This window comes from Pimephales promelas, chromosome 15 (assembly GCF_988280905.1).
Source record: "Pimephales promelas chromosome 15, fPimPro1.hap1.1, whole genome shotgun sequence".
Classification (NCBI taxonomy): Eukaryota; Metazoa; Chordata; class Actinopteri; order Cypriniformes; family Leuciscidae; genus Pimephales; species Pimephales promelas.
The window spans coordinates 2593643-2649125 of NC_142783.1; the positions used below are offsets into that span (position 1 = coordinate 2593643).

The 55483-nt window shown below is 39.1% G+C and overlaps 1 protein-coding gene across 1 annotated transcript; it reads left to right on the forward strand.

Annotated features, from left to right (window-relative positions):
- Positions 1-2399: 2399 nt before the first annotated feature.
- bmp4 (bone morphogenetic protein 4) lies at positions 2400-25217 on the forward strand. Its single transcript, XM_039671372.2, has 4 exons — positions 2400-2632; positions 6026-6148; positions 8447-8802; positions 23860-25217. The coding sequence occupies exons 3-4, from the start codon at positions 8454-8456 to the stop codon at positions 24702-24704; spliced, it is 1194 nt and encodes a 397-aa protein (XP_039527306.2). The 5' UTR covers positions 2400-2632; positions 6026-6148; positions 8447-8453; the 3' UTR covers positions 24705-25217.
- The last annotated feature ends 30266 nt before the right edge of the window (positions 25218-55483 follow it).

Genomic DNA, 55483 nt, shown 5'->3' on the forward strand with positions numbered 1-55483 from the left:
GTCTCAGTCTGGATTCAGGCCACATCATAGCACAGAAACTGCGCTTGTTAGAATCACAAATGATTTACTTCTAGCTTCGGACCAAGGCTGTACCTCAACAGTTTTACTTGATCTTAGCGCTGCGTTTAATACTATAGATCGACTACACAAATACATTGGTGTTAAGGGACAAGCATTAAGCTGGTTCAGGTCATACTTATCTGACCGCTACCATTTCGTCTACTTAAATGGAGAAAAATCGATCATAACTTCAGCAAACTATGGAGTGCCACAGGGATCTGTGTTAGGCCCTTTATTATTCTCAATATATTTTCTCCCACATGGAATTGGTTTCCATTGTTATGCTGATTACACTCAAATGTATATTTCATCATGGCCAGATGAATACGCTAAATTATCCAAATTGACAGATTGTGTTAAAGACATAAAAGATTGGATGACGAGTAATTTTCTTTTATTAAATCCAGACAAGACAGAGGTAATACTTATTGGTTCTAAAAACCGGCAACAAAACCTTTCGCAGCACGACTTTAACATATTAGGATGTCCTGTTACTTTATCCGCTACAGTAAAAGACCTGGGTGTTATATTAAACTGCAACCTGTCTTTTGAAAAGCATATTTCATATGTTACAAAAACAGCCTTTTTCCACCTTAGAAACATCGCTAACTGCGTCTCTGATGCAGAAAAGTTAGTTCATGCATTCATGACCTCGAGACTAGATTACTGTAATGCTTTATTAGCCGGTTGTCCTGCATCCTCAATAAACAAGCTACAGTTAGTACAAAATGCAGCTGCTAGAGTTCTTACTAGGTCAAGAAAATATGATCATATTACACCGATTCCACTTCATTGGTTACCTATAAAGTTCTGTATTAATTACATGGTATTGCTTTTGACTTATAAAGCTCTAAATGGTTTAGCTCCAGTCTATTTAACAGATCTTCTTTCGCCTTACAATCCATCGCACTCTTTAAGATCACTAAATTCGAGGCGTCTGGTCAAAGATATCCAGATCCACCAAAGGAGGGAGAGCATTTTCACATTTAGCTTCGAAGCCTTCCTGATATTGTTCTTTGCTCAGACTCGCTCTCCCAGTTTAAAACTAGACTAAAGACATTTATTCAGCCAGGCATTATACATTTTTTTATCTTACAGTTACTGTAAATTTGGCTTCTAGCTCATAAACGCCAGAGAAGAACTGGCCCCCGACTGAGCCTGGGTTCTCCCAAGGTTTTTTTCTCCATTGGGTGATCTGATGGAGTCTTAGGTCACTTGATGGAGTTTTTCGGTTCCTTGCCACTGTTGCCTTTGGCTTGCTCAGTTGGGGATATTCAAATTAAATGACCCATCATACCATTGATCTGCTCTACCAAACTTGGATGTCTTTTTCCCAGTAATAAACAAACACTGTTAAGTTGTTTTGATTGATTTTGTGAAGCAGCTTTGATACAATCTGTATTGTGAAAGCGCTATATAAATATATTTGACTTGACTTATGCTGTGTCCACTGGACTAGATTAAAAAATAAAACAACATTAAATGACATGTATGAGAATGTAATGGAATTTTTTTTTTCATTCACCAATCAATTTTTAGGTTTTAGGATTTTGTATAACTTTTTATAACCACAAACTATGTTGTGAAAAATATAACGTATTGAATTGATATACCATTTTAATTAATGTAGGCCATAAATGTGTTGTGCCATTCAATATAATAGCTATATTTTGTATCTAATTGCACATTAATGTGTTCTTAGGGCAACATGTAATGAAAAAAGAAGTGTAACAATGGGAGTAATTGGTGACATTTTCATAATAATATCTAATATTTCATAGGAATTTTTCATAGAAATTCAGTTGTTTTGTCTCCCAAAATGCCTGATAAGCATGCTGTAAGTCCAGTGGATATAATGTAGATCAATGCCCGGTTTTGTAACAGAAAGTCATATTTTAATTAGAAATATTTTCCTGAGAAGTTGATTCATGACAAAAAAACTTAAGATTAGGCCTATTCAGATTTAAATGATAGCATTTTTCATGTTTCAACCTCCAAACATTAGAAAGCCCTGAAAGTGCTCTTTAAAACTGACATGAGAAATGTAGGCTACTAAAATATAATGTTCATACAGTGGACAAAAGTCTATTCCTGAGTCCCAGGCCAGGACATAAACATACAGGCTGTTCCAGACTCAATGGAAATGTGGTGAACCCATGCATGCGATGACATCTCGGGAAAGGAAAACGAAATTATTATCCACCGCGCGTGAATGTAAGTTACAGAGGAAATAATAGATGTCGTGTGTTTGCGTTCTCTGGGGTTTGTGTGTGTGTGAGGTGTTGGGTTGAGAGAGTAGGGGAGGAGGCAAAGGAACTTCATTGGGCGGTCACATAAAAACTGCCAGGAGAACTGGATGCGGGATCAGTCGGTGATGTTCTCCGTTCTCGCATTTTCCTGGAGCTACAGATCCACTGGACTTCTTCAGCTGGCTTCTTCCTCTTCCACATGACGCGGAACTAATGACCTAAACTTTCCCTTCAGCCTCGGACTTTTGCTATGTGAGGCGAACTCCGTTGGAAACGCCGTTTTACGTCTTCTCTTCAGGAATACCGTGCGCATCTTACCAATGGTAGGTTGGCATGTCGTATTGAAGTCAGCATTCATTAAGAAATGGTCATAAGTGACTTTATCTGTGATAGGATATTATTTAAAACCCAATTACACACGTTCAATACTTGTGTGTAGCTATATGGAAATAATTAACTTCCCATCTTATTTGAAGGCGAGACATCCAACTCGAATGCTTTCATTATAGCCTAACCCACAAACCTGTCTGTTCGTCGAGAGACGCGATTATTATAATTCACGGGAGCTGTCTGGATTGTCGCGTTCACGATAACGAATTGTTCTCGGTGTAGGCTATTGGGAATATTGCACAGCATTAGATATGTCAAAATGTTGTTCAGTCACTTTTGGATGTTTATGGTAAATGTTTTTGCAAGTTTACCACCAACGCGTGCAAACACCTGACCGCACTGGGCTGTATGGTATGGCATTTCATTCAAACAGAAAATATATTTTATGTTTAATTTGTGTTTTAAGGTGGTGGCTAATAGCATACAAGTTTAATTGCTGTATGTTGTCAACTCTTAACAGTTATGGTCGTAGCTAACAAAAATGTAACGTTTTGCTAATGTTCCCATTATGGAAACGTCTAATGTTTTTTTTTTTTTTTTTTACGGGAACATTCCATTTTAGAATTTTGCAAGCATTATTGGAACGTTCCTTTGGAATGTTCTCTGAACATTCTAAAACAAGTAGTGACATTTCTGTACAAAATTTTAGATACATAGGCCTACAACTAAAACGTTTCAGGAGAAAAAAAAACGTATAAACAGTGTATAAAACAACATGTTTGTGCTAATGTAGGCTATTGATAACTTTATTATCATTACTGGAAGAATGTCTGTTCATAACATTGTGAGAACCTTGCCAGAATGTTAGCCAAAGCTCTGGGAAAGCAGAAACCTATCAAGATTACTTGTGGAATCTACAACAAAATTTTAGATTTGAAATGTTCCAAATCACTGTGACACTGAATCTGATTCAAACACATAGCTAAAGGCTTTATCTCAAGGAAATAGTTGTATTCTTAATTTGAAAAGTGAAGTGAAACCAGTCTCCAGTGTGAGAATGCACTAGTAAATGTGACCTCCATGAATGTTTTGAAGACTTGTAGTGAAGAGTGGTGGCACTCGGTCATGCATAAGAACACGTCTGAAAGGTTTCATGGGGTATTATGACATAAAGAGACACAGCAGCAACCATGCATGGGTCTGTGTCTTTAGTTTAAGGATGTGGAAAGCAAAAGAAAAAAAACATATACTCTAAATATCTTTTTATACCAAATACTTGACATTAAAAGTGAACTGTTGCAAGAGTCAGCCAGTCCACTACTGAATACAGATCAACAGATGTTGCCGTCTAGACTCTAGAGCAAGGGTCTTGAACCTATTTTAGGCCAAGAAAGTGCTTCATGGTAGCCCTCAAACCGTATTCACTTTATAGCCCTTAATCCTGTAATTGTGGACAAATGTGGGCATACAGCACTCAGGTGTGATCCTAATTTTTATTTATTGTAAAGTTTTGTCTATCCATTTATGGTGGTGGGGGTATTTTTGAATTTATTTACTTCAAAAAGTACCATATTTTCTATGTAAATTATGCTTATTTTATGTTTTATTTTATTTTAACATTTTTTTAACTACATTAAAATATCATTCCAATAAGTTCTTAGAGCTAAAACCTAAAGATGACTTTGCTCTCACCTGGTGTTTTATTTTAGAATGCTCTAAATGACAGTTTTTCCCATTCATTTCTATGGGTGCCCATTTTTGACCCAAATACAAGATTTTTAAGGAGTTTTTTTTTCACCCACTTAACATTGTAGAATTGAGTCAAAAAAAAAAAAATTCTGTGTGTTCAGGAGGCAAACTTAGGAAAAGTAGTCAAGTCTTGTACCGCTCAGATCAAGGGAGGTATTTTTTTTTTTTAACTATTTTGCCCACATTTGTCCAGAATACGGTTTTAGGGTTAGATTAGCTTATAGTACTGTAATACTGTACTTATATTGCTTATATTGCAATCCTTGTTATTGGTGGACAGATTAGTTTATTTTAAAGCGGGAGAGACAACAACACATTTAGATGAGTTGTTTTCTTAACTTTAATATTGTCATTGATTTTAATATAGTATATTTTAAACGTATTAGTTCGGGATGAAACAATAAGATTATGTATGTACATGTCCTATGAGCTCTGCTAACACTAAAGGCTGTTCACCACTTGGCATCGGCTGCTATTAAGCCGTCTTGTTTTCTAGATGCACATGATGCTACTCATGCTTCCAGATTTGATTTCTGAATAAAACTGGTCAGAGGTTAAATCCTAACACTGGCTGCTCAATATTGTCTGTTTCTCCCCCATACCCCGAAGACCATGCGCATAACCTAATCTCATTAAGCAGGGTTAGGGTAGAGCAAAGTCGAGCACTGTGAGCTTTACACAGTGAAATTAAAGGACTGTAAACCCACACTGTGCAAATGCTCTCCATCTTCAAATACATCAAAAAGGGATTCTGTAAATATTTGGGGCAGTATCTGTAGGCGTTTAAACAAGAGTAGGTGGTCTGAAGAAACCAATTGTTTGTGCTTTGTTGCATGTTTTCTGGCACGGCTGATCAAAGTCTTTTAGTTACGCTCATTTTTATGGTTTGCTCTCGACGTAATGAACTGTTTGAATAGCGTTGCTAAAACTGCAGACATCTTTTTAAAGGTATATTTCCCTCTAAAATGACAAACACTAGCATCACGACCGCTGCTCGATCGTGAAGACGGGGAGAGAGAAGTAACACTCGTGACCACACACACACACACACACACGGTGTTCTTGTTAAAATGCATCATTCCTGCTGTAATGGTTGGACTCGGTCCAGTAAAACTAAGTCCAAGAAATGACAAAATACATTGAGTTCAGCTGTGGTGACGCTGTTTTCTGAGACCGTTCCCAAGCACTTGTGATTGTTATTAGTGCATTTACTCTGCACTCGGATAATTTGTTGAAAATCACATTTGTGGAGACCAAGACATCCGTTAAACACACTCTGCTTTTGGCACGGATCTGGATGTTACGGGTTAGCAAACCGGGACGGTGCCGCTTGCATGCCCAGTCTGGGTTGGGGGATTTTTAAAGACTCTTTAAGAGGCACTTGTAAGAAGACCGTCAATAAAAGAGGCAGTTTTGAGATCCCTTTGTTGACAGACGGACCTCCATTTGTATGTAAATTGGAAGTGCCGTCCTTTCAGGTGTTCACACCTGGTCGTCTTGTAAATGAGCCAAGATAACGTGTTGCGCAGGCGGCATTTAGTTGCTTAAAGGTGTCTGGCCTAAACTTGAGTAAATATACTCTTGCCTTGCAATCATGCCATGCTCGTTCTGAAATGTCATATACTCTTGTCTTTCAGGAAAAGGATCTCACCGCAGTTCTTAAACAGCCTAGCAGGACGACGTAACATTCGCTTGAGGAACTCGTCCTGTGTCGCCTCTCAACAAACATGGACTGTTTTCCCATGCTTTATTTTCTGTCGGTAAGTGGACCACGCATATCCAGTCGTAATTGTGTGACATTTTTGCTGCAAATTTCAAAGGCTTAGTCATTCTTTACGAAACAACAGTGGTCACGCGTTTTATCTTGCGGTTCGTGCACTTGAAAATTGCAGGCTGCCATCTTTGTTTGACATCAGTTGTGATTTATTCACCCTCACATCATTCCAGACTTTTGCATTTTTTGGTCCGTAAACTCTTAAAAATATATATTTGTTGGCATCGATGGTTCCATGAAAAAACAGTTTTTCTACTTTATTGGATAAAGGTTCTTCAGATTAAGCAAAAGTATGAAGAAAAAAATGGTTCTGAGATGGCTTTGCTGCAAAAACAGCGAAAAGTTGGTCCAAAGTTGTTTAGCTCAATTTTAAAAAAAAAACATTTGCTGATAATTTACTCACCCCCATGTCATCCAAGATATCCATTTCATTCTTTCTTCAGTCGAAAAGAAATTAAGGTTTTTGATGAAAACTTTCCAGGATTTTTCTCCATATAATGGACTTCAATGGGAACCAAACAGTTCAAGGTCCAAATGAGAGTTTCAATGCAAACTGTTCAAAGGGCTTTAAACGATTCCAGACGATGAATAAGGGTCTTGTCAAGCGAACAAATCTTTTTCCGAGTCGTTTGGTTCATTCAACGAATGAAACGAACGAATTGACTCGTAAAAAGATTCGTTCATTTTGATGAACGAGTTCGAACAGGAGAGTCACAAACGCACATCACAAAACAGAGCAAGGCGAGCATTTGAGCTTATAAAACTTAAACTTTGTTATTTATTAAACGAGCGATCTTTTCGCTTGATAAGACCCTTATTCATCGTCTGGAATCGTTTAAAGCCCTTTGAACAGTTTGCACTGAAACTGTCTTTTGGACCTTGAACCGTTTGGTTCCCATTGAAGTCCATTATATGGAGAAAAATCCTGGGATGTTTTCATCAAAACCCTTAATTTCTTTTCGACTGAAGAAAGAAAGACATGGACATCTTGGATGACATGGGGGTGAGTAAATTATCAGCAAACGTTTTTTTTTAAGTGAACTACTCCTTTAAATTTATTTTTTTTTTTCTGAAGAAATGATGAGGGTGAGTAAATGATGACAGAATTATATTTCATTGTTTGTTAAATGATCCCTTAAATTTCTCAGCTCATTTCTTTATATAGTTGTAAACTATTGAATTATAAACGAGTTATGAATAAGGTCCAAAACATACTTTGCGCAAGTACATGAATCCAAAGTACTTTTATTGGAGTAGTTTTACAAATATTCTATTTAAGTCTTTCTAGACCCAAATTTTACATTTCATTCAATGTGTTACATGCCAATTTTTCGTAATTACTTGTGAAATTTACTAGTAACTTCTGTGGTTTTTCAAGTAAATCTTACACCAAAGTTTTTTTCAGTGTCATTTCGTTGCATTCTGACTATTAAGACTATCCTGATTTTTTTAGGTCAACCGGTGTCATGGTGTAAGTTAGTGGAAAGATGCGGTCACATTTGCAAGATTTTGTGGTCAAAAAAGCTCATATCTTACGTAGCCGTGCATTTTGTACTGCTAACACTTTAGTCACTTGGTGCGGAAATTGTTTGAACAATGGTGAATGAAGTCAAAAGTCTATATAAAGGCTAGATGTCTCACGGCGGAGTATTCATCGTCATCACCGGCGGCCATCTTGTCACAGACAGGCTTTCTGGCGGGCTCTGTGGTATCTGATGTAAGAAATACTCTTATCTCGTTGAAATCTTGACGGATTTACAAACGGTTTGGTTTCTTACAAACGTTATTAACGTGGCTATAATTCTGGATGATTATTTATTTATACACTTATTATTCATAAGTATGCAGTATCATAACTACATCTCTGCCGTTTATAACAAACCGACCCGTTTGAAAATCGGTAGAGAATTGAGCAAGTTACGGTGATTTAAAAAGTACATGCACCATTAACACAATGTTACCAGTGAGAGAGCTGCCTGTGGCAAGATGGCCGCCAGGTGTTGACGTCGACCTCCATTGGCCAGCAGCGCGGACGAGATATCTAGCCTTTATATAGATATCTATGTTCATAACAACTTACTTAAATAAAAACCTGTAGTTATTTGAAGGAAACTTTGTCGACTCCTTGAGTATGGAGGTCACACTAAACGTGTTCAACTCAGCCTTATACTTGCATTAACCATGTTTCTGAGCTAAATGATTTTGTGTGTTTTTGGTCATCGTTGAATGTGACATCGTTCACTCAAGTCTTGCTTCTCTGTTTCCTTGTTCAACCGCCCACCAGAGACATCATGATTCCTGGTAATCGAATGCTGATGGTTATTTTATTATGCCAAGTCCTACTGGGAGAGAGCAGCTATGCTAGTCTAATATCCGAGGAAGGGAAGAAGAAAGTGTCGGCTCAGCACCTGGGTCAGAGTCATGAGCTGCTGCGGGACTTCGAGGCCACGCTCCTGCACATGTTTGGGCTCCAGAGGCGCCCGCGGCCCAGCACCTCCGCCGTCGTGCCCCAGTACCTGCTGGACCTGTACCGGCTGCAGTCGGGGGAGGCGGACGAGGCCGGAGCCCACGACCTCAGCTTCCGCTATCCCGAGCGGTCCACCAGTCGGGCCAACACCGTGAGGGGATTCCATCATGAAGGTAAAACAGCAGACAGTCTCACCATTTATTGCTGGTCTTATGGTGTATGCAGCTGTTATTAGTGCGATAACAGTGGCCTTTTTAGCCCGTCTACATGTATGGATGGATTTATTTAGTCTGTTATTTGGAAATACAGCATACACTGAAGGCCAAATTATACTTCTGCGTCGAGGGTATGCCGTAGTATACGGCGTTGGCTATCCACGTAGGCGACGCCGTTGTGAGCATTTATACTTCAGGTTGCTCTGCAGTACTGCTACGAAACGCTAGTTGGCGGCGGAGGATTTTAATGTTCCACTGTGTTTAGATTCGTCACGGCTAGGCATAGACATATACACTAGACCTCACCTTGGATACGGCAGTTCATTAGAACGAATGCGTCAATAGAGCCGCCATCTTGAAACAGGGGAGCCCCTCCACTTTAATGCATCAGCGTCAATGTAGTAGACACAGGTCTAACGCAAATAAAATCACCATAAATCATCATGAATGCGATTTTTCTTGTTTTTTTGGTTTGTTCCAACGGTCAGACATGTATTTATCATTGATTCCAGAAAGAAAATTTTTTTTTTCAATTTTTATTTTTTTTTTTAAAAACATTCTTCCTAGTTCAGATTTCATCCGTGAACATCATACGCTGCACAAAAGTCCGCCACCATCAATGAATTCGAAGTAAAGGCAGAGATAGCAGCGTTACCTAGCTACTTCCTATGACAAGACCCCTGTTCCAAGATGGCGGCGGTTTTGACGCATGCTTAGAACCCCCAGGTGAGGTCTAGTGTATATGTCTATGACGGCTAGGTTGCTACAAGCAATAGCGACTGAAAGAGAGCTGATCATGTTGGAGTTGGAGCTTATTGAGGTGGAAAAATAGTTAATTTTAGTGAAATTACTAAAACTGAAAGGCAGAAATGAGAGAAGACGTTGGAGGAGATGGTACGTGTGGAAATATGTGAGAAGGTACGTGCGGAAATTGCGATGCTACCAAGCCGACCAATCACAGATCTTGCGGTCTGAGTCGTCGCGATGTGTAGTTACATTTTTGAAGAGGTGCGTGTCAGGCTACGGCGAAGGATACGCGGTATGGGACGCGTCTCTGCGTATGCTACGCCGTACCTACCGCGCGCACCCTACGCAGAAGTATAAATTGGCCTTAAGCCCAAAACAAATTTCCCGAATGCCTGGTTCAGATGACACGATTTTTGCCCGATTTTGGCACGATCCATTTGACGTAGGGTGTCGTGCAGATTCGTAAACGACAACGGGCGTCGGGACACAAGATTCGATCGTATCATCTCGTTTAGTGTGTCATAGTGGGCGACAACCTACGTCGCATCTGCGATGCTTCACGACATCACGACAAAAAGACTAGCATGTTTAATTTTTTTAACGGTCCACGACAGTTCCGTCACATGTATGAAGTTGACCAATAGGAGCACAGAAGCTTTTTCTTACACAACTTTCAAAAATGGCGAAACGAAAGAGAGGCGAGAGAGCCCTTACTGTCCTCTTCGAGCAATCGAGGAACGTGTCCATTGTCGCGTTTTCTTTCTTTTTTTACTTTTTTCTGAACACAGGACCGCTAATACAACACTTTGTTTACGTTCGTTTCCGGAAGTCACTTTTTTTTTTTTTATTGAAGAAACATGTAAATTTACAAATACATTCAGGAGAACATAAAAGAGGTAAAGCAAAGACAAATTATACAGAATAATTCCAAATCAAGCGCCATAAAAATAATTAGATTACATTACACAATTATAAAACATAAAATAAAAAAAACATATATATATATCAAAAAAAAAATAATACAAATTAAATAAGCAATGTATGATATAAAGCTGTTTAATCTTGACTATCAGATCCAATACAAAATAATTGTTCATATATTTTCAGGAATCTATTACATTTTTTATTGCTAGATGAACTAAAAGATTTAAGCAGTGAAAAAATGTGAGAAAATAGGAAGTGATCCCATAAATTTCTGTTTATGGATGAAAATTTTTTCCGGAAGTCACTCGCTACTAGTTTCGCCTTCTCGATGACATCACACGCCTCGTTAAAGACGGCACGCGATGACTGGTCAGGAAGCAACGTGTAGTCTGACACGACAAGAGTCAAAATCTCTTAATCTGAAACAGTGACTATCCTAACAGACAAAAAAAAAAAAAAACCATCTAATCTGAACCAGGCATAAGGGGACAATAAAGGATATTGTATGTATTGTACTTGCCCAGCCTACAAAAATATATAATAAGAACACTTTGCTAATGTTTCCATTCTGTTGTGAATGTTCAAAATGTCCAGTTTTTTAAGAGATTAAGAGGACATCATCACGTTTTAACTTTTTGCAAACATCATGGGAACGTTAGTTTTGAATGCTCTCTGAATGCATTTAAAAACATCTAACTAAAACATTTCAGAAACGACAGATGTGTAAACGTTTGTGTGCTTACATTTTGATAACGTTAATATAGACTAGATTAATGTTACTGGAAGAAAGTTTGTTCATAACTAAGTCCTGAGAACTTTGGGATAGTTTAAACTCAACCCAGCATTTAAAAAGAATTTTAAAAAGTTTATACTTTTTCATGTGGATCCTGTTTGAGGGACTTTCCTCAACATGTAATTATTTTTAATGCTATACTCTACAGATTTCTAAATAAACTCCTGTTGCCAACCATGTGGTCTGTTAGGCAGACAGGACTCCTAGAAGAAAAACGTTCAGATTCAGGGTGATAGAAGGCCATCGGCACGCTTAAACAGTCTATTTTACATAGATTTCAATCTGATTTAACCCAAAAAAAATTTTTTTTTTTTTTTCGGGAAAAATTAATGTATAAAGGTTGATTCAGTGATGTTAAATCATTTTTTTCTTGAATAAAACCAGTTAATTAAGATGATTCACCTTTTTTCAGTGTAAATGATTCAGAGTTTGTTAAAAATGCAGAGAAGAGACACTAAAATAAAGGAGTGTATTTCAAACACATTCTGCACTTTAAAAAAAAATGATGATGTGGACCAACTATAAATTGTTACATCTAAATGTTCCAAAGGTTTTCTTCTAATTATATATTTACAGATTATAACCGTGCATTTATTTGATTTAATGTCAATCCAAATATTTAAATTCCCAAGTAAAAAAAGTAAAAAAAGTAAAAGTAAAGTAAAAATATAGCTGCGAGCAGCGATGGCGGGCCCAAGCCGGTGGCACCGCAACCCCGGTTCCTTTAGTTACCTAAATGCACCCGGGTGGCGGTGCCGAAGGCTTTGGCCCTTTTATGATTAAATGTTAAAACGGCTTGCCATACTCTGTCATTTCGACTAGTCACAATTATGTTACAGATATCTTAAATGATAATACAAACTATCCAAAATGTAATTACGAATAGACAGAAAGACGTTGTTGATATCTACAATGTTAATTCCGGACAGGCAAACTTAGCTTTTAAATGTTAAAAGGGCTTGCCATACAGGGACGTAGGCTCAGAGAGAGGCTCACCATATTCAAACCAAAATATCTGACTTCCTCTTGGTCCGAGATAATGACTATGTATTAGAAAGTTGTCCGGCTTGAGGAGTACAATGTATATAGCGATTTTTGTAACTGTAGATAAAACTAACAACCCCACTTTTGTCAAAAGGTGGTGCTATTTAGTCCTTGCACTATGCCCGTTTCTGAAACTTTGCACATGTCTACTGGCTAATAAATGTGATGTATCTTTTGAGTTTCAAGCAATTTCAATTTCAATTTCAATTTGACTGTTGAAAAGAAGTGCGCCGATTAGATACTCAGGATCGGTATCGGCTCTGACACTGCCATCTTTGACGAGGCTGATTCAAATTCTATATTGTGCATATATATACTATTCTATGTTAGGCACAAAGGCACAAAAACTTTCTAAAGTACCATAAAGTTTTTGTGTACTGTATTATTAGTGTTCTGAAGCTATTATGTGATATAGAAATTAATATTTAAGTCATTAAATTCAAGAACACAAACTTTTCCCTCTCTGCGCCTGTCAGTCATTCTCCATTCAGCATTCAAACAGCACGTCACATTCGGTTACAGTCAATGATGAAACGATCTTCAAGATGATTGAATGTTAATCCTATTATACTGGATCTTTAAGATAAAGGTCTAAAGGTCTATATTTTCGAATGAAGAAACTTTTTCTTGCTGGACTTTATTGCTGTAACTTAACCGTGTTACTTTCTACCGGGTGTCGGACGCTGTCGGTTAGATCACAACACTAGAGTCAGAGCACTATAATTGTTCTTCACGCACACAGTAACTGAAATTTAAAACCTTTAAAGGAAAAGGCTCAATAAACTATTGCATAGATAGATAATGTATAATACACTGTTCATAAATATGTATTTCCTTTGTGCTTTGAACTTTTCAATACGGACTCACTGCGCTGTAACTTCATGTGGCTTCAAGCACATCATTCTCCGCTCGGGATGCACATAAGTGCTTTGTGCTGCACCGTATTGGAGCCGTAATATCATAATGCAGTGACGTAATGACAGATTATTAATTGCCTTTCAATTATATGTTGCTGCGTCATTAAACATCTGTCCTATGCATTTCAAACATTTATAGCAGCCATGGCTGTATTCTTGTATGATTTTTGTTATCTTGTTTTTCATGAATGTATTTTTCAAAAATAAGAGCAATGTGTATTATCTATTATTAATATAGTTTATAATAGCATTTTTGTCATAGATTATGACAAAGTAATCATATGATCCACCAGCGAGGAACCAGCAGAACAGAGTGAACATTCTTTCTGTGTAGTTCAATCCTACTTAATAGGAATTTATTTAAAATGCTCGCTCTACTCCACACCATTAATGTCTTGTGCGGACATCCGTATTTTGACTTTCGGTTTTAAGTAAGCGATTTAAAAGCTCCCAAGTCCCAGCGGAGTCACACGTTGATTAACCGGTGGGAATACACAATAGGCCTACCTGATATTGAACACAAGAGGGCAGTATAGCACTACGTATGACTCAGATTATTATTTTTTTCTGAATTTTACAACAATTCTGGCTGTTTTTGAACGTAAACATAATTCTTAAATGAAAAAAAGGAAAAATTGGGGAAGTTATAATATTTGTATAATTTAATTTAGAAACAAATGATGTATAATTACATTTTTAGAAGATATGAGGCTTTTAGTGTTTACTTTTTTGACATTACTTTAATCTTTTGCCATAGTTGCACATGTCTACTGGCTAATAAATGTGATGTATCTGTTGAGTTTCAAGCAATTTCAAGCATGCTAAGAGTCCCAAAAGCATCAAAAAAGAATGTTAAAGTTTGTTTCTTTGCCACGGCAACAGTATCAAAGATATCAAAAATTCATTCACAGGTCTACATCTGCCATGTATTTACATTATACAGATGAAGTTTGAAGCAAATCGGTTAAAAATAAGAGAGTGATTTCAAAGCATTTTGAAAGTGACACACTTCCTGCTGCCAGTTGGTGGCGCTATAACTTTGACTCACAATAGTCACATCCATGTGATCGGTCTCTTACAGCGAAAACACTGCTGAAGTTTCATCAAGATCAGTTAATGTATGCTGAAGTTATAACACACATCCTGTTTCATGTTTCTCGCCATAATTTCGTTTCCTCGCCACGGCCAAGCCGTTCGAGATATCAAAAATCCCGTGGCACTTTTTCATCCTTAATGTCTTGACTTCACGCTGATCGAGTTTCGGCGAATTTGGTTCAGTGCTCTAGGAGCAATAATTTAAATTCCATTGCATGTGTTTTAAACACAACCCTAAATAGCCAACTTCCTGTTGGGCTGGGGTAAAAAGTAAGAGTGTGAAGTATATATGAAACGATGAGATCTATATGTGTACCAAGTTTCATATTATTACATACAAGTGTGTTTGATTTATGGACCAAATTTTCAGACCAAGTTTATTGACCAAGTTAATCTGATTAATAAACTAATTATATAAAACTATTGTCAATTCACTACAATTAAACTGGTTATATGCCTTTACTTATAAAAAATAAAAATAAAAACTTAATTAAAAAATACCAGGCTTGAGAAATGTATTTTCTTTATGCAGGTCATACACACAGCAGTGAAATGGTTAAGCCCCCTCCCCCTGCACACACACACACACACACACACACACAGACAGCCAGCCAGCCAGCCAGCCAAAGACACAGAGACACAGAGACATGTAGGCTCAGAGTGGCCATATTCAAACAAAAATATCTGACTTTCTGTGGGTCCTAGCTAATAAGTGTCAATTAGAAAGTTGTCCGGCTCGAGGAGTACAATATACATACCAATTTTTGTAACTCTAGTTAAAACTAACCACCCCACTTTTGTCAAAAGGTGGCGCTACTGAGCCCTCACCACGCCCGTTTCTGCAACTTTGCACATGTCTACTGGCTAATAAATGTTATGTGTCTGTCGAGTTTCATGCAATTTGAAGCATGCTAAGGGTCTCAAAAGCATCCTAAAAGCATCCTAAAAGAAGGGTAAAGTTTGATGCGTTGCCACGGCAACAGTATCAAAGATATCAAGAATCCATTCACAGGTCTACATCTGCCGTATGTTTACATTATACAGATGAAGTTTGAAGCAAATCGGGTAAAAATAAAAGGGTGATTTCAAAGCATTTTGAAAGTGACACACTTCCTGCTGCCAGTTGGTGGCGCTATAACTTTTACTCACAATAGTCACATCCATGTGATCGTCCTCTTACAGCGAGCACACTGCTGAAGTTTCATCAAGATCAGTTAATGTATGCTGAAGTTATAACACACTTCCTGTTTCACGTTTCTCGCCATGATTTCGTTTCCTCGCCACGGACAAACCGTTCGAGATATCAAAAATCCCCTCGCAAACTTTCATCCTCAATGTCTTGACTTCACGCTGACCGAGTTTCGTCGAATGTGGATCAAAGCTCTAGGAGGAGTATTTCAAATACCATTGCGAGCGTTTTACAAACAAACCTCAATAGCCGACTTCCTGTTGGGCTGGGGTAAAAAGTAAGAGCGCGAGGTATAGATGAAACGATGAGATCAACATGTGTACCGAGTTTCATATTATTACATGCAAGCGTGTTTGAGTTATGGACCGAGTGTTCGGACCCCGTTCCAGGGGGCGCTGACGAGCCCCCCTGCCACGCCCAGGTACCAGCTTCAGCCCGGCTCTGATGGCCGCGGGTTCTGACCCGTGTGCAAAGTTTCAAGAGTTTTCGAGCACGTTAAGGGCCCCAAAAGTGCCCAAAAGGTAGTAAAATAATAATTATTATAATAATAGAGAAGAAAAATAATCGCAAGGAAAACAATAGGGCCTTCGCCCTTTCAGGGCTTGGGCCCTAAAAAGAAAGAAAGATATATATCCAAAAACACAAGGCCTTAAACTTTAACAAGGGTGCAACTCTTATCACTACAACAAACATAGTCACACACACAAGTCAAGTCACTTACATTTTAGATGCAATATTGACTTTTTAGATGCAATATTGACTTTTTTCTGTTTCAGCAGAGAAAATAGTTAAACAAAGATCACAGCGACCCATCGCGCATCTCAAAGCAATGTGTTTTCTCATTACTGAATGATTCAGCATTTTGAATCCATGACTCGTTCATTAAGACGGTCATCTGGCGACACCTTATGGTGATTTAGGGTTATGTTTAAAAGTATCGTTCTTTACAGAGATTTTTTATTGACTCCTGTTAAACCAATCTCGTAACATTATTGTGTAACCGATTTAATTTGATCAGCCTTACCTAGGGTAAAAGCCCTATAGTGTCTTATTATTCTAAATTATTGAATTTATTGATCAAATTTACTAATGAAAAATGAAGCATACATTTATTAAGACTAGGCTGCCCTGCAGATATTAGGCTACAATATGCAGATTTAAATATACCATTTATCAAATAATCTGTTTATTTTTAGGTTACACATTACATTGTTTAAAAAATAAAAATCAAATGTGACCCGCTCTGGTGAAATGAGTCGGAAGTTGCAACCTTCCATTTTAAGATATGGGCCGATTATGTGGAAAAACCATGAAATAACAAATATATATATATATATATATATATATATATATATTTTTTTTTTTTTTGCTAATTTCAAAGAACAGACATTCAAAAATAATCTCACAGGGTTTCGTAGTCGAGATAATTGAGTAAAGGTATTTAAATAACGATTAAAGTTGTCAAAGCTTTAAATTCGCTGAAATAAACATTGCTCTTCTCAACTCCCCTCGTCACCTCTGAGCATTTCCCGGGTATCCCCTGAAACGTTGAACTCACTGGAGGCTTCTAACCTAAACTGCGTGAGTATATTTATCTGCAAGAAGAATATAGCCTATGTAAGGCTGTAACGATCGCGACACTCAGATCCACGAACCTGTGTCGCGGTGTGAGAAGACACACCGACACGTCCCTTCAACTCCCGAAGTTATCCTTCACGTCCAGACCCAATGCTAGCTACAACATCTTTAAATTACTAGTATTATTTGAAGTTAACATTATAAAATACGTAGACTTACACCACAAAACTTAAATTATTACTAAATTTTTTAAAATTGGGCAATTTCAGGATTATGGAGGAGATCCAATTCCCAGATAATTAAATATTTTAATAAATTGGCCTATGTGAACCACACTGCACAAACCAAAAGTAATACTCACCGGATGAAGAAGGGTTGACTCTCTCCAGAACATAAAATCTTTATTTTATTTTCCGTGTTCGCATTGAGGAAAAACAATCCGAACGTGACCGTTCTCTGGAAGCAGCACTAAAACTTTCACATAGCTTAAACATGCAAGCACAAAGCCTTTCTTTAAAGTAAATTTCGTTTTAAAATAATTATCTTAATTTAAATCAATGTTTCATCAACCAATTACTAGGATTTAATAATAAGAAATAAATTGCAGACAATAGGCTAGGCCTAATCACGACGCGGAGACGCGCGGCACGTGAACTGAAGCTTGTCTCATGAACCGAAAGTCAGCGTATAAGGTATCCTCACAGACATATATATTGAAATGTCTACTTTTAAACACAACCATTCAAAATGAAAGAAAACAGACTGCTCTCTGCTTATGTGGGCTAATCCGTATGAAAACTGAATTTCTCTCTGACTCCTCTTTAATCTTTCTGATTTTAGAACATTTTTGTAAAAGTGACTTTTTAATTATTTATTTCAAAAAAATTAAAAATAAGTTGAGTTTCAGCCTCGTTAAATTGCATTTATATATGTTAATCTATTTGGTCAAATTAAGCTATATAAAATAAATAGTTTATCCCTTAAAATGCTATGGATTTTGAAAGATATCAACAAAAAAAAAAAAAAAAAACGGCCAAAAAAACTTTAAAAGCGATTTTCTTAGGTTTTCAATTGGAAAAAAAGGGCAGACGACCAGAAGAATTCAAATCTGTATATCTTTACAACCATTCAAGGTATGACCAAGGTATCATTTGAAAGCTTACAGTGTCCTCTTTCCATTAATATCAAAATCTCAATTTTTAAATTTGGGTCACTGTGACTAATTTTGCTGGATCAGGTCGGTCACAAATGTGTTTTTTATTGTAGTATTATTTTATACAGATAATACATTATAATTATATATAATATACAAAATATAACCGTGGGCGCGATTAAACAGTGTTACAATAAAACTCAACATTGTGTTTTTTAAAAATAAATTCAAATAATACAAATCCCGAAATTGCGCTAATTTTAAAATTAAACTAAAACTCATGGCTGCACAAGCATTCATAACTGTGCGCGCCAACAGCGAGGAACCAGCAGAACAGAGTGAACGTTCATTCTGTTTAGTTCAATCCTACTTAATAGGAATTTATTTAAAATGCTTGCTCTACTCCACAACATTAATGTCTTGTGCGGATATCTATATTTTGACTTTCGGTTTTAAGTAAGCGATTTAAAAGTTCCCGAGTCCCAGCGGAGTCACACGTTGATTAACCGGTGGGAATATACACAATAGGCCTAACTGATATTGAACACAAGAGGGCAGTATAGCACTACGTATGACTCAGATTATTTTTTCTTCTTCTGAATTTTAAAACCATTCTGGCTGTTTTTGAACGTAAACATAATTCTTAAATGAAAAAAGGGGAAAAACTGGTTTAATTATAATATTTGTATAATTTAATTTAGAAACAAATGATGTATAATTACATTTTTAGAAGATATGAGGCTTTTAGTGTTTACTGTTTACTTTTTTGACATTACTTTAATCTTTTGCCAAAGTTGCACATGCCTACAGGCTAATAAATGTGATTTATCTGTCGAGCTATCTGTATCTATCTGTTTCAAGCAATTTCAAGCATAGTCCCAAAAGTATCAAAAAAGAATGTTAAAGTTTGATTTGTTGCCACAGCAACAGTATCAAAGATATCAAGAATCCATCCACAGGTATAATCCATCTGCTGTATTTTTACATTATACAGATGAAGTTTGAAGCAAATCGGGTAAAAATAAAAGGGTGATTTCAAAGCATTTTGAAAGTGACACACTTCCTGCTGCCAGTTGGTGGCGCTATAACTTTGACTCACAATAGTCACATCCATGTGATCGTCCTCTTACAGCGAACACACTGCTGAAGTTTTATCAAGATCAGTTAATGTATGCTGAAGTTATAACACACTTCCTGTTTCACGTTTCTCGCCATAATTTTGTTTCCTCGCCACGGCCAAACCGTTCAAGATATCAAAAATCCCCTCGCAAACTTTCATCCTCAATGCCTTGACTTCATGCTGACCGAGTTTCGTGCCGTGTGTTTGAATTCTCTAGGAGGAGTATTGCACATTCCATTGCGAGTGTTTTACAAACAAACCTCAATAGCCGACTTCCTGTTTGGCTGGGGTAAAAAGTAAGAGCGTGAGGTATAGATGAAACGATGAGATCAACATGTGTACCGAGTTTCATATTATTACATGCAAGCGTGTTTGATTTATGGACCAAGTGATCGGACCCCGTTCCAGGGGGCGCTGTCTAGCCCCCCTGCCACACCCAGGTACCATCTTCAGCCCGGCTCTGATGGCTGTGGGATCTGACCTGTGTGCAAAGTTTCAAGAGTTTTCAAACCCGTTAAGGGCCCCAAAAGCCGCTAAGAGTCTCAAAATCATAAAAAAAAAGAATTCTAAAGTTTGATGCGTTGCCACGGCAACAGTATCAAAGATATCAAGAATCCATTCACAGGTCTTCATCTGCTATGTATTTACATTATACAGATTAAGTTTGAAGCACATCGGGTAAAAATAAAAGGGTGAGTTCAAAGCATTTTGAAAGTGACACACTTCCTGCTACCAGTTGGTGGCGCTATAACTTTGACTCACAATAGTCACATCCATGTGATCGTCCTCTTACAGCGAACATACTGCTGAAGTTTCATCAAGATCAGTTAATGTATGCTGAAGTTATAACACACTTCCTGTTTCACGTTTCTCGCCATAATTTCGTTTCCTCGCCACGGCCAAACCGTTCGAGATATCAAAAATCCCCTCGCAAACTTTCATCGTCAATGCCTTGACTTTATGCTGACCGAGTTTCGTGCCGTGTGTTTGAATTCTCTAGGAGTAGTACTTCAAATTCCATTGCGAGTGTTTTATGAACAACCCTAAATAACCGACTTCCTGTTGGGCTGTGGTAAAAAGTAATAGTATGAGGTATATATGAACAATGAGATCTATATGTGCACCGAGTTTCATATTATTACATGCAAGCGTGTTTGATTTATGGACCAAGTTTTCGGACCCCGTTCCAGGGGGCGCTGTCTAGCCCCCCTGCCACGCCCGGGTACCATCTTCAGCCCGGCCCTGATGGCCGCGGATTCTGACCCGTGTGCTAAGTTTCAAGAGTTTTTGAGCATGTTAAGGGCCCCAAAAGTGCCCGAATAGTCGTATAAATAATAATAATAATAATAATAATAATAATAATAATCCTAAGGAAAACAATAGGGCCTTCGCCCTTTCAGGGCTTGGGCCCTAAAAAAAGTATTATGAAGACCTTACTTAAATAAATATACTATCTTTAGACAACAAACAAAATACGTAATGTAACCCAATATATATATAGATTAGAGCCTGACCGATAACGGATTTTGAAGGCCGATACCGATACAAATATTTTTGGGTTTTAAAATCCGATATTCCGATATATCGGCCGATATGTTTTTTTTTATTATTAAATATTGTTGGATTTCACACACATGTAAAAGAAAAGCTAACTTTTTGCACAAGATACGTTTGATACTTTTTCTCTATGTCTAAATTTTCACTCCTCGCAAGTATAACTTACATTTTACAATGCAGGGACTGTAACTAGAGATACGCTAGTTATAAATACGGTAATCATTACTTTATTTAGGCAGAAAAAGTTCATTGTGGTTTCCAAGCTCATTAATGTTAACGTTAGCGGTCTTCCACTGATGATAGTGGCATTAGCCTGCTTTGTGGTTAGCTAGTCTATGATGAGCCATAATTTAGCAATAGATAACATCATACTGCAAATTGTAAAACATACATTTTCAATATAACAGGCCAAGGAGAGATGATTGAAGCGTGTTTCATTCGTTTTTATTTTTTAAATATTCATTTATCGGCCATTGTAACTGCCGATACCGATATTTTGGAAAATGCCTAATATCGGCCGGACGATATATCGGTCTGGCTCTAATATAGATTATGTTAGTCAATTGTTTATTTAGTTTACTCATTATGAATAAGGACCGCTTCAAAAGACCTTTATGATGTCTTTTTAAAATATGCACAATTTTTTGTTTAAAAAATTAAAAATGAATAATGGCTGCTGTCTGTAAAGCTATAGCCAGTGTGTGTTCTGCACTACAACACTCTGTCAAGTGAAAATACTATTTAATACAAAAGTGTTTTGTTTTATTTTTGTATTATTTTGAATGTTGATTACTACTGAAGAAAATGATTTTAAAAATAGCCGGATGACAATTAAGCCTTGTTCAGACTGTCAGTCCAAATCCGGATTGAAATCAGATCAAATGTGAACGGCAAAAAAAAAATCGATTTTACCGATCCGTTTTGAGCTACATTCATAAGGGGTTTGAAGTCCTATTCACTTCGCATTCCTGGATATCAGTTTCAGTCCGACCACTCTGATTGGGTGGTCGGGTCATGTGACTGTCTCACGTTACAAAAACCGTAAACATTTTTAGACGCTGTTTTAGGACACATACTGGAAGTCACTACACATTGTCATATTGTAAATAAGACCGCATCTTGCTGTTGTTGATGTTTTTGGCGTATGCCTAGAAACCAACGCAGATATTCCGGTAAACGAACGACACGCAAACCAGATCCGGAATATACACGAATAATGGGATTTGGACGGACATTGTGAAGGCACTTCCAATCCTGTTCCTGGAGATCTGCCTTCCTACAAAGTTCAGTCCCAGCCCTGATCAAACACACCTAAACCAGCGGATGAAGATCCTCAGGAACACTGGGAGATGAGTTTGTCGGAGCGAGGAAGGTCTGATCTCCGGGAACACCCCTGATGGACAGAGTTCATCTGTCACTATCACACAATTAATCCCGATTGGGTGCTTCGTTTCATGACTCGATTGTCATGCGGACCAATACCAAAGTGAATATTTAAATATTAAATTAGCTTCTGCTGAGATTAAATAAACAGCTTGACCTGCACTCTAAAAAATGATGTGTTGGATTAACTTAAATTATATATATGCACCATTTTTGCATCACACTTTTTAAGTAATCCCAACTTGGAATAATTTGACTTAAAATTAACAAGAAAACCTTTGTTAAATGTACTTAAATATTTGAGTTCACGCAATGTGCATATGTTTTTAAGTAAAGAATGTTGCGTGAACTCAAATATTGGAAAGCTTTTTTGTGTTTAATCTAATTTGTTTTATAAGTAATGGTTGTTCAGCCAACGAATCGTTTTTTAGAGTGTAGCAACAAGACAAACATGGCAAAAAATATTACGTTTCTGTATTATTATTATTCTGAAAATCCAATTGACTCCACTTCCTTTATTTTATGTTCTGTGAGTCTGAATGAAGTTGTCAGTGTTCAGTTTCTAGCCGTCTATTCAATAAAGAAACACTGAAGTTTTTTTTCTTAGTAAGCTGATATTTAAATACTTAGTTTTATGATCGAAATGTTTTAATATATATATATAAATATAAATATAATAAATGATGTAATCAAGTAAAGCGAAGCTGCTTCAGTCCAGCTGAAATATTACTAACAATATCAAAGTTCTTCCTGCGTTTCCTTGATAAATCAGGGCAGATTTGACACGGAAAGACTCGAGCTGAAGGAGGACGTTTGCACAATTACACTGTAGCCCTCAAACTGTATTCACTTTATAGCCCTTAATCCTGTAATTGTGGACAAATGTGGGCACACAGAGGACTCAGGTGTGATCCTAATTTTTATTTATTATAAATGTTATATCACTGTCTTCGATAAAGTTTTGTCTATCCATTTATGGTGTTGTTTTTTATTTTGGGGGTATTTTTGAATTTAATGACCTCAAAAAGTACCATATTTTCTATGTAAATTATGCTTATTTTTATGTTTTTTTTTTAAACTACATTAAAATATAATTCCAATACGTTCTTCGAGCTAAAACCTAAAGATGACTTTGCTGTCACCTGGTGTCTTATTTTGGCTTATTTTAGAATGCTCTAAATCACAGTTTTTCCCATTCATTTCTATGGGTGCCCATTTTTGACCCAAATAGGAGTCCAAATAGGAGTCATTTTGAGTCCAAAATAATAGTGTGTTCAGGAGGCAAACTTAGGAAAAGTAGCCAAGTCTTGTACCGCTCAGATCAAGGGAAGTGTTTTTTAAATTTTTTTTTTTAAATAAATCAAAACTATTTTGCCCACATTTACATCAGAATTATTTCAAACAAGAGTTTTTCTCTAAGTTTTGATCATGTGCATATGAAATCCGACGCAGTGCATTTGATTCTAGGGTCATTTGCGTTTGATCTTGACCTGTTCTCCCCGTCTCTCCCTCCAGAGCACATGGAAGAGTTGCAGTCTGACGGGTCTCAGGAGACTCCGCTTCGCTTCATCTTCAATCTCAGCAGCATCCCAGAGGAGGAGCTCATTTCCACCGCAGAGCTGCGTATCTACAGGCAACAGATCGATGATGCAACCTCCCTCGCGGGAGACGAGGGTCTCCAGCGGATCAACGTCTACGAGGTGCTGAAGCCTCCGCGGGCGGGGACGCTCATCACGCAGCTCCTGGACACGCGGCTGGTGCGCCACAACACGTCCCGCTGGGAGAGTTTCGACGTTGGCCCGGCCGTGCTGCGCTGGACCCGCGATAAACGCTCAAACCACGGGCTCGCCGTGGAGATCGTGCACCCCGACCCGAGCCGGCGGCCGCAGGGACGCCACGTCCGCGTGAGCCGTTCCCTGCAGCCCGTACCGGACGAAGACTGGGCCCAGCTCCGCCCGCTGCTAGTCACGTTCGGGCACGACGGGAAAAGTCATCCGCTGACGCGGCGGGCAAAGCGAAGCCCCAAGCAAAGAGGCCGCAAGCGCAACCGCAACTGTCGGAGACACGCGCTTTACGTGGACTTCAGCGACGTGGGCTGGAACGACTGGATCGTGGCTCCGCCGGGTTACCAGGCGTACTACTGTCACGGCGAGTGTCCGTTTCCCTTGGCCGATCACCTGAACTCCACCAATCACGCTATCGTACAGACGCTGGTCAACTCGGTGAACACCAACATCCCCAAAGCCTGCTGCGTTCCCACCGAGCTCAGCGCCATCTCCATGCTGTACCTGGACGAGACGGACCGCGTGGTGCTGAAGAACTATCAGGAGATGGTGGTGGAGGGATGCGGATGCCGCTGAGACTCGCACCCGTATGTGGACGCTTATTTATAACTCGTGTTTGTCTCTTTCTTTGTCTGATCGATCATATATTTTGACAAAAAGTATATATAAATATATATATTTATATCAACGCAAGTAAAAAAAAAATGTTTTTAAAAGTGTCCTTATTTGAATTATAATTCAGCTGTACAGCTTTCCATTATGTATATCAGACTGTGTAAGGGTTTCTCGATGTGCTAGAAGAATTAGAAGCCACTAAAAGTTTATTTACTGCTAGTATTTATTTCTTTAATACAATATACATTCACGAAAATAGAAATGCGTAGCCGACGAACCCCCTATTTGATGAGAACGCATCGTTTGTGTACTTAAAACAGAGCACTGTGTGAAATCCTAGGAAAACTGATTTTCTTCTATATCAGTAAAAGGAATCGGATCTGTATTGATGCGAGTTCATGGTTTGCGTCAGCATGTGATTTACATGTTCCCAAAATAATTTTGTTGTTAAATAAATTGTGAAACATTCCAACATTAATGTGAGATTAATCAAAGGTAGTGTGTGTTTGGTCTCAAAGGTCAAGAGCTACTGGAAGGCAGATATATAACAAATGCCAGTCATCTTCAAACATGCTTTGTGAACTCGTGAATTGTCTAATGCTGAAACGGCATTGATTGCATTTTTGCAATGCAAACCTCTGCTATGTGTTTGTCATTAAATTGCACACTTTTAAAGTATTTTCATTTGCATGGTTCAATCACGCTTTAAATCAAAAATGGTTTACACGACATAAGTGAAAAAGTAATCATTTATTGCATATTATACATGTCATTTGTTATGGATAGCCTAATGTGTGTGTCGGGGGGTCTTCCATAGACCAAAATCCAAAAATGTAAACAATTATCTGTTTTATCAAATATGAGAGAGTGTCATTCTAGTAATATTAATTTGATAAAAAGATATCCATCTGACTCAAACAATTCTGTCAAGAACATGTTAAGAACCCCGTCAGTGACAATTAAGCACATTAATGACACACTTATTATTCTAATGTGGGTAAAAGTTGGTTACACTATATTTTATGGTGACGTATAGTTACATTGTACTTCCTCAGATAAGTACTGAGTAATATTAATTAACTGCAACCATAGGATTAGGGTTAGTTACTTGTAATTATACATAATTTACTGCTATTAATATTAACGTGTAAGTACGTCACCTAAAAATAAAACGTTACCAAGAAGATTTTTTTTTTAACATAATACAATAAAAAATGACTGTTACAGTAATGATTAACTGATCATAATGCTTCAGTGCAAAAAGTTTTCATCTTGGGGTGAAATGTAATCCGGACGAGCATTTGTGTGACATTGTACGAAAACAAGTTGACTGGCTTCATCAGCACTAAAGAGGGATCAAAGGGTTTCATGGGATTTGAGCTGTCAATCAACACACCTCTCTGGAAGCGGAAGGCATTTTAGTCTAGATTAAGAGAAGACAAGGTTTGCATACCAACAAAATAGTATTATTATTATTAATAATGAATATGCTGCAATCTTTATATGATTAGACAAAGGCCTGCATTGCAAAACTAAGAGAGAAATGTGATTAACACACGAGGACCTGGTTTTATAATTAATATCAATATCAGCATGTTGCCAGTCGATCACCCATTTGGGATAAGTAAAATTTTATTTAAAAGCATTTATTTTTATTGAATTGTGTGGTTGTTTTATTGTGATTTTGTTATGCTCAACCTAAGGCTGCGGTTATATTCAGAGATATAATAATGCATCTTGTTTGTTTGTGTTGTGGAAGCTAATGAAAATGAAAGCACAATAAAAGAGGTGCGACCGCAGCCCCAGCCCGCACAATAGCGGCTAGACTGCGTGACGCACGCGCACCGCTGAGTCTGAGTGGGAGTGACACCAGCGTGGATCTGGCGACGCGACGCGAGCGCTAATCAAAGGTGAGACGGCGTGTCTCCATCGGCAGATTGAATACAGACGCCTGTCAGGCTAATCACTCATTTACTGCCTGTGTTCCTGCACTCCAACGGAAGCCCTTTGATGTCAATAAGCATCACTGTCCGATCATCTTTCACCCTTTTGTTAAACGCGTTTCTGCCTTAAGGCTTAAATTGACCAGATCCTCTGCTCGCGCAAAAATAAACACTTGTCAAAAATCAGTCCCTCCAGGATTTCACGATTTTTTTGTGATTTTTGCGATCAAAATGACTGATTTTGTGGTGGTAATTTCCAAAAATTTGTGAAAAAATTTGCGATTTATATATAACATTTACCATAATAGTATTCAGTCCTTCCAGAAAAACTCTGAGATTTTTTGTGATTGTTGCAGGCAAAAATTGATTGATTATGCGGCCCGTTTTCTTTAAAAATGATATGGAATATGCAGGATATTTATGCAATTTTATGCGATGAAATTGCAGGAATTTGCAAAAATTGAGGGAACTTGCAAAAATTGCAGTTTGATGAAAAAGAGAAAAAAAGTGATTCCCCCAACACCCTGTTCTCACTCGGCTAATGTAAGAGTCATTTCTTATTACTTCCTTTGATAAGCAAGCATACTACATCATAGAAAGTGCTGGGAATATTTAATTTCTCATCTTGTTTTATTTCAGACTGTAACGAGTTTAATAAGGTGTGGCCCCTTTAAGAGCTGTTGAACTCTCTGCAGTGTTATATGTGCGCCTCGAACACCCCATGTCTGTTTGATGCTACTTCTTTTATCTTATGTTGTTTATTAAGTAACGATGTGACGGTAGAACGTGTGACAGACAGTTATACGAGTTGGATTTGTGAGATGTCAATCGCCTCCGTGAGTCTGTCTGGCGTCGCGTCATCACGTCACTTCATAACGTTCCCATGGAAACAGGGGGAAATGGCTGCTCTCGTGTGAAGCAAACGCAACATTTTTCAACTTTCTGCTAAGATACATGTGACTTTTTTTGCAACGAAAATGCGAGGATTATGAAATTATGCAAACCCCACATATTTTGCACGGAAATCGGCAATTTATGCGGCGAAAGTGCGGCGTATTTTAAAAAATGCGGCCCCGCATAAATATGCGGACTTTGGCTGATTTTGCATTGAATTCAGCGATCGCATAATCGCGTTTTTCTGGAGGGACTGAAAAATACTGTTAAAGGACTTCCGTCATAATTGGATTCAATGGGGTCTAAAAAGAATCTCTAAGAATAAAAAAAATGCCGATACGATCCTTCGAAAGAGTCAGTTATTGTCAGATATTGCAGGCCTCATCATTAGGAAATTATCAGCCTGACTGCTGTAAAAAACAAAAACATTAACTTTGGTTTCTGAAAACATGCGGTTGTTAGTCGCTCCAGTCAAAACAATCTTGTCAGGAATTAATTGATTAATAAATCTAAAAAAAAATTTTTAATAACAAATGTTATTTTGTCAGTAACGTTTGTTTCCCTGTGATTCACTACTGTCAGATTTCACTCACACAATTGTTTCTAAAAAATTAACGAAGTTATAATAAAATGTTTTGATGTCCTTCTTTTTATTTAATTTTTAATATTAGTATTTATTAATTAGTAGGGCTGGGTAATAAATATCGATTTCTCGATATTAATCGATTCTCATTTTTACAAACAGATATCGATTCTTAAATCTCAAGAATCGATTAGTCATCCTGTTTCATTTAAATGAATGAGACATTGTATCGCGGCTGCGCGCATCCAACAAATCGCAATAATCGTTGTCCTTTGTTACTATTGATATGAAACAAAGTCTCAATTTTCAGATTACGTCCATTTTCTTTAGGAGTTCAAAAACATAAATAGCGTTTTGGCGCTGTGGCGTGAGATCGCTCTGGCGCAGCTCCAGAGAAGCCATAGACATATACACTAGACCTCACCTTGGATACGGCAGTTCATTAGAACGAATGCGTCAATAGAGCCGCCATCTTGAAACAGGGGAGCCCCTCCACTTTAATGCATCAGCGTCAATGTAGTAGACACACATAGACATATACACTAGACCTCACCTGGGGGTTCTAAGCATGCGTCAAAACCGCCGCCATCTTGGAACAGGGGTCTTGTCATAGGAAGTAGCTAGGTAACGCTGCTATCTCTGCCTTTACTTCGAATTCATTGATGGTGGCGGACTTTTGTGCAGCGTATGAAGTTCACGGATGAAATCTGAACTAGGAAGAATGTAAAAAAAAAAAAAAAAAAAAAATCTTTCTGGAATCAATGATAAATACATGTCTGACCGTTGGAACAAACCAAAAAAACAAGAAAAATCGCATTCATGATGATTTATGGTGATTTTATTTGCGTTAGACCTGTGTCTACTACATTGACGCTGATGCATTAAAGTGGAGGGGCTCCCCTGTTTCAAGATGGCGGCTCTATTGACGCATTCGTTCTAATGAACTGCCGTAGCCAAGGTGAGGTCTAGTGTATGGAAGTCCATGACAAAATGAAGCGAAACTATCCTTCTCGTCACGAAAAGAGGAAGAAGAAAAACATGAGAGTGAATTGCGGGAACAGCATTCAGGTAAACTTGTGTTCTCTCCTCTCTAGTTAGTTTGATGTCAGCAAAGTTTGATGGTTTTTGGTCTTGCTAACCTATCTGGGCAGGCAGTGCATCTCTCGCATCACTTTTTGCCTGACAAAAGTGAGAGTAAAATACCATTATTTATTTTTTTATAAACGACAAAGTGCAACAACAGTGTTTGTTTACTACAGCTCGGAAAACATAACCGCGTCGCGTGTGTTGCGTTCATATGCGCGTGCACGAAATAAAACTCGCAGTTTTCAAGCAGAAATGTGGAGACCAGAAATACTGTACAATACGTGAATGATGGCACTCCCAATCAAAGTACACATTATAAAGACACTGATTATCTAGTCTCAGTGTAGTTAAAAACTCTAAACAACTGCACTAATTATGCAAGATAGAAACCAATGTATTGGCAATTTGACATTGATTGACTTGATTTATAGGCTATATTGAATTTAAAATGATGATTAGCTGGACATTCTGGTCAATATGAATGCAAATCCCTCAGTAAATAACAATAAATCAAGATTTGCTTCAACGTGCATAAAATAAATAAATAAATAAAAATCATAGGCTACTGATTCTGAAAATACCCAGGCTGTAGAGTGAATCAAAATTAATCCCAAAAGCCAAAGTTCAGGGTGTACTTTATTATTTTCTTCTTATTTATATTTACGTTAATATTCACTTGTTATCTTAACATTCTATAAAAATGCTTTATTCAGTAAATATTGTTTGTTTGAACCTCATTCTGTTCTATATTGTTGTACTTGTTTTTTGACTGTTTTGTTTAAAGGAGGGAGGATTGTATTGGGCGGTATTGAGTGGCAATGGCAAATGGTTTACATGGCTCACGGCATCACAGATCAGGTAGAGGGCCCCTTAGCAGAATTTTGCTTAGGGCCCCAGGGGGAGGTCAGGATTGGCAAAAAAGGATTGTATTTTTTCCCCAAATCTAAGCGTTTTTTTTCCATTCAATCCAGATTATTTCTTTTCAAATAAATAAATAAATAATAATAATTTAAAAAAACAATAAACAACAATATGAGGAACTCTTTTGCTCATTTGTCTCATCATGTCACATTGATTCGCTCAATCTGCGTTTCAACCGTGGAAAGAGGTCAGGTAAACAGCTTGTAATCAATGTCATGTATCGTCATATTTACTTCAGAAAACGCACATAAACTCGTTAGTCCACACTCGTTAGTGTTCTTCAATATTAATGCATATTTGAATAAATCTGGCAAGTTTTTATGACAGCCACCATTTAAATGTTTATGTTTCATATAAGCTTCTTAATATAAAAATAAATAAAAGTGTAATTTAAGTGTTTGTATAGCTACAAAACAGTTAATTGTTACCTTCATATTAGGCTAATGAAGCCTAGTAGGCTACAACTAGACTATATTTATAGACCATAGTTTACAGCATTTAAGAGATTTGATTCCCTTGAGAAAGATTGCCATTTATTGTAACTGATATCCAAAATAATCGATATTGAATCGAATCGAATCGAATCGTAATCGAAATCGAATCGAATTGCAAGCTTGTGAATCGAAATCGAATCGAATTGTGAAATTTGTCTCAATACCCAGCCCTATTAATTAGTTTATATGTGGTGAAAATACAACTTATGGAACAAAATCATAGTGATATGTTTTTCAGTTTTTTTTACTGATTACTGAAAATAAGTCAACATACGGCCATCATTGTCAAAATAGCTGGAAACCAAAGTAAGAACTGTACACCTTAAGTGATAATAGCTGTACGTCGCTTAACCATGCAAAGCCACATGTCCTATTCATCATGACAGGAACATACAAATGTGTGTATCCTGTATTAGAGCAGTAAAATTTGTCCTCTGTGTACAATTCTCTCATCCTGACCTTTAACATGGCACCATGGCAAAGAACTCTCTGAGGATTTGAGAATTAGAATTGTTGCTCTCCACAAAGATGGCCTAGCCCTAGGCTATAAGAAGATTGCTAACACCCTGAAACACAGTTACAGTACAGACCAGGAACATATAGAGGTTTTTCAAGACTTGGAATAGGCCTCGCAAGGGTCAATCAGAGAAGTTGAGTCCTCGTGCTGTGCATCAGGTTTCAAAATACAGACGCATGATCGTGCCAGCATTGCTTTATAGTGCTTTTCCACTGCATGGTACGGTACGGCATGGCTCGGTATGTCTCACTTTTGGCACTTTTCCACTGCACGGAACAGTACGGCACGGTTCAGTATGGCACGTTTTGCTAAAATGTGACGTAAAAACACTGCAGATCACTGATTTGTCAGACTGAATCATCACTACCAGCTTCATTGCATTTGCGAGACATCAAACCCGTTAGATTTAAATAGCCAGTAAGTAACAGCCACTGCTGTACCACCTGTTTTAAAACTACTTGCTTGATTTGCTTGAAGAAAAAAGAAAGAAAAAAAACTTCCAAAAAAGAAATGGCTGAATCGTGGTCAGTGGACGAAGTGCAGACGTTCCTCTCGTTGGTTGCAGAGGAGTGAATAAACTATAACGGTCAGACTATAATCCCAGCCACTTTGAAGCAGTACTAACTGCAGTGGAAGAGCAAACCGAGCTGAGGCGGACCGAGCCGTACCATGCCGTGGAAAAGCAAAGCGATCCGAGCCGTACCGAGCCGTATCATGCAGAGGAAAAGCGAAGCGAGCTGAACCGTACTGAGTCGTACTGAGCCGTACCATGCCGTACAATGCCGTGGAAAAGCAAATAGAGCCGAGCCGTACTGAGCCGTACCGAGCCGTATCATGCAGTTGAAAAGCAAAGCGAGCCGAGCCGTACCGAACCGTACTGAGCCGTACCAAGTCATACCATGCAGTGGAAAAGCGAAGCAAGCCGAACCGTACCGAACCTTACTGAGCCGTACCATGCCGTACAATGCCGTGGAAAAGCAAATAGAGCCAAGCCGTACTGAGCCGTATCATGCAGTGGAAAAGCAAAGCGAGCCGAACCGTACTGAGTCGTACCAAGTCATACCATGCAGTGGAAAAGCGAAGCAAGCCGAACCGTACCGATCCGTACTGAGCCATACCAAGTCGTACCATGCAGTGGAAAAGCAAAGCGAGCCGAACCGTACCGAACCTTACTGAGCCGTACCAAGTCGTACCATGCAGTGGAAAAGCGAAGCAAGCCGAACCGTACCGAACCTTACTGAGCCGTACCAAGTCGTACCATGCAGTGGAAAAGCGAAGCAAGCCGAACCGTACCGATCCGTACTGAGCCGTACCAAGTCGGACCATGCAGTGGAAAAGCGAAGCAAGCTGAACCGTACCAAACCTTACTGAGCCGTACCAAGTCGTACCATGCAGTGGAAAAGCGAAGCAAGCCGAACCGTACCGATCCGTACTGAGCCGTACCAAGTCGTACCATGCAGTGGAAAAGCGAAGCAAGCCGAACCGTACCGATCCGTACTGAGCCGTACCAAGTCATACCATGCAGTGGAAAAGCGAAGCAAGCCGAACCGTACCGAACCTTACAGAGCCGTACCATGCCGTACAATGCCGTGGAAAAGCAAATAGAGCCGAGCCGTATCATGCAGAGGAAAAGCGAAGCGAGCCGAACCGTACCGAACCTTACTGAGCCGTACCATGCCGTACAATGCCGTGGAAAAGCAAATAGAGCCGAGCCGTACTGAGCCGTATCATGCAGTGGAAAAGCAAAGCGAGCCGAACCGTACTGAGTCGTACCAAGTCATACCATGCAGTGGAAAAGCGAAGCAAGCCGAACCGTACCGATCCGTACTGAGCCATACCAAGTCGTACCATGCAGTGGAAAAGCGAAGCAAGCCGAACCGTACCGAACCTTACTGAGCCGTACCAAGTCGTACCATGCAGTGGAAAAGCGAAGCAAGCCGAACCGTACCGATCCGTACTGAGCCAGTACCAAGTCGGACCATGCAGTGGAAAAGCGAAGCAAGCTGAACCGTACCGAACCTTACTGAGCCGTACCAAGTCGTACCATGCAGTGGAAAAGCGAAGCAAGCCGAACCGTACCGATCCGTACTGAGCCGTACCATGCAGTGGAAAAGCGAAGCAAGCCGAACCGTACCGATCCGTACTGAGCCGTACCAAGTCGTACCATGCAGTGGAAAAGCGAGCCGAACCGTACCGATCCGTACCGAACCTTACTGAGCCGTACCAAGTCGTACCATGCAGTGGAAAAGCGAAGCAAGCCGAACCGTACCGATCCGTACCGAACCTTACTGAGCCGTACCAAGTCGTACCATGCAGTGGAAAAGCGAAGCAAGCCGAACCGTACCGATCCGTACCGAACCTTACTGAGCCGTACCAAGTCGTACCATGCAGTGGAAAAGCGAAGCAAGCCGAACCGTACCAAACCTTACTGAGCCGTACCAAGTCGTACCATGCAGTGGAAAAGCGAAGCGAGCCAAACCGTACCGAACCTTACTGAGCCGTACCAAGTCATACCATGCAGTGGAAAAGCGAAGCAAGCCGAACCGTACCGACCCGTACTGAGTCGTACTGAGCTGTACCAAGTCATACCATGCAGTGGAAAAGCGAAGCGAGCCGAACCGTACCGAACCGTACTGAGCCGTACCAAGTCATACCATGCAGTGGAAAAGCGAAGCGAGCCGAACCGTACCGAACCGTACTGAGCCGTACCAAGTCATACCATGCAGTGGAAAAGCGAAGCGAGCCGAACCGTACCGTACCGAACCGTACTGAGCCGTACCAAGTCATACCATGCAGTGGAAAAGCGAAGCGAGTCGAACCGTACCGATCCGTACTAAGTCGTACCATGCCGTACAATGCAGTGGAAAAGCGAAGCAAGCCAAACCGTACCGAACCGTACTGAGTCGTACTGAGCCGTACCATGCAGTGGAAAAGCAAAGCGAGCCGAAAGTTTTGACATGTTCTATTAGGGTGTACTCACTTTTGTTGCGAGCTATTTTGACAATAATGGCTGTGTGTTTAGTTGTTTTCAGAGGACAGTAAATATATATACATTGAATATATATATAAATTTATATAATTATATTTAATTATAATATAATTATATCCTCTTAATTATTATATCCTCTTAATTATATCCAAGTTTCATTTTTATTGCATTTTCCCTTGAGAAGATCTACTAAAATGATTGCTGAAATGAAGGTATTCTGAATAGAAGGTATTAATTAATAGAAGGTATTCTGAATGATACAGTCTGTGGCAGGGCTGGAATTATGTACTTACTCAGAGCTGTGTCCTAAATATGGTATTGAAAAATAAACTGTATTTGTTAACTTAAATATTGGTCTTGCAATGGCTCTTCCTCACCCTCTTGATGTGAGTAAAATATGACTTTAAAAACAAGTTCTCAAAATTGTTTTAATATTTTCATGCATTTGCATATTTCCTGAGATTACCCATTTACAGCGATTAACGTGTACAAGAAGCATCATCGTATCTAATCTTTGAAGAGGAAAAAAGCCCAGAACATTTGTCTTCTCTCTTTGCAAAGCTTTAGTCAAATTACCTCAGCCTGGAGGTAGAGGCCTGCCACTTTTCCTTTGAAGACTATATCAGGCACAGGTTTGTCAGATGAGGGAAGGCAGGAATTTCATTTTGAAGTGGCTTAGGGCAGAGGCCGAGCTTTTCCAAGTGCAGATGCACATCAACTGGCCTCCCTCCATCAAGATAACGTCGCTCATAATCACCTCAGAGAGATCACCTGATACAGTTTAAACAAAACAAACAACAACTCTGGGGCAATCTTTGAAAGTAACATTTTTAGTAAAAGACTGGCAAAAGAGTACCAAAAAAATAACACTTTAGTGTATAGTGGCAAAAATTATAACCAAGTAGAAAAATTTGAACAAAATGCTTTTATTCATAGGCAAAAAAAGCAATGTTCTCAGTGCAAAGACAAAACGTTTTCGATTCACAACATTATCAGTATCACGACAGACAATAGCACATCTCAGTGCAAGTTTCCCCTCTTGTTAGAGGAATGGTTTAAAAGTTGCTAGTGTAGATAAAGTGCTGTCCGTCAGTAGATTGAATGTGTGTTGTTGGGCGAGAGGTTTCTCTCTGTGCGGTCCTCAGCTGGACTTGTTTCATCTTGCACCTTTACAGCACCTCTTACTAAGCAGTGGATGTGTGGCTTGTTTTGATGCGAGGATCATTTGGCTAGTAACGGCTGATGTCAGTGCAGGTGGAGGTCAGATCCTCTTGTTTCACTCCCCCGCTCACTGTGCCGTATTCATACGCGGCCCCAAGTGTGTGGAGTGGGAGCCAAGCGGGTGATACACTAGAAGCGGCTGCTTTGCATCTTTGCAACTGCAGGGTTATTCATGTCACACAGCCTCAGCCTGGTCTTTTGCTCTGGGGTCTAGTGTTGTCACGGTACCAAAATTTCAGTATTCGGTACCAATACCAGTTAAAATTCACGGTTCTCGGTACCAATTTCGGTACCAAAGCTTAGTTTAAATGTACATATATTTAAGTGTTTATCACGGTTACAAGTATGGAAACTGTACATTTGTATTATAAACACTTTAGAAAAAGATTAGATAAAATGACCTAAAATAAACAATAGTATACACTAACACATTTTTAAAGTTGTTTGTAAAGTTTTAATCCATTATTTATTTAATGCACAATGAATTAAGTGAACAAACATGAACAATCAGGTGTTTGTAATAAATAACATTTTCAAACATTAATTAATGTTGTAAAAATATATTGTTCACTCAATGTGTTGATAACTAAGTAATGTTGATGAATGGTATCTTTGTAGCATTACCATAAAACATGTTTTATTTGACTTGACTGTCCTTTTATTTAATCTAAAACTGCATTCATATTTAATTTTAAAAAGGCTTTTTAAACCTGCTGAGTTATAAAGGCAAGAATACGCCTAGAACTGGCACTGACATTAAATGACAATACTAATACCAGTAGCCTACTCTGGTGTCGGGTGGATACTACTGTGCTCATTTACTCGTAAAACTACCCCGAAAGCACTTTAGAGGCCGTTCACATGTCGCGCGTGTTTTTTATTTATATTTTTGCGCGTGCTTATTCTTTCCAAAGCGCTTGCTCTCACGCGGCGTCTGTCGTTGCTATGCAACGCCAACGAGTTTTTATTATGAGCGCGCTTGAATCGCGCCTATATTTGAAATTGCGAATTTGCATGTAATCGGCCTCTTATGGCAACGTGACATTAGCCTAATCCAAAATATTTCCATATGTGGCTCTTTCCTCCTTTCGTTTCAACAAGTGGATTCAGAGAGAGAGAGAGAGCCATATCAGCGTTATAAAGAGGACGCAACTGTGCACGTTTCAGACATCGCGTCTAGAACAGAACTGGATTAACCTGGTACTCGGTACCTAGAAAAGCTGGTACCGTAACATTTTTTTTTTTTAGTACCGACTTGGTACCGAAGTACCGAGTTTTTTGACAACACTACTGGGGTCTATGTCAACTAATCAACTGATGACCCAGCTAACAGGGAACACTATCAGAACTTTGGCTAACGTTGTGTCAAGGTTCTCTTAAAATTATGAACAAATGTTCTTCCAGTAACATTAATAAAACATTCATTCAAAGATATCTAGTCTTTAATAATATTCTCAAAACGTTAGCAAAAAAACATTATTTATGAGCCCGTTCTCATCCCAAGATGTCATCTCTGACACTTTTGACCATATGTCAACATCCAACGTTTTAGGGTACCCTTTAACGTCGGTTAGATGACGCTATCTAATCCTAACCCTACCCCAGACCTACCTAAAGGTAAAGCGTCAGTTAGATGACGCCCTAGGATAGCGTCATCTAACTGACGTTAAAGGGTACCCTAAAACGTCGGATGTTGACGTATGGTCAAAAGCGTCAGATGACGTCTTGGGATGAAAATGTGTTGTTATTTATATGCGTCACGTTTTTACCTGAAATGTTGATTTCTATTACACGAGAGTAGATGTTAAAACTTCATGCTGATTTATACTTGGCTTTCGCCAAGGTAAGCTAAGACGTAGCTTTACAGTAAACTATGCTTCTCCATCCATTTACGCTTCTTTCTATATGGTGTGACTCCCCTTCTGTCCGGCGTTAACAGCTGCAGTGTACTTGCCACGTCAGCACACACGACGGCTGCAACTACAGTGCGGTCTCCCTAGTGGACCACCACGACAACCGTCTGGATTGAGCTGAGTAGGGGACATCTCTAGGGTCTTCAAGTGGGCATCTTCCGTCCTCAGTGTTTCGTTGACTAGCCCACGAGACCTCAAGCGTCACCCCCCTCCGTCCCCCACTCAACTCAGCTCAGCTTACTGACCCCTACAGAGATCTAACCACAATCTCACGCAACCCAACCATATGCGCCAACCCGTTTGATAACAGCTGTCGAGCCCTACTGATGTGTTATAAAGCAGTTTCAGTGGCAAACGGTTCCGTATGGCATACCACCTATCGCAAACCACAATATCTGGCCAACCACCGTCATTCAAACAATATACACAGGAACGTAATGACTGTAATTTCAGTGCAACCTATACAAACAGACTCTTCAAGAATTCTACAAAACCGTAGCGTGGAGGCCTGTACATAGCCAGCTAGAATCTTTCCGTCTCAACCACAGCCAGTTGCTGCTCCTTTCTGCTGCTTCAGATAAGTTCTTTACTGTGCGACGCAACTCTTGGCCACTGAATCTGACGTCTCTGAGGAACCGGTTGTTGAGTGTGCCACAAAACCTCGACAACCCACTTCCACTAGATAAACTTGGACTCTCCATCCTTGCTGCTCTGCCTCAGTGGCCAGATGAGCATACCGCAATTTCTTCCTCTCATGCGCCTCATCTACCTCATCCTCCCATGGCACTGTCAGCTCTATCAGCTGAACAATGCGTGCTGATCCAGACCACAAAACAATATCTGGTCGCAAGTTAGTGGTCGCAATCTCAGGTGGAAAAATAAGCCGTTGATCAAGATCAGCCAGCATCTTCCAGTCCCTAGCAGTTTCCAGTTGTCCTGGGCGAGAATTGATGTTAACACCTTTTCTTGGTGGTTGCTCGCCTGGGCTGAGGAATATTGTCTTCTGCATGTAATGTTTTGGTAATGGTCATACTACGCTTGCCCTCCAATGCTAAAGCCAAACATTGCAGTACTTGGTCATGGCGCCAAGTAAACCGACCTTGGCTAAGAACCACCTTACATCCTGTCAGAATGTGCCTTAATGTGGCAGGTGATGAACACAAAGGACAAGAGGGATCCTCTCCTACCCAGAGGTTTAGGTTCTGCGGTGATGGGAGGACATCATATGTTGACCTGATAAGGAAACTGATCCTACTCTCTTCCATTGACCAAAGGCCTTGCCAGCCCAACTTGCGTTGTTCCACACTCTCCCCTCTTATCCACTCTCCCTGCTTGGCCTGGGAAATGGCCTTTATACACCTCATCCTCTCCTCCTGCTTTCGCACCTCGTTGACCACCAGCTTCCTCCTTTGGGCTGGGCTTGCCTTGTGCCATTTATGAGGAGTTAAACTAAGCCCAAAACCCCTCTTCCATGCTGTACCTGTCCCACAATATCCCCAATTTGAAGTGCAGCCCTTGCCTCTACTACAGATTTCTTTGCTGACCACGTCCTACCAGTTTTTAACACAGGGGCGTTAAACTTTTAACTAAGGTCATTTCCAGCCTGACCTTGGCACACTTAAACTCCTCAGTTAAAGCAGAGAGTGGCAGCTGCAAAATGGACTATGGAAACAAGTGGCTGAACTGTCTTTGCAATGTAGAACACAGCATCTTCTCGACATGATGCGATTCAGCTGAAGTATTTGAATGTGTTCTAGACGTCACTCCAAGTCTGCGTGCACAGTTGTTGGGCGCGGCCAATGACCTCTCTACGACACGATGTAACAGCTAATGACTCGTTTCAAAAACAATTCATTTAATAGACTCAGAGTCGACTCTCACTTTTTAAAGACAATAACTTTATATACGGTAAATTTTCAGATATAAATCTTTGCAGGATGTTTTCATTCCCGTAGAGCTATATTCCACACCATATGAACAGTCATTTTCAAAAATCCATGATAGGTGCTCTTTAAACCTGGGGTACCCCTTTTCTGACCCGAATTTTTGGTCATGTAAACCATAGATATCCTCAATAAAGGCTAGATGTCTCGTCCACACTGCTGGCCAATGGAGGTCGACGTCTGCACCTGGCGGCCATCTTGTCACAGGCAGCTCGCTCACTCGTAACATTGTATTTAATGGTGCATGTACTTTTTAAATAGCCATAACTTGCTCAATTCTCTACCGATTTTCAAACGGTTTGGTTTTTTATAAACGTCAGAGATGTAGTTATGGCACTGCATACTTATGAATAATAAATGTATAATTAAATAATTATCCAGAATTAAAGCCACGTTAATAACGTTTGTAAGAAACCAAACCGTTTGTAAATCCGTCAAGATTTCAACGAGATAAGAGTATTTGTGTTTGTGCTGATCACTCATCTTACATCAGCTTGTCTGTGACAACATGGCCGCCGGTGATGACGAAAGAGACTCCGCCGTAAGACATCTAGCCTTTATTATGGATATCTATGATGTAAATGCATATCGGCATATCCCCATAGTGATTTGTGTTCTGGGCATGTTCTATTCGCAAGGAATCTTGGTCTTTTACGCAGAGAAACTTCTTGGCATGCAGTATACCGGAAGTAAACATGGCAAGACACAGCACAGCATACTTTTGGAGCGAGCTCAGTAACGTTACCAGCATCATAGCGTAAACAAAGGCGATCGCTATCTGCCCCGAACTATTCATTATCCGCATGCTGCTGTTGTCTTCGGATACAGGAAGATGAATCGGAAATGACGCATATTGCGTCTTAAGGTTGTCGCCGTCGCCGTTTACATCGGGATATTGCAATTCCATGTATACAGGAGAAACTCTCTCTGCTCTCGCATGTAAACGGGTTATTCCTAATGTTTCAGAAACCCGAATAGTGACCTTAACCCGACCATAACCCGAAAATTGGCTGCAGTCACTGACAGCACTCAAACCGTGACAAATACCAGCTTTATTAAGTTTGCATATTTGTCCATTCCATAAGTTAGTACACGAACGCCAGATTTGACTTTTTTGACAAATTCAATAGTGTCAGGTTCTGTATTTTCTGCCATAAGTTTCTCCGGGGTTCAGTGAGTTATTCAGAGAGACAATTTGATGAGAAAAGCCAGATTTTTCTGAGACTGCTTGAGTCCGATTGTATTTAAGAAAAAAACTGACCAAATAAGTCTTAATTTGGTCTCATGTCTAGGAGAAAGATTGTCGAGATGTTAAAGAGACCCCATAAATGAATTCCCTTTCTTATGGTTTAAAACCCCACTTTTTTCTTGGGGACATTGCAGATCTCGAATGCAGGGAAAGCTGCTCTATTGTCTGCTTTATGCACCTGTCAGCAGTGGGTTTGTCTGGAAAACTCAGACGAACTAATTAGAAGGGCTGTTCACATACTTTTGACATATATAAAACATTAATGATCTGAAAAGATTGATCTTGTGGCAGTGATCACGTTATGGTACCTTGCACTTTGTTTCTGATTGCTCTAAACGACCTGTCATTTCTCTTTCAGTGGAAACACTTTGATGTGAAGATGTAAAGGCCCTTTTGTTTTCAGTGTAATTTGGGAGCCGGTAGCGTGTCTCAGCGGTGGGGATCTCTTCCCTGTTGTTGTGCAGTTTCATTAGGTACAACTAATGAAAAGATGGCCCTCGGATATCCCCGCTGGTGACTGCCCGCTGGTCTCTACTTATTTCCCATCATCCCTCTTAACCCTTCAAACAGGTGTGTGCTTCACTCATGTTTGAAGTCCCTGCCCGTGGCGCTGGAGACACTCAACAACCAGCAGTCAAAAATAGCCCTTGTTTTTAGGCATTTTGACTAATGGACATTTCTGTGTATTTACTCACCCTTGTGTTGTTTCAAAGCTGTCGGATGTTTCTTGGGGTCACATGAAAGTGGATCCACACACCTCATTCCATACAATGACAAATCATAGCAACCACGTCTGTCAAGAATCAGAAAGCATAAAACAAAATAATATGCACCACTTTGGAGCAAAACATGATATTAATCTCATAAAGTGTTGTGTTTGACGCTATGCTAAGCTAACATACTAGCTTTCCCTGTTGCCACGTTTTTTAAGACGGTCAAAAGCAAAAAAGAGTGAGTGACCCTTTTGACCCAAACATTGGGTTAAAAATGTAATAAAACATTTTAACCCAATGGCTGGGTTTGTCCATATTTGACCCAAAGTTGGGTTAAAACAACCCAGCATTTTTAGAGTGCCATTTTTTTTTTTTTTTTTTTTTTAGAGTTTTAGCATTTTTAATATTTTAATATATTAAAATCCAAACTTACATTTGAGAACATTAGTTGCGCTATGAACTAACATCACTCTAAAAATTCCAGGGTTGTTTTAACCCAACCTTGGGTCAAATATGGACAAACCCATCCATTGGGTTAAATTTTTTAATTACATTTTTAACCCAACGTTTGGGTTTGTGCATATTTGACCCAAAGTTGGGTTAAAATAATCCAGTATTTTTAGAGCGATGAATAAGCAATTAAGCAGTTGTATTTTTATTAACTAATGTTACACTCTAAAATTTGCTGGGTTGTTTTAACCCAAAATATGGACAAACCCAAACGTTGGGTTAAAAATGTCATTAAAAAATTTAACCCAATGGCTGGGTTTGTCCATATTTGGCCCAAAGTTGGGTTGAAACAACCCAGCATTTTTTTTTTTTTTTGGAGTTTTAGCATTTTTAATATTTTAATATATTAAAATCCAAACTTGCATTTGATAACATTAGTTGCACTATGAACTAACATCACTCTAAAACTCTAAAAAAAAAAAAAAAAAAACACTTTACAATAAAATTTTGTTAACATGAATTAATGTAATAACTAATATTAACTTACAATTATCAATATATTTTATGCAGTATTTATTAATCTTTGTTAGTCTGAAAAAAAAATGCTGGGTTGTTTTAACCCAACCTTGGGTCAAATATGGACAAACCCAGCCATTGGGTTATTTTTTTTAATTACATTTTTAACCCAACGTTTGGGTTTGTGCATATTTGACCCAAAGTTGGGTTAAAACAACCCAGTATTTTTAGAGTGACCAATAAGTAATTAAACAGTTGTATTTTTATTAACTAATGTTACACTCTAAAAATTGCTGGGTTGTTTTAGCCCAATGAAAAAAAAAAAAAAAATTTAACCCAATGGCTGGGTTTGTCCATATTTGCCCCAAAGTTGGGTTAAAACAACCCAGCATTTTTTTCCAGAGTAACAAATATTAATAAACACTGTATAAAATGTATCGATAATTGTAAGTTAATATTAGCCTAGTTATTACATTAATTCATGTTAACAAAATTTTATTGTAAAGTGTTACCAAAAAATCTATCATAAAAAGTCAAAATTATGACATACTAAGTCATAATTATGAGAAAAAAATTACAATGTGATGTCAAAATCGAGATTGCCATAATTATTATTATTTTTTCAACTTATAATATGACTTTTATGTCAGAATTTCAACCTTTAAATCTCATAATTTCCTTTGCCAACGCATGATTTGTTTCCCTTATGTGGTGGAAATGGGCTTCCATGATGTAATGTGTACTTGCTGAATAAAATAATGGATTTCTTTCAAAAACAAACAAAAAATTGAATGATTTGAATGAATTCCTTTCACAGTGACCCCAGATGAGGTGTGTTCTAGTGCTGCGGTTAATGTGTGTTTGGACCTGTACGCCTCTCCGAGATCCTCAGTGGAGGGGTTACTCCACACACACACACACACACACACACACACAGGTGAGCGAGGCTTTGAGCGCTGCCGCTTGATGCGAAACCAGATCCGTAACTCGATCCCAGGGCAATTAGAGCCACAATAGAAAGCTTATTTATTTGACTTTCTTTGATTTTCAAATGATGCTTTAAGAGAAATGAGCTTCACTTATAGACTGTCGTATTTGAACACAGTTTCTCTTCTTGGAGTTGGTGTCACCGCATCCTCGAGCAGGGGTTAACGTGTGTTTGTTAGAGAAGGGTTGGAAGTCAAGTTTTTCTCATGTTTGAGGACAGACGGGAAGGGCAGTCGGAGGAGGGGGGGGGGGGCAATTCCCACCCTTTTCCTTTTTTCTGCTCGTATTCTTCTCTGAAAGGAGTGTGACCACCGGATCCGCCTGGGATGAAATGTCATATCTCAGAGTGATCGTTATCGCTTAATTGCTTCCTTTGTCTCCCGTGATTCCCCAGGCCCTACGGTGGCTCTGTCTTTGAAGTGTCAGGGGAGGTTATGGGGATACGGACTGAGCCGGGATGCTGGACGAGACTGGGAGGTGCTGTGATGTGTCTGACAGCTCGCTGCGCTAAAGTTACCTGACCAACCAAAACACACCAAATCATGCTAATAACACAGCTTTTACACTGCCAGACACCGGCGATGAAGAGGCCGTGGACCAGCGTCCTAAAACAAGGAGGAATTCACACACAAATACTCACTATTGACCTCTCTTTAGACTTTTCCAACCCCGTATTATTCAGTCTTTTTTATTGTGTAATTGAGATAAAAAGTCAAAATCACTATATACTGAGAAAAATAGTCAATTATGCTAAAAAGTCATAATCATGACATGATAAAAGATGAATAAATGCCATCCAAAGTCAATCATTCACACAAAAAAATCTTACTATTTACTCCCTCTCTTGTTGTCGCGAGACAATATTATTCTCCTGTTTTGTTATAAATCTGAGATGAAAAGTCATAATTATGAGATAAAGACTGTACATGTCATGATGATAAGATGAGATAAAGTCGAAATTATGAAACAAAGGTAAAAATGGCAAAAGGGTCAAACATATCACATATTAAGCAATAATTTTGATATAGTCAAATCATTTGATAAAAAAGTGACATAATGACAAAAAGTCAAAATTATAAGACAGTCAAAATGAGATAAATTATGAGATAAATGGTCGTAATTGACAGAAAGTTAAGAAATGCTCAACATTATTATAAAAAAGCCATAATCACATAAAAAGTCAAAAATATGACATACTAAGTCATAATTATGAGAGACGTCATGGTGATAAGATGAGATAAATTAGATCATGTGGAAACTGAGACAAAGGGTAATTTTAATTATATATAATAAATATATAATTATATACTATACTATTTATATCAAAAGTATTACTCTTATATCATATTATAAAATGGTTAGTTCGAATCCTCGATTCTGATTGGTCGAGAGCTGTGCTTTATTCGTGCTAAAACACGGCTATGACCGCTTCACCCAACGGTTCTACTGATCGCTGCGCTTGTTGTTTTTATTTGAGCTTTCATGCATTTTACACACTGGAACGTTGTTGCTGTTCACGCTCAGGGACTATTTTTTCCAGCGGAAGGAAGGCTTTTAGTGATTTTACTAAGAAAGTTGCACTAATACATTGTTTTTTCCTTTAATATTGTGTGGCAACCGTTTTATAACAGCAATAAGGTACTAAAGGCAAGTGCTGTATTGTGAAAAAGTAACGGCTGAGGGGGTTACTCCGCTTCGCATCGTACCTAACAACGCCCTTCAGCCGTTACTTATTCACGATACAGCACAGCCTCTCGTACCTTATTGCTTACTTAATGAAATCAAACTTATAATACAGTCAAAATGAGATAAAGTAGAAATTGTCAAATCCAAATTATGACATATTAAGTCATAACTATGTGATAAAAAGTCATGATTATAAAAAGTCAAAATTAAAAGATAGCCAAAAATGAGATTATGAGAAAATCATAAGACAAAATATCATAATTGACAGTCAAAATTAAGATATTCTAAGTCATAATTATGATATAAATATTCAACAACTAAAATATAGACAATTAATTTTCTATCATATACATATTATTCAATCTCTTTGGCACAGCAAAAAAAGACTATATATATATATATATATATATAGAGAGAGAGAGAGAGAGAGAGAGAGAGAGAGAGAGAGAGAGATATATTTTGGTACACAGAGTTGGTGTGTTGTTTTCTGACCCCATTGGCAGATGTTAGATCAACACGTGTGTTTGGTGTCAGTAACGTCACACCTGGGGCAGTGTGTTGGAGGGCCAGATTATCAGATGTTGTTCTGTTTCTCACACTAAAGCCCTATTCAGCCACTATTTCAGTCATTCCAGCATTCACAGGCATCCAGATCTGGAATGTCAGTGTTTTCTTCCACCACACGAATAAAAGTTCCCTGCCGAAGTAGCTACTGTTTTTAGCCAAACACAGAGTGTAAAATGACAGTAGTCTGAATCCACATCTCTGAGTCTAGAAGGGATTGAGTCGTTATGTAAAATGTTATTTTTGACACTGCCAAGCACTGACCGCTGAGTGCTGGTACCTTTAAAGTTCACTTTTCAAAAAACTTTTGCTGATAATTTACTCACCCCCATGTCATCCAAGATGTATATAATGGACTTCAATGGGAACCAAACGGTTCAAGGTCCAAAAGACAGTTTCAGTGCAAACTGTTCAAAAGGCTTTAAATGACACCAGACGATGAATAAGGGTCTTATCAAGTGAAACGATCGCTCATTTAAGAAATAAATAACAAAGTTTAAGTTTTATAAGCTCAAATGCTCGCCTTGCTCTGTTCTGTGATGCGCATTCGTGACTCTCCGGTTCGAACTCGTCAAAATGAACATCATTGAGTCATTTGGGTCATTCAACGAATGAAACGAACGAATTGACTCGGAAAAAAGAGTCATTCATTTTGATGAACGAGTTCGAACAGGAGAGTCACGAACGTGCATCACACCTTTTGGTCTTTTGGACCTTGAACCGTTTGGTTCCCATTGAAGTCCATTATATGGAGAAAATCCTGGAATGTTTTCATCAAAAACCTTCATTTCTTTTCGACTGAAGAAAGAAAGACATGGACATCTTGGATGACATGGGGGTGAGTAAATTATCAGCAAAATTTTTTTAAAAAAGTGAACTGTTCCTTTAAGAAGAAGAATATCTCATCACTATAACACTACAGTGAATTGGCGCTGTTAAGTAGAAAAAGAGAAGAAAAAAACCCCACATAAATGACACTTTTAAAATGGGCTATTATTATTGTGCGCAAAAATGCTTTAAAATATTTATATACATATATATATATATATATATATAACAAGTCAAATGTTTACCTTATGTAAATAAGAGTTTGCTTTAACTTATTTCTGCTAAATTCAGAGATAAAATCCATGACAGAAAACCATTTCAACTACAGCGCATACATGTTCCTATTTTTAGATAGGATTGAAATAATTAAATAATAGATTGGATTACATAAAATATGAATTTATTCATATTATTCCCCTCTTATGACATTTTGTTTACCGCTGAGCAGACAGTCCTGTGACTGACCGCGTGTTCGTATCACTTTGCACAATACAGTGCATTAGTTTAATCAGTGAGGTGCATATAAATATATTTTTACAGGAATCTACGTGAGAAACAATCACTGTTGTCCAAACAGGGCTCAATTTGGCTTCAGAAGATCTGGCATTTAAGTTACAAGGACTTTATAATACGTTTATCATGCTTATTTGATGCTTATATGCACTTCTGAAGCACCAGGGGCCCATTTTCAGGCCACAAACCTGTGTGTGTGTGTGTGTGTGTGTGTGTGTGTGTGTGTGTGCATGTGTGTGTGTGAGAGAGCATACAAGCTCTCTGCCAAGTGACACAACACTTTTTTAATGCAGAGCGTAAAACTGATGCGCGGCTTTAAATACAAAGTTAAGATGTGCAATTTGCAGCTTTCCGCATGTCTCTTGAAAATGAACTAGACACTTATGTTCTCCGCTTCCCGTGTGAAACTGCCGTCTTAAGTGGAAGCTAATTTATGAGTAGCCCACCGGGAATTCTCCCGAATGCCCGTTTACGTTCCAGAAAAAAGCACACAGGTTTGGAATGGCACGAGGGAGGACGTAAACGTTCAGTGTATGTGTTCAGTCTACACTTTCCATGTTGTTACAGTGCAGCTCAAACTAAAGGTCAGCCCAATCCCTCCACAGGGCCGCGAGCAGATGTTCACTTTGGTGTGGGAGCGAGCCAAAATATGAAACAAATGTGAAAAATTTTACCCAAGAAAAAAATCAAAGCAGGGAGGAGCGCTCTACTGCTTTCAAACATCAGTTGGGACGTGTTTAAGGAACGACAGCTGTGATGAACACGTGACTGACGCAACCAGGCCATTAACAACCACACGCATTAAAACCGGCAACGTGTTTGAAACTCTGCGAGGAATGAGACGTCATGTACGTGTGAAAGTTCAATCTAATATCAACAGAACAGATTTTGTGGCATCAGGAACAGTTGGAGACGGGCAGATCTTTGCTCCATCTGCTGGTAGAAGGCAATACTCGTTCTCACAAACAAAAGAATTTATAGAATAGGATTTGTTGTAAAATAGACACGGGCTTCATAGCGTACCATGAGACTATTGATCACCAGGATATTGAGGAATCAAGAAGTTCAAGTGCACTTAATGACATGTAAATGTTTAGCATTGATACAGTATGTTTCATAAAGTTTCAGTTTTTAAAATGTTGTTTTTGATGTCACAATGGGGTCACATTTTATTTTACAGTGTCCTTGTTACATGTGGTACATGTACTTCTCATAGGAATAACAGTAAATTATGCATACACTCCAAAAAAATGCTTAACCCAATTTTGGGTAAAATATGGACAAACCCAGCCATTGGGTTAACCAACCCAAAATTGGGTTAAAACAACCCAGCATACACCATTTTAGAGTGTAATTACATGCAACTAACCTTCAACCAAACCCTAATCCTACCCTAAACCTATAGTAAGTACATGTAGTTGCTTAGTATTACTCAGTAGGGTTAGTTCACCCCAAAATGAAAATTAAGTCATTAATTACTCACCCCCATGCTGTACCAACCCCATTAGACATTGTGGTCCCTTTAAATAATCTTCCACCCCAGAGTCCAGAAGTGTCTGACAGTCGTGGGTGTTGATTGACCATCTCAGTCTTACTGGGAGGAGCGTAGATGTGGATGATCTTCTCAGCGGAGATCCCACCGGATTGTAGCCTCATACTTGCGGTCGGGCTTGGCTTTTTACCAGGCAGTTGTAGGCAAAATGGCTTACCCGCCCTCCAGGCAAAGGCCCTCTCCCAATCCTCCCGGGAAAGCTGAGCTCGCCCTACCTGCATGGGTTTGTGATTGTAGACTGGGCTGGCCCCGTCCCCACTGCTGAATCGTGGACCTTCAGCTCCTCCAGGAGCGCGGCTAGGCTCAACAGACAGACGAGCGTCTACTCTCAGAGCCAGGTCAATAAGTCCATTGAGACATGTTGGAAGGTCCAGGGCGTAAATCTCTCTCTGGACGCATTTAGCCAACTCATCCAGGAACATGTCCCACTGCGCCTCCTCGTTCCATTGACACTCTGCCGCTAAGGTTCAGAATTCGATGGTAAAGTCAGAAACCGAGCATTCTCCTTGTCGAAGATCCGCTAGAATCCTGTCCGCTTCTCTCCCGGTGACAGCGCGATCGAATACCCTCTTCTTTTCAGCGGTGAGTGTCTGGAACGAGGCACAGCATGGATCTTGGTTCTCCCCCACAGCGCCGCTCTCCCACCCTGCTGAAAAATCCAGCTAAAACCAGCCTAGGCTGGTTGGCTGGTCTAAGCTGGTTTAAGCTGGAAGTAGCTGGTTTTAGTTGGTCACCCAGCCTGGCTTAGCTGGTCAAGCTGGTCTCCCAGCTTGAAGTTGATTAGGCTGCATAGAGTCTCCTCGGGAAACTGTTTTGGGCTCTTCGAGCCTCCTTAGGCCTGGCGAGTTGTTGTTCTTCTCTTATGGGAATCTTCCTGTGAGGCCCCTGCTTTTTAGTTGGTAGTATTGTCAAGTCGTTAGGCTTGTTAGACTCTACTGAGCCTCCTTGGCAGATCTTCAGATAAAGTGTCGCTAGGCCTTCTCTTTTCAAAAAAAAATTGTTTATGTAATTCAGAGTTGTAGGCTCTCTTTGAGTCTTCTTGGAGCTGCCCTGAGTAAAGAACGTAGTTGGGCCTCCTCTCGTCTTCGCGAGTCAGCATATTGATGCCTCAGTTCTCTAAGCCAGATTTGGGCCATAGACCTGAGATTTAAGCCCTTTTCCTCAGTCTCCTTTGGTGCGTCTGAGTCGGGAGTACTTTTAACCATTATTTTTTCACTCCCCTGAGCTCCATCCGTTATGTTAGTTATATAGTTATATTAGCCAGCCAATAGGACACTCATCCCTTCAGCATGGCCCCATTTCATTCCCCATAGTGTCCTCTAGTCTAGGGGACGCGGCGTCTCATTCCCCTTCTCAGGGAACCATGGTTAAATCCATAACCTGAGACGCTTTGAGCAAACATTTGGATAATAAGATCAACCTTAGGTCTACAGTATATTTCACTGCATTCTTGAATTACAACCATTTAAGTTTGGATAGTGCATTTTCATGTCAATCCGAAAAAGGGTTGTGGCAGTTAAGGGGTTGAAGACCAGATAACTTTGAACATTACATTAAAGTTACTGAAAGAATGTTTGCTCGTAACTTTCAGAAAACCTTGCCAGAACGTTAGCCAAAAATCTAAGAACGTTACTTGTTCGATGGGACGCAATTACGTAAAACATTACTTTCAGTTCACGCTTGAGGATATTGTTTGCATGATAAGTACTCTACTTAAAAAGCATGCTAAAGTGCACATCTTTTTCACAAAGGTTCTATGTGAAACTTTACGAGAGCTTTGTTTGAGGATCCAAATGAAATTATAGATATAGTTATAGCAAACAAGTTGCTTTTGTCCTTTTTGGAGCTTGACGTGCGATCAAACAACTAAAAAATATATATGGAAGAGAGTTTACAGGTATGGAACATTGTGAGTGAACTACTACAGATTAGCGGGATATGATGAGAGAAATTCCTTTTTGTTTTCGCCTGTAGGTTTATTTGAAGGTCACTGCGCTGTTTTTCTCTTCTCCATAATGCTAAGCAGAATTAGAAGGAGGGTGGAGAGAAATGTGGCTTAATGAAGACCAGACACCGGCGAGGGGCACCGGCTCTCTCAAGATTATCACCCGTTCTGATTTAACGCAATAGTTTCTGGATGCTTTAGACCGCTGTGAGTTTGGGCCTTCGGGCTGAACCTCTGATCTGAACCTGAGTGCTCTTATCAGGTGCCTTTGTGTGCGTGTGTGTGTTTGTGTCTGGTTACCATGTGTGAGGTGGCTTGTGGCCACAGTCTTTGCCCGGAAAGGCTCGGAGCAGAGCAAGTCATTAGGAAGTTTGTCTGTCTGGAGTGCATTAGGACGCAGGTAATGCAACTCTTACAAGCACTGACCTGGGTGGGAGGGGGTGTTACGTGAGAGGGCTCATGGGGGAAAAAAAAGACAAACAGCCCGTCCAAAGAAAGCCGGTGCTAAAATGTTACCCACAGCTGCAGTTTTGACTGCCCATCTCAACTGTTTGACAGCGTTTGGTGTTTCTCAACACGGTTCTGCTTACATTGGCTCTGTATGAGTTTCATCATACATTCATGGTTCATTCCGGACAGATGAAGTGGATCCAATCTGCATTCCTGCTCCACACATCCATGTTTCTCTGAATGTGAGGAATAAGAGAGCTGTGTTTTAGACAGAGGGTGAGATAAACATTCCTGCACTGGACCGACCAGCACGCTGTTTCTTCTTCTATCTGTGTGTGTTTGAGGGGACGGTGTAATACAGCCCATGCTGCTATTGGCATGTTTTGTGTCACCTGATCACAAATGGTCAGTATAAAAATACAGATGTCCAAATTGTGGACCCTGTCATATTGTGGCTTTGAAACAATGTTATGTTTTTCTGTTTATCGTCTTATGATGTCCGAAGGCCTTTATTCACATACACATGAACAAGAGCAGCACAGAGACACATGAGCAGTGAAGCAGCAGGTGTCGGAGGCGTCTCAAACACTCAAACACACTCCTGCCAGACACAGGTGCACACTACAACCCTTAATCACTCCACCTGTCACTGAACATTCAAGAGGCACAAGCTAAAACCATATAAGAACTTTGTTTACAATAAAATAAACTAAAATTCTTTTTAAATGTAAACTTGCCAAAGCAACATTAGTCTAATTACCAAGTTCTGGCATGAAACTCTACATGGCTCAGGCTGATGGGTCTTTAACTCATTTGGTACCGATCGCATCATTATCTACATAGCGCAGCTGATTGGTTGCTGTTGCATCAGTATTCAATGAGCTGCAGCTTAACATCCAATCAAATACCAGTGTGTTGCTGGTAGCAGTTTCAGCAGGCTTTAAAAGGATACTCCACCGGGTTTTCATATTAAACTATGTTATTCCCTTAACTAAGACGAGCTGATGCATATACCTCTCTCGTCTCAGTGCGTGCACTCTATCGCTCTGTATTGCCGCAAAACTATGTTAGCACTTAGCTTAGCCCAGTGCATTAAATATGGGCCAAAAAGAGAAGCGACAAAACACTTCCTCGTTTTCCCTATTTAAACACAGTTACTCGATTAGTGTAACTCGACCTAGGCTGGTGACACGAAATAAAACGTTTCTAGGTATTTAAAATTGATGACTATATTGTACGGCGGAATACCATAAAAAAGTGCTTTAGAGCGCTTTAACTTGGCGCATTAATACCTTCACTCGTGAAAAGTCCTCTTACCGGCTCCCGCTTCCTCGCTCTCCCCCTCCCTCTTATTTCTGTCAATGCAGCCAACGTGACATGCGACAAAGCGGGAGCCGGTAAGAGGACTTTTGGTAACACTTTACAATACGTGTGCACTAATAAGCATTAATTCATGCTTAACTAATGCAAAGATAATACTGAATTAATGTGTAACTAATGATTATCTAAGCTATTGATTAATGATTATCACATTAGGAACTAATTAAGAGTCTGTAAGGTTAATGTATTAGTTCATACATTAATTGCTATTAATTAAATATGTAATTGTGGATTAATTCCATAATAACTCATTTTTTTAACTAATAGTATTAATTAATATGTTAATTACCAGAATGAGCCAAAGCCTTGTATTTCAACTTCCAGATAATATGACAGGTACACTAATATGCATTAATACATGATTAATTAATTCATTGTTAATGCAAATTCATGTGCAAATAACTACAATTACAAAATGACTAGTTAATAATGATGTGCCCCAACAAGTAAAGTCATAACATAATGATACCTTTGCAAATCATTAGCTAATGATTAATTAAAGCAGACAACTGGAAGTTGAAGTGCATAGCTTTGACTAATTGTGGTAATTAACACATTAATTTACAATATTACTTAATAAAATATGTTATTAAGGAATTAATACACAATGACACAATGAATTAATAACAATTCATGTATTACTTAATCTGTTAATCATATAGACTCTTTATTAGTTGCTGATGCAGTAATCATTAATTAATGGTTTAGTTCTTCATTAGTTATACATTAACTCATGATTATCTGTGCATTAGTTAAGCATGAATTAATGCATATTAGTGCACCCTTATTGTAAAGTGTTACCGGACTTTTCACGAGTGAAGGTATTATTACGCCAAGTTGAAGCGCTCTAAAGCACTTTTTATGGTATTCCGCCGTACAATATAGTCATCAATTTTAAACGCTTAGAAAAACACAACGTTTTATTTTGTGTCACTAACCTAGGTCGAGTTACACTAATCGAGTAACTGTGTTTAAATAGGGAAAACGAGGAAGTGTTTGGTCGCTTCTCTTTCTGGCCCATATTTAATGCACTGGGCTAAGCTAAGTGCTAACATAGTTTTGCGGCAATACAGAGCGATAGAGTGCACGCACTGAGACGAGAGAGGTATGCATCAGCTCGTCTTAATTAAGGGAATAACATAGTTTAATATGAAAACCCGGTGGAGTATCCCTTTAAGAAACCCTCCTCCTTCCCCAGCTCGACCTGCATAGATCTGCTCAACGCTTTCTCACAACCACTTTGTACCAATTCGTACAAGTGATTAAAAGGTGGCTAATTCATACAAATTCGTACGACCGCACTTGTACGAATTCGTACGATTTGTCTAAACCCACGTGATGGGTAGGGTAAGGGGCGGGGTCAGGGGTAGCTAATTCGTAAAAATCCATACGAATTTGGTAACTTTGGTAACTCCACATCGTAAAATTCGTACGAATTGTCGTGAGATCAGGTTGATCTACTACGGGTTAAATCATGCCTATTTTATCTGTCTAAACCCATGTGATCTGTAGGTTTCATCGCATCAGACAAAACACCGCCGCCGTGTAAACGAAAGGCACATCCATCCGCTAAAATATTTTTACGTTTTCCAAACTGATCTCATGAAGTAGCGTGTGTATGACACGCCAATTTGTATTTCCATTTTTGGCGTGCTATCAAGACGCATAATCGCTTTTCAGCGTGTTTATGAACGCCGTTGACTTAACGTCATATAAATATATGATTTACCTCAACCCCGTCCCTAAACCCAACCGTCACTGGGGTTAATGGCATTTAAGACTGTTCCCTTACCATCCTAGGAAATAAGAAGATAGCTCCCCAGATGTAGATCTACACGTACATTTTGCTTCGTTTCGCTCGTACATTTGACGGCGTGTACAGACACGCGGAATCACACGGACAATAATGGCGTAGACATACACGCATGCACGCGGATAGCTCAAAATGCGTAGAGATAACACGCCACTTGACTCGAAAGTGCCGTGTATGTTTACGCAAAAGTCATGATGTCATGTTGCGTTTTCACCCACGAGTATTCTCGTGTAAACAGGGCCTAAGTATTAGACTATTGAGAAGTGCACATGCAAAACGATATGGGTGTTTACCAATCAGTAGCCAATTTCAAACTACAATAAATGTTTTTCAACCATTTTTCAACAGACATGCTAAAATCATGAAGGCCCACCCCTAAACCCAGCCCCCAGTGGATTAGAGCAAATCGGGTAAAGTGGTTGAAAATGCCCATTGTGGTTTAAACGCCCCACTGACTGAGAAATGCCCACTAGTGTTCTGCAGAGATACATGCCTGAATGATCTTGTGCTCATCAACAACAAATCACCGTTAGTTCAATGTCACTGTCTCCGCCCATGTGTGCTGTTGGCTTTCATCAACATTTCAATGCTGATCCAACACACTTTAAACATTGAAATGTCAATCTCGACCAAAATGATGGTTTGGATCAAAACTCAACATTGAATTAATGGTACCATGCTGGGTATAATATTTCCTAAACGTTCACATAAGCAAGAAAAACCTTTGCAAAACATCTTTTTTGAATTTACATTTTAACTGAACACATTACAAATGATACATTCCTTATTAAGTACAAATACAAACATGTGCTTTATATAATCCAATTAAATTATGTTTAAGATACATCATTTAGCCTTAAAAAAGTTCAAATATCAAGCACCTGAGAATAGAGGAACTGCAATAATGGAGAATTATGAAAAAAAGAGCATTCAAGCATGAAAACTAGTTCTAGTAGAGCCCAAAAACAATATCAAGACTTTGAAAAAAGGGCATAATACAGTCTCATTAAAAGGTTTACGAGGCCACCTATCATTCAAAATGTCCTGAAAGGAAATATTACTTTAATGTATACAATGCTGATACAAACCAGATGTTGATACACTGAGCCAAACAAATGATGTTCCTTAAATGCCTTTACTATCACATTATGTGTGTTATGTTAGAGGTACATTTTCAGCATTCATGAGGCAACTTTGATCATCCATTTTTTCCAATCTATTAATTTGAATGACATTTTCTTTCACATTAATGTTTCATTTCCTTCTCATTTTACCCATATGATCGGTCTTAAATTGATTAAGTACCTGACAGTTTCCCATATTTGTACAACATAAAACTGTTTTATGATTCTAAAATGATCATAAAAACATAACATTCTAACAAATTAAAGATGGAAAGGTCAAGGTACTATTTATTTCCTTGAGGAGAAATGTGTTTTGAATGAGAAAACTGCTGCAACATCAACCCACAAAAACATACAACATTAATGGGTTAGTTCACCCAAAAATGAAAATGAAGTCATTAATTACTCACCCCAACCCCGTAAGACCTTCGTTCGTCTTCAGTACACAAATGAAGTTTTTTTTTAA

Coding starts and splice junctions, on each gene's coding strand:
- bmp4 (XM_039671372.2), top strand. CDS start 8,454: ATGATTCCTGGTAATCGAATGCTGATGGTTATTTTATTATGCCAAGTC. Junction 8,803..23,859: donor GAGGGGATTCCATCATGAAG/GTAAAACAGCAG, acceptor CTCTCCCTCCAG/AGCACATGGAAGAGTTGCAG.